The sequence below is a fragment of the Cornus florida genome, unplaced genomic scaffold (genome assembly GCF_030987335.1).
Source record: "Cornus florida cultivar Cherokee Brave unplaced genomic scaffold, ASM3098733v1 CherokeeBrave_3.0.0_Hap2_Chr09, whole genome shotgun sequence".
Classification (NCBI taxonomy): Eukaryota; Viridiplantae; Streptophyta; class Magnoliopsida; order Cornales; family Cornaceae; genus Cornus; species Cornus florida.
In genome coordinates, this window is record NW_026775579.1 from 39,337,875 (window position 1) to 39,409,963 (window position 72,089).

Genomic DNA, 72,089 nt, shown 5'->3' on the forward strand with positions numbered 1-72,089 from the left:
CACTGCCTAGCAAGTTCAGGATGCCATCATTCGAAAGCTTCGATGGGACCAAAGATCCCTTCGATCACCTGGAAACCTTTCAAGCTCTTATGCATTTATACGCCGTACCAGACGAAATTATGTGCCGAGCTTTTTCCAATACACTTAAGGGATCAGCAAGAGTTTGGTTCAACAAGCTGAAGCCAGGAACCAACAACACCTTCGAAAAACTGAGTAAGCAATTTATGAGCCACTTCATTGCAGGTCAGAGGCATAGGAGGTCAGCCACCTACCTGCTTATCGTGAAGCACCAGGAAGGCGAGTCGATCGGGAATACATAACCCGATTCAACACAGAATTATTGCAGGCAGAAGAGGTGGACGACAAGGTGGCCTTGACCGCTTTCATAGGAGGACTCCAAACCTCGAGATTCTTGTTTGCCCTATCCAAAGAACCTTCCACCAGCATGACAGAGTTGTTGATCAGAGCGCAGAAACACATGAACGCTGAAGACGTTATGAATACATGGAAGGAAAAGGAAGGAGAGGACAAGAAGAGGTCAGCCCCTCTCACCAGGGATGAGAAGGATACCAGTTATAAAAGATCATTTTTCAGCCAAAGCGATAGAACATATAGTGAGGAGGACTCAGATAAGTATACCGATTAACAATTCGTCACAGCTAGAATTAGCCTTATCAAGTCATTCAAAATAAAGACTTGGGGCATCTCAATTCATCATTTCACATGTTATTTTATTTTCCAATAAAGTCACCATCACCAATGAGGTGGATGTCCCTCAATTTCTACGCAATAAAATATTATATTTTCAGTTCCCTACTACCTATGTGGTAATATTAAGCCGTTAATAATCTATTTATCTCCTTAAAGGGCCAACTACACATTCTTCCCTTATTAAAGGGATAAGAAGCCGACTACTCCCTATATACAGAAGGGTGAGATAATTAAAGCTTCCTTCATTTACTAGAGGGACGAGATGACTACTTCCCGTACTATAAGGGATAATAAATAAAGTCCCATCCCGTATTAAAAGGATCCGGACTGAATGAATCCCGTAATCCATATCCCTGTACTATAAGGGATAGTAAATAAAGTCCTGTATTAAAAGGATCCGGGCTGAATGAATCCCGTAATGCATATCCCCGTACTATAAGGGATAATAAATGAGTGTCCTGTATTACCAAGATCCGGGCTGAATGAATCCCGCAATCCATATCCCCGTACTATAAGGGATAGTAAATGAGTGTCCTGTATTACCAGGACCTGGGATGAATGAATCCCGTAATCTATATCCCCGTACTATAAGGGATGATAAATAAAAATCCCTTATTAAAGGGACGAGTAAAACTCATAAAGTTTAATTCCCTTATTAAATGAGTGACGACCTAAGTGAAGCTCGTACAATTCAGGAGAAAATTACCTAGGGGTATTAAAAATAGTACCCCGGGGCAGAGTACTCAAGGGTACCAAAAATAGTACCAAGTGGTAGAGTACCCAAGGGTACCAAAAATAGTGTCCAGGGGCAGAATACCCAAGGGATCATTACCCAAGGGAAGGGTACCCACGGTATTGTTTCCGGGAATAGTGCCGGGGGCAAATAAAATAAAATAAAATTCTATACTATTCCAGGGCAAGAAGAAGGAAAAAAAAAAAGTTTCCTGCATTGTTCATGTGAACAGTACCCGCGGGTACTGTTCTAGGGTTGGAAAAAAAAAAATTTATTACATTCCCAAAGCTAGACGAGCAAGCTTGGGAATGGGGGGCAACTGATAAGGAAAAATAAACCTAACCTACTTTGACCAGCCGCCAGACCTCTTCGGTGATCAATGACGATATTTCATTACTAGAGGTAACGATTTCTATAGATAAAAATGATGACAAATCTTATCAAGGATAAGATCTCCATGGGATAAGGACAAATCTTATCAAGGATAAGATCTCCATGGGATAAGGATGATGAAATTCTCTTATCAAGAATAAGAGAAGCGACGATAAATAGGACGACGACTCGGGAATAAGGTACAACGAAAAAACTATTATTAAATCCCTGCCTTCCTTTTTAGACCTCCGGTAACTAACTTAATCGTTGGAGAGCTCTTGGCAGGCACCACACCGGTGCTGTCAAGGTTCATCGATTTTCTCCTCTTTTCCTTACAGGTAAACGGTGTCGTATCAGACCGTGCAGATTTCACCCTGAACAGTTCACTAACAGAAACTAATGGATTTTGTTTTGGTTGTTGGATGGATTTTTGTTTTGGAAACGGTCTATAGGGGGTGAATATCAGCTTTGTCAATCTCTCTCTATACTTTTTCTATATACCCATGGAATACAGAGGTGAATTCAACCAGAATCACACCTATATACAGAGATTGTGTGTGTGTGTATATATATAAATATATATATATATGTTTGTAATCATTTGTGTGTATTTGATATCAGACGCAAGAAGCTTATGTTATCCATCTCTTACACAGATTAGGAAAGTAAAATTAAAATTAAAATTAAAATTATTAAACTTACTTTATATTTTTTGCTTTCAAAATAGTGAAAGTAAAAAAAATTATTAAACATTATTTCACTTTCTATTTTAGTTTAAGAAATCAAAATCATAATTTTACGTAAAAAAAAAAAAAAAAAAAAAAAAGAAGGTAAAACTAAGAAAGTGAAAGCATTTTCTAACTGTCCTTAAACTTTTCATAAATAAATTCCACGGGGTTTAACTTAAACTACTACGTAGGTTCAGGGCTCGCGCGTGGTTAACGATGGTGTGGTGCATGAAGAACGGACTGATTTGGAACACCTCCGCTGCGGATGTGTTGGAGTCGGAGTGGATGTTGGAATTGAAGAAAGCAGAACGCCGTCGCGACATCAAGATCATTGAGGATGAATTTGACGAGCATGGAAGGGCCATGGTCAAAATTGTTTACATGGACGCCGGCGATTGGGACTATAAGTATAGAGCAAAGAACGATTATTATCGCCATTGTGTCATGGATGGCGAAAAGAGAATGGTCGCAAGGCTCAAGAATGAAGATGAGCGATCATCTTCTTCATCATCTTCTTCTTCTCCTCTTTTCGGTCGTGCTAGAGTGATTTTGGTGAGGCAGGACAAGGACTACTGGCCTGGATCGGAGAATGATCCAGAAGCAATGGAGAGGCGGGCCCACAAAGCAGAGAATTTCTTCGGACTAGAAGTTGGACCTACGGGCTGCGGATTTGATTATAAGAGAATCATGGTCGCTACTGATAATGACTACCACCAGGAAATTCCTATTGAAATTGATCACAGGGGTCTTCCTGTTGATAGAGAGGAGCGCTACGTGCGCTATTTCGACCCGTCTCTGCCTGGCGCCAAATTCATTCGCGAGAACATGCATCCGTCGGATCTCAAACGTTTTCCACGTCTTCAGGTACCTGCAGACTCTTAAAGTTACTTGTGTATGTGTTGTTTCTCTGCATCAATGTGTTGTTAATTTGAATGAATGCTGCCAGTAATTATCAATATGATTCCATCCTAAGGAGGACAATAAATTTGAATTTTATAACTTGCTTTCAATTAATCATGTAAGCATCTAATCTAACAATGTTGTAGCATTTTATTTTTATTTATTTATTTATTATTAATTCAATACTTGTGACTGGTCATAGTAGAAGTAGAGATTTTTAATACTTATGAAAAAAAAAGGGTAGAGATTTTTAACTTTTATGCACCTGCTTGCGGAGTTAATCGTAATAAGTTGGCCAACACAAACTTCCTTTGACACTTGAAATAAGCCCATAAAATTACAAGCTGCATTAATGTAGGAAAAGTTTTCTACTATGGGCACCCTATTACCTACTATACCATTAGCATCCCACTTTTTCGGAATAGCCACCTTTTAGGGCAGCAACCTGCAACCCACTTGAATCCTTCGTTATTACAATCCAATGCAGTACATTAGACGCATGTGGAGATCGGTTCTTGTTGGTATGGTCCGGCATATCTTATGCATTTGCGATTGAGACTGGCTCATCTTATACATTTTCTATGATTCACCGATAAAGATAGGAAAAATTACATATAAATGAAGTCAAAGTTTCATATTTACTTAGAGACTGAGTCAAAGTTCCATATTTCTCTAAAATGGATTGCTGAGGTGGCACATGATTTTTTACTGTTTAAAAAATTGTGGTGCCTAAAATGCCCTTCCCTAATAAAAAAGTAGTACCTTCGGTTCAAAAAAGTAGTACCTTCAGTTCAAAAAAGTAGTACCTTCGGAAAAAAAGTAGTACCTTCACGAGTGTTTAAAAAACATGGTACCTAGACGCCAAAAAGTAGTACCTTCAGTTCAAAAAAGTAGTACCTTCGAAGAAAAAGTAGTACCTTCGCGGAAGGGTATTTTAGGCATCACAATTTCTAAATAGTAAAAAACCATGTGCCACCTCAGCAATCCATTTTAGAGAAATATGGAACTTTGACTCAGACTCTAAGTAAATATGGAACTTTAACTCCATTTATATGTAATTTTCCCATAAAGATAATTAAATAAAACTAAATCTCAAATTATTTCAAGAACAAGATGATGATCCAGTGTTCGGTGTAATGGTTTCAAAATATGAAGTTTGTGTTGGGATGTAAATAGTCATTGGCTTCACAATTTCTGTTGCCAAATTGTGTGTTGTAATTAGTTTAGTTGTTCCATTTTATTTGGACTAGTCTGGGTTGTTGATCGGTGATTTTGTTTTACCTGTTGGACTACTAGAGAGATGTCATTGAAGACTTCGGAAAAAAAATACATCATCAAGGACCTTGATCAATTTGGATCACTCACTATATGTTTGACTTAGTGGACCTTAGGAACGAGACAGATGAAATAAATTTGAATGACCTTAGTTGACTTATGAAACTTTTAACTAATGTTTTCAAACCAAAACACGGACTTTAAAATTTAGAATGCTTAGTCAGTACGTACATAGGGTGTTGCATTTAGTAAGCAGGCACTTGGCTGTGCATGCATAAGTTATCCTCTATGATTATTGAGAGACCTGTTTCTACTTGGGAACTTGGCTCTAAACTCTCTCTCTACGTATCTGTATGTACATATAATTGATTAAACTGAAAGCGGTGTGGAAGAATAAAGCACCTCTCAAGGTGGGTTTCTTCTGGTGGGCGGTGACATAACCATGGACACTCTGAGGAAGCAGCGCCAGATTGCAGTGAATTGGTGTTTCATGTGCAAGAGAGATGAGGAGACAGTGAGTTATCTCTTATGGCATTGTCAAGTAGCGAGAGATGTTTGGGCTGTGTGCTTGTCTATTTTTGGGATGTAGTGGGTTCTTCCAGCTAACACTAGGGAAGCTTTTGAGTCTTGGATGGGATGAACAGTGGGAAGACAAGCTAGAGAATCTTGGAGGGCCAGTTCTCTATGTATTTGGTGAGGATTATGTAGGGAGAGGAATAGGAGATATTTTGAGGGTGCTGAAGCATGCCTTTTGAGTTCTTTATTTATTTATCATTTTTGAGTGAGAGATATATATGTGCATCTATACAGGATTTTGTTGATTTTTTGGATAGTGTGAGGGTATAGTGCTTTCATTTTGTGTGCAGTTATTCCTCGGATGCGCTCCTGTTTGACGTCTTAAAAAAAAAAAAAAATGGAAGATCAAACCAAAAGCCTATTGGACCCATTTGAGTACTGAAGACAAACGGTAACACTTGTGCTAGACTGTGAATACTAGCATTTGATTTCAGCCTCCTGTGAGATACCTACCAATTTAACTAATGAGTTCAATTATTCAGGGTGCAGTCCCCAGTGGTGTAAAGCATACAAACCCATTCAATTCATGTAAACTGGCCTTTTTTTTTTTATACACACACATACATAATTCATATCAATTGTAACAAAATGACCTTAATATGGAACTCCAAATGGAATGTGTGATTCTTAATTTTTTCACTCTAGTATGTTCAAAACACCATGAAACGTTTGCTGTCTTTGGATCGTTAACAGTGACTCTGTATAGAACAAGGTCTGGTAGTTGTACTGGATGGATAACTTGGGGAGATCAAAGCACAGTGTGATTTAATGAAGCATGAGAGAATGAGGAGCAAAGCATGCAAACTGTTTGCATATAAGCTGTGTGTGTGTGGGAGAGAGAGAGATTTATTGAGAGAGGGAGAGTTGGATGAAGGAGAATGTCATCTTTAGAGATTTATTGTTGCCATCGCGCTTGGTCGGCAGTATTTTCATCATAGTTTTCCTCGCTGTCGTCACTGGGTGGAGAGTGAAGTGTCATGGCCGATTGTTGGTGAGGAGTAATGGCTAATGCGTTGTAGAATTTTGGTAATCACACGTGCAAAGAGACATTTTTGTCATTAGAGGATATGACTTAAGTGGCATTTTAAACTCTTGAAACTGTGAACAACAAGGTTAATAATTTCATAAATATTTGCATTTTTCTGAAACTTCGTAGATTTGTGTTAGCACACTTTGTTAGTTCATAGTTTGGTTGTATGTGGGCTGAAAATACAAAGTAATTTGCCCATAGATATGTTGATAGTAGGGCAATTCAATGAGAAATGAAGGGCATTTTTAAAAAGTCTTTTCCTAAATCATACTTAAGCTAAAAGTAAAAATAAAATAGAAAGCATAATGAGGAACAATATAAACCATTCTTCTGATTGTTTTATAATTTGTGAAATATAACGTGACAGAAATATATAAGAAAGATGGGTGGGTGAAATATCAACTTTGTTACACTTGCAAATGACAGAATGGAGTAGGAATATTCATTGATATATAGGAATCTAAAAGATGATGTTGTAACTCTTATTTAGAAAAGAGAATAGGTTACTTGTTTTTGGTAAGTGAGATTGATAAAACTATGAACAAGTGTATGGAGATAAGAGTATCCCTATCTACAACCAAAGGGAAGAGAAGTCAAGAAAGAAATCACTAAAACAAGGCCAAAAATAAAAGGAGGAGAAAATCTATACAATATATGTGGTAGTAACAGAAAGACATAAATCCAATTTTAGTAAGAGGTTTTAGGGGGTCAAGTAATTGGGGACCAGCTGGACTCTAGAAGGACATTTCACTTGGCTTCTATTTCATACCTTCGTTGTGAAAAGGTTGATTGTATGTAATCATTGTTGAAACCACATTAGTACCTGCAAATCTTTGAATTGGAAGTGTTGTATTTGAATTCAACTTGGAAAGAAAAATTGCCATTGGTACTGTTCTCTTGAATTTTGAAGTTCTGTAATCCTTCTTTGCAAAATCAACCAAGACAAAAAGAAAAATCGGAATTATAATATAGCAAAATTTAGCGTGAAAATTCTTAATGCAAGGTTGTTTCTTTGGAGAGAGGCAACTTTTCTAGGAGTGGAGACAATTTGTTTATAGGTAGAAACTGATTAGAGTCAACATTATATTGTTTCTTGTTTTGCATAATTACTCTTCTTGATCTGTTCAAAACTACAATAGACAACCTTTTTGGGAGTGATTGCTGAGGATTTTCAAATGACTCTCAACTGTTACAAAAATTGTAGTGTCTGTAAGTCTATTACCCTAGCAATGACCATTATTGATCGATCTTTTAGTTGGTGGGAACTAAATCTTGAGGAAACTCTCAAACTTCTCTATAGTAAAAGATTCGGACCCATCCCTACACATATTACATGTACATATTGAATTCTATTTGAGCTAGAGGTGGGGATCAATGTACATTTCTTATCCCAGATCTAATTGGATTAAAAAATCATAATTAATATTAACTCTTTCCTAATCCAATGAATTAAAAGAATAACCACTATCATTACGTAATTGCACTCTAAGATTAAGAAAATTATATCAAGGCTCTGTCATTCTAAATATCTATGAGCCTATGCACTATCTAACCCATGCATACTTATATTTATGTTCTTTGGGCACCCAATTTAAGCCTTGTGACCACTGAATAAAGATTGTTCTCAGAAATGATTTTATTTTTATTTATTTATTATTATTATTTTTTCTAAAAAAACAAAACATTGCGCAAGTCACCGAAAACAACTCATTGTGAAAGTTGGAATGGCCTGGAGAACGGATTTGAGAATAACCTCTCGCCCAGAGGTAGAGGAGAAACAACTGCAGTCCACTAACCTTACCGCAATTTGTATAATATCTATTTTAGAAAATTTATTACTAAAAAACATATGTGGTCGTTAATTTAGTGATAGTTTAACTAAACTTAATGGATCTCTAACTCTCAAAAAGTGTGTGGTATCTCATGATGAGAATTTGTGTACCTATATGTCCAATAGTTATTACCCAAAAACTGTGGTGCTGATCCCACATAAGTCTCACACGCTTGTAAGAAAGAGCAACTACTGTTGAAATTTAAGTTCACCTAACCTCCCAATATGTGTCATTTGCGTTTAATGGATAAGCAAGCACTTTAATGTAAGTGATAGTAATTTCAATGATGTGTTTTCATTACTGCTTGTTCAGTCTATTCCAAATAAACCAACATACTAATTTGTTTTCACTCGTTACTATTGTTTGGTCAATATGACTTAGTTTGCATATTTCATAGTCAAAATAAGAGTCCGTAATTTTATTTATGGTTTTAGTTAATTTTTTGAAAGTTAGCGCAAGTTAGTTACCTCTTGATCATTGTCAAAATTGGAGCAAATGTAACAACCAAAGGCAGAATAGTAATCCTCAAAGCTCAGAGTAGAAAGGTAATATATGCACTCATCAAAAATAGATTTCATGCATTCATCTATTAAGAATTGTAGTGATTTATGTTTTGATCTAGAAAAATCCTAATTGAATTGCATCAAAGTGTTTTTGGAAACTACTACTTTCTAAATTTTCCAAGTATAGCTTACATGGCACTTTGATCAATTGAGAGACCAAACGAAAGGCCACTAGATAGGTGGATCAATCAAACTTCCTACAAAAGATGATTCCTTTTGAAATTAAAACTCTTGTCAATGAATAACTTATTTTTCCTGAATCCCTAAGATCTGAAACCCTAAGACAATAGAGAGAGATACACGGAGCATCATTGTGAGGCTAGAGTGCATACAATTTTTATTTTTCATTCATCATTCTGCATTAGAATTGGTGAGTGATATATGAGTGTTGGCATCTTACGACTGCTAAGCTGAATTGAAGTTCAACACCGACTTCCGAATCATCTAACATTGACTAAATCACTAGACTGGTAGATCAAAGTACTACTGAAGAAGTGATTACACGAGGAGCACAATTTGTTGATAGAGCAGACTGTATGTCTAGAGACTCAAGGAGTGATTTTGGTGGATCAGGCTGTGCTAAGATTTAGCTGGGGTTTTAGGTATACTGATCTGTTTGATAGTGCATTTGCTGACTGGACCAAGCCCCGTAATTTTTTTTCTTTCTTTGTGGTTTTCCACGTAAAAGATCTTGTTTTCATTGTGCTTGTTCTATGCTGCTTTGCTTTACATTGAGTATGATTGAATTTGTGGTTATTGGCATGATGGATTGATTGATTTTTGGAGTATTGCTTCAATTTAAATTTTAAACTATTGGTAGTTTGGTTACAATCCAAAAAGCAGTTAAAGTTAGTTAGATCATGGACCTTCCACATACTCTTTATCAGAACGTAGGGGTTTCGTCCATGTCTCATCAACTCCGATTGAGATAAAACCACTTCCTCAAGATAAAACACTCTCTTGAGATAGAATACCTTGTCTCATAAAAGTTGTGTAACGGATCTTGTAGGAAATATCCATGTTTTCTAAAAATGGGAAGGTTTTAAGATTTTGTCGTGAAATAGATAGGTGGTTCAGATGAAAACAAGGGCCCTGATTTCGTAGTGATTAGGCTGAAATGTTGGAGAAGTTTTTTTTATTTTTTTCGTTGAGTTATTGCAGCTTCCTCTGAAATGTTGGGCGGTTGCCAATGGTGTTGGAGAAATGACCAAGGTGATTTGAGGTGCATATGTGCGTGTCTTAAATGTGTAGACTTTACTTTTGCACATGTATGTCCACATTCGAACAACAAACTAGTTCCTGTATTGCATGCATTTTAACTGATTCCTTATGTAATCTTGATTTGTTGTTCTTGTTGTGCAAATATAGATACCATTTTACCTATGTACTATTTAATTAATCATGAAATGTGTATGTACAATTATCCCATGTTGAATTTGTTCCATTTTCGTGGAACGGTCTCATTGTATTCATCATTTGTGATTTTACAGGCCGTTGCAAGGAAATATGGTTGGAGCTGGCCGCCTGGCTGTGATGGGTTAAATCCACCAAAGATCTCTTAATTCTCCATCTTTGTTTTGATTCAAACTATTACCAGGCTATAGGCAGGAGCTATATGATTTGTTAGTTTTTCTCCCATCACTATTCCTTAACCACAGGCACTATTGCCTTGCTTTGTAAATAATTCCAGCCTAGGGATTGCCCTTTTCTTAATTATTTATTTATTTATTTATTCTGGTTTTACCATTGACATACTACTGAAAGGTGTGGACATTAATTCTGTTCTCTGATTGCATTTTTTTCCCGGCTTGACCGGGGACATGCTACCGAAATGTGTGGATAGGACTTCTGCACCTTTAATTTGTTGTACAGGGGAACTGTTCCTGTTTAATTGTCGGAAAAGAGATGCCATTGTTGGATAGATTTATACTTGGTAATTTTTATTGAGCGAAAACTGATTATGTGAAAGATCTAGTTAATGGTGGGTAGAAATTTTGCAGTGCTTGTGGAGCTATATTGAGAATTCAGTTTTTCTCTTGGGGAGTGTGTGTATTTACAATGTTGATGTAATGCAGATTAGCCCCACTCTTTGTCCAATTCATGTTGGTATGGTTTCTTCACTAAGCAGCTCATATCTAAGAGCAACAACTGAATCCTGCATTACACTCTTTTTCTTCCTTTTTAAGGGCAATTTGGAATGAAGTAATTCCTTGTAACTCATTGCATGTGTCCAAGTTTTTAAATTAAAAAATAAATTAAAATTTTAATACATATACGAAATTATCACTTGATTTGAAATTTTGAATGATGATGTAAAGTTATTTAGTTGTATTGGTAGTAATTGTTAGTCGTACTTGGGTCTCGAGTCTAATTTTCTACTTATATTAGTCAAAATTTCTATTTGGCCCTACATGTAACACTCATCCAAACAAGGCCTCGGCATAAATAGAACTCATTTATAAAGAAGATGAGATCCTTGCACCAACTACATTTCAATGATTATTTAGTCCTACTTTCTCTTTTGACATTACAATTAATTTTCTTAGCCCTAGTTGACATACTTAAAATTGAAATTGGATAGTGTTTTTATAGTACAGTCGAATTGGATAACAGAAAGAGGCTTTTTCTTTTTTCTTTTTCTTTTTTTTTATAAAAATCAAACTCATACTATGCACTACTCCCATTTAGATGTCATTACAGCACCGCTTACAAGCTTTTAGAGGACTTATATGTAGTGAGACAATATAATTTGGTTAATGATCTTCTAGCAACATTGAGCTAAACTTTCTCGTGTTTTGTACAATGCAAAATATTTTACTACTAATCTTCTAGGATGTAGGATGAATCTATTGTGGTTGTAAGCTTTAATGGAGGCTTCATCTTCTTAGTTCTTCGTCATAATTTGGACCTTACCATTATGGAAAAGCACTGTTAGAAATGGAAATGGAAGAAGAAAAAAATATTCTATATCATTAAGTGAAGTAAATGGTTGGGCTTCGCGTGACAATAAAGTTGTTTTACCGTGACCTGTGTAAGTTGCAGGTTCGAAATCGAGAACAATCAATATCTCATGCAAAGGTGATTTTTCAAACATGTAGGCAGTTACTTGTGAATATTTTAGAAGAGATTCGATATAGAGGGACAGAGTCCGGAAATCGTGTTAGGGGGGCAATAGTGTAACTTTTTAATAATTTTAGTGGGGGCAATAGTGTAATTTCATAGGTATACATATCAAAATAAATAAAATAGTAGGATATATTACTAAAAAAATAAAATCACTTGTACATGCATTGTGATTTACGCCAATAGCGAAAGTCCATCACAACATTGATATGAGTGGCATGTGTTACATTGAAAACCAGTATTCATGGAGGCATCAGTTATTTCAAGGTACATAACAATCCGATATCTAAATAGGACTTTGATAGAGAGTCAAGTCTCTTTCCAATTGTCCACTTGTTGGCCAACGTGCCCAACAAGTGAAGGTTATTTATCACTAACTCTCCTCAAATTTTATAATGACAAAAGTCTCATGCGTCGATCTAATCCCTTATCTAACAAATGGTGGGAATTGGATTGAGGCAAAGGAAAATCTAACAAATGTTTGAGAATTGAACTACACTAAAAAGAAGCTTTCCATAGATGAAAATTAAAAATCTCACAATTATTTGGGATGTAGCAATTCCTCTTATTTTCAAGAGTCTGAATGCAACCTGTAATAGAATTCTGCTTTCACTTAAAACCATGGATGGTGTTAGACATGATGAAGAGAATCAAATTAAATAGAGGAAGTTTGGTCCTCCTAAATGATCTTTGCAAAGCTTATGACATAATTTTTAGGAGTGCTCTTATGAAATGAGAGTTTTATTCTAAGTCTATGAATTGCATCTAAAACTTGTATTATTAGTCCCCATATTTTTCCATGGGGATGTCTATTAACTATTAAGCCCCAGCAATCAAGACCGTCCTTGGAGAATTTGAGTGCTGTATTAAGTGGTTTAAAGGCCAATTGTGACAGGTCAAATATTATAGATATGGCTAATAAAGTCTTTCATGTCCCCCTTTCACCTTCTTTGAGATTTGAAATGTGTGTTCAACCACACCTTTGACCCTACATATATATTTTTTCCTGCGAATGAATCAAATTTTAAAAAATGAAAATTTTATGACACTCTTGTACAAAATATAATATAATACATTATTATAATATATAAGAATTAGTGACTTTTAATTTACCCTATATATTATTTTGACAAATTATTTAAATACTCATTTTGTGTTTAATGAAACGTGGAACATCAACTTTCTATCTACTTTAGAATACAAAGAAAATACGACTAGGTTTAATGAATTCCAACTAAACCCTCCAACTAAACGTAGCTGTGTTTCCTAAATAAGGTAGCTATCTCTTTCTCTTTCAACATTAATTCAAAAAGAAAAAAATAAAAAATAAAACAAAAGAAAAAAGAAAAAAGAAAAACGTGACAACAGAGCTGTTGTCACATATTTTATGATAAAGATCATGAAAAACTTTCATTTGTATCATTTTTTAATATTAAATTATTGAAAAAAAAAAAAAAAACAAAGGGTTTTGTTTCTTTTTTTCATCAACATTTTTTTTTTGTGGTTTGGTTGAAGGTTTTGAACTTTTGGTAGTGGAGTTCTCTCTTCAGTCGCCATCTCATACGGTTGTCAAGAAGAGAAAGCGAGTATACAAATTTCTATATTTTAGAGAGTAGAGTTAGTCCCATCTAACTACCCCATTCCATCTCCTGTCAGAAATCTTAGCTCCTAATTGGCTTTCGCCATATAAGTGTGCAGATAAGCCCATCGTCTCTCTCTTCTCTCTCTCGAAATTCTGCAACCAAGGTAAGATTTTTCATCACCCTTTCTCCTCATTTCTTCAATTGGGTTTCCAGATTTCCTTTTCCTCTAAACTTTCAACTACTTTCTCGGGAAATTTAGATCGATTTCACGGTTTAATCTTTCTTTTACACGATAGTGTATGATTATATCATGTTCTGCTTTTCTTTGCTTATTTATTTATTTATAATGCTAATGAATTAATAATTTGGTTTGTTTAGTAGTTGATTTTGGCTGTGTGTTGGGTAATTGCCTGTTTCTAATTCTGTTGTATTGTTTTCTTTGGGTGCTGAGATTGTACTCTTCTTTGTATAGTTGTTTTTTGTAGTACATTCTAGCTTACCAAAAAAAAAAAAAATTGCTTTTTAAAGTTAATTTTTTGATGATTGCAATTGCCCTGTTTGCTAAGCTTGAATTCTTTGTCAAGACCTTAGTTTTTTTGGGTTGAATTTTTTTTTTTTGTTGAATTTATGGTTTGTGGTTTACTTATGTTGATTATGTGGGGACATTGTAGATTAGATTGTGGAATTGAAGTTTTATGGCTTCGACTTTAGTTAATGCGCCTTGTAATGTCCGAGCAATTAAGGGTCTGGAGTCTCGAGACTATGGTAGTTTGGGACCATCAGTTAGTAAAAGTTTTGTATGCGTTCGGCCCTCGATCAAGGGGCGTCCAAGGCGGCTTGTATCTGTTATAAGAGCAAGTGATGAATCCATCCGAAAAATGGGTTTGAGTGACGAAGAATGTGAAGCCGCCGTTGTGGCTGGGAATGCGCCAGAAGCACCTCCGGTTCCCCCCACACCGGCGGCACCAGCTGGAACTCCTTTAGTCCCTTTACTTGTGAGTACATATTGCAATTACTTTACATTTTCAAACTATTAATCATTAACTCTTTGTTTAGACTTTATACTTTATCATGTTACCTATATGTAGAAAGTACTTATTAGAAGATATGATGAATAGTGTCAATATTAATGATTCATTAGTGAAGTTTAGGAGAATACTTTTGTTGAATTAAGGCCAAACAAATTGTCCATGACAAAACTTTGTTGAATCAATGTCAAACTAGTGGAAGATGAATTTTGTAATGTCAATTCCTTGAGTCTTAATTACATTTGTAATATTTTTCTTTAATGTTACTAATGTTTTACTTGATTCAATATTGGCATGTTGGTTCATTTCAGCCACTTAATGGTCGTCCTCGTCGTAACCGGAAGTCACCAGCATTGAGAGCAGCATTCCAAGAAACAAGCTTGTCACCTGCTAATTTTGTATATCCACTTTTTATTCATGAAGGTTATATCCACTTTTTAATATTGTGGACCTTTCACTATAGTTCACTGTCTACCCTAAACTCCAAAAGATCACTCTCTAATCTGACTAGAAGTACAACTGTCAGTCTGCATGATATGTATGTCTAATCTGACTACAAATGCAGGACAAGAGGACACACCTATAGGTGCTATGCCTGGTTGTTACAGGCTTGGATGGAGACACGGACTTGTGGAAGAGGTCAGTAAGCTCAACCTAGTTCTATGTATGCTCCAAAAAGGTAATGGATTGCATTGAAGTTTCAAAGACCAATTATTTGTTACTGTGTCAGACAGATACATGGAAACGATACAAATGTATATTGGTGTCTAACCTACCAAATTATGGGTTCCACTTAAGGATTGTTTTCACTGAAAAATCTTATGATTTGATGATCTTAGATAATTGGTTCGAGGGCTTCTCTTTCCTATATGTCTTGAAAGGGATTTCTCCTTTCAAACTAATGTGTTATAATCATATGTTTCAAGTATACCTCAACTCAATACACCGTCGTTTCAAACTCAACTGTGTCGTTCCTTCTTTTATCTGACACCTTTAGCCTTTTGATTAGAGTAAGGGGTCACGAGAGAGCAGAGCGTACCACCCTGCCATTGTTGCGGGTCTGTTTATAGTTGAATTTTGTCATAATCGACAAGGTTGAACTTGAAGCTTACACGAAAAAGCTTTGAATTGGAGGTGATCCTCCCAGTGAACCGACCATACCCCAAACTGACATAGGTGAACAAGTAGAGAATACTAGGACGCTTGAGAGAACCATGTTGATGGAACTCAGTAAAATGAACTTGTAACTTAGGGAGAAGGGGTGCTCTCCTATTTTTTGATTAGGAAGTGGCACATACCAGGGATAGTGACTCTTTATGAAAAGTACAGGACTCTGCTATGTGGTAGTACGCTGTATCCTTTTTTGAAATTTGCCATTATATGTGCTCACAGTCTCAACTCGCGTTATTTTTAGCTTTCATTTCGTCTTTAAAGTGTTTTCCAGCAAACTTAATTTGTGTTTTATATTGAGTACAGAGTCGGACCAATGTACTATTAGTTCCTATACCGGCACTTTAGTTCCCTTGTACTATAAATTGTGTGCTTGTAGAGGTCTCAACAGTCAGATTCTGTACTCTCAGTTTTATAATATTTTTTAAATTATAAATTCACTTGACAAATTTGACATCCACAATATCTTTCTATACCAATGGATTTTTACCGTGCCGAAATGCTATCGGCAAGAATAATTTGAGTCATCTTATTTTGTGGGGAGTGGATTTCCTGTTACATGGATCACTATATATTTGGTTTACCAAACCTTGTGCATCTTTTCACCTTTCCTGTATAGGAATCTTTTCAATGGGTTGACACAACATTAAAATTTTCTCGCGTTGTAAGGTTCTGGTTGAGATTTGAGAGTATCTTGATTATGAATAACTTATTGAAGCTCCATTGTGCCATCAGCTATGTTAGCTGCTTTATCTACTGCATCTTATAACATATTTTAAGATATCATCTAGCTAGTCGTTAAAACATGTTCAAGTAAAGTGAATATAATTCTTATGAAAAATATGTATCTTGTTTTTTGTGTATAAAAACAGTATAGCATATAGTTTATAACATATATTCATGTTTTTTCATGCATTAATTGAAAGTAATTTATTTTGATGAATAATGGAACATTTTTTAAGTAAACAATATTTGATGCAGGTGTCTAAGGCCCGGGATGTTGGTGTTAACAGCATCGTGCTCTTCCCAAAAGTTCCTGATGCTTTAAAGGTTCATATTATCTCTATAAATTTCTTTCAATTCCATATATTGATATAATGTAATTGGTTCTTGCTCCTTCAGTCACCCACAGGAGATGAAGCATACAATGAAAATGGATTAGTGCCTCGAGCCATACGGTTGCTCAAAGACAAGTACCCCGATCTTGTAAGTTCATATACTTCATTCTTAATTTGTTCACTTGGGAGCTTATAGCTTTCAGGGGTGGAGTGCTTTCAGTGGGGAAGTTTGGTGATGCATTTGATGCTTTATTTTGTCCTTCATTAGGTAATCTACACTGATGTTGCTTTAGATCCATATTCCTCAGACGGGCATGATGGTATTGTCAGAGAGGATGGTAAGACACATCTTGTACTGATTCTCAAGGATTGGTTATGGGTTAAGCTGTTGTTACATTTTCTCTGATAACAAATTTCTGTGAGTATTTTTTAGGAGTTAGTCAAAACGAAAATACATTCAAACAGACAAAAAAATAACAATTCTTTTTGCTCAGGATTTTTCATTATGTTAGGTCCCTTTTTTAATGTTGCCGATGGTTACACATCCTCAATAAATTTGATCTGTTAGTCTTCTCATATGCTATTTCAGTGTCCAGAGAGATATATTCTCCTGTATACTACTCTATCTGTATACCTTGTAGTAAATATGACTGAAATGATATAATATCATCTCCAAGGATATCTGGATACACACGTTAGAATAGCACTTGAAAGAAACTATTTCAACTATTTGATTTTCTATGATTGATGACTCCCCATTCTATAAGTTCTGCAAGTTCTCTTTTAAAAAGTTATGAGAATGCAGAAGTTAAGAGTTTTCCTCATAATTAGGCTAGAAATTCTCATGCCTTAGAACTGCTCTCTGATCTCCTCACACTTAAATTCTTAGAACTTTAAAGAAATATTAATTGTTTAGTCAACAAGGATGCTTACTTTTAACATTAATACTTTGCATCAATAGAATCTGTTTCATCAGCATAGTTGAGGATTAAAGTGATGCTTAATCTGTAAACTGCTCAATATTATTATTATTATTTTTCAAATCACTTGCAAATTGAAGTAGAGGGATCTGGGCAGATTACTCATTGCCCCTGTTTGGTGAAAAATTGAAATACTATCCTGGTACTTTCTGGGATCTCATGGCTTTGCAATGGTTCATGAGGTTTATGGGTGCAATAAATCAATCAATATAGCATGTCTAAATGGATCTTCATTGCTGTATTTAGAAGTGTTACTAGATCAGTGTTTTTTTTTGGTTAGAAATGGAGGCTTACAAAAGATCAAAAAAGATTATCGAAGTTATTAAAATCTGAGGCTAAAGGAATTAATAAGTTGTTCTAGTATTCTTTAAATGAGAAGAAAGAGGAAGAAAAAAGACTTACAAAAATTTAATTCCAATAGAAAGTTAGGTGTTGTATGATTTTATCCTATGCGGACTTTCGTATTCTGTCCAAAATCACCAGAAATAGTCTAATGTTCTGGACATTAAAGGAGGAATGTTCTGGATATTAAAGGAGGTTTTCCAGCTAGCTCGGTATTGTACTTTATGGATTTCCTTTCAGGAAAACCCTCAAGGTGCAAATATTTAATTTAAATGAAGGGGAAACAATTTTCCAGATATGAGAGCACTAGTACCTTGCCAAATCTATTATAGCACAGTGGTAAAAGTGTTGGCATAATGTCTAAAAAATGAGTTCAGGTCAGAAGTTTGATTCTCATTGCCTGTCTTCAAATAATAGTAATAATAAAAGCAATCAAAAATGAACTTGTACAATGATCAGAAGATTTATATTCCTATCATAGCAGTACTCAAGTGACCAAGTATTTAGTAGTCATATAATCTTTGTGGGTTTGTTTCTATGTTGTAGCTGATATGTAGGTTCAGTCATCCTAACAGCAAACTGCATGAAGATGCAAGTATTTTGACAGCTTTTTTAAGAGATAATTTTGTCAAGTGTCTGGGTCACTCTTGCTGCTTCTTCTTCTTCTTCTTCACATTTTTTGGCCGTGGCTTCTTAGGATTGAAGGTCTTCTAAGTTGATCGGCTACTTCTTGAATAATTTGAGCTTCTCCAGACTAAATGTAGGGGTATAATTACTGATTGCATTTCATGTCTCTGATACATTGTAGGAGTTATAATGAATGACGAGACTGTGCATCAGTTATGTAAGCAGGCTGTGGCCCAGGTCAGATCTTCTACTATACAAATATTACATAATTTTTTCAGCATATGTATAAAATTCCTTTAAGAAGTCGTGGCGCTAAAACTTCTATTTTAATTTTTAACATTGATTAGTATTTGAAAGGGGAATGGTGTTTTCAACAGTAACTCTAACTTCCATAGGAGATGAGTGATACCAATATTTTATCCTTACATTTTTGTTTCTTACATTTACATTTATTAAACACTTTGCCATGATCTGACCAATTTTATGATTGTTAATTGCTTAATTTTCACTTCCATATGTAGGCTCGAGCGGGAGCAGATGTTGTTAGTCCCAGTGACATGATGGATGGTCGTGTTGGAGCAATTCGAGCAGCTCTTGATGCTGAAGGTTTTCAGCATGTGTCTATCATGTCATATACAGCGAAGTAATTTGCTTATTTGAACTAAAATTCTTTCAATCACCTTCTGCTTCATGCTAGCACTTTTTTTTTTTATCTACATTAGGAATATTTCATCTCCCACATCTGACATCCCCATGCATAGCTATTAAAAAAATCTAATTTCCTTATAGAAATTTCTTTTATATATTTATAGCTTATATCTCTAATCTTGTCTAAGAATTTCTATTATCTCACATCTTTAATGCTTCGTATGGTAAGAGGGATGGAAAAAGGAGGGAATATGCACCTGAGTAAGAGAGGGTGCCCTTCCGTCCTTTTGTTTGGTTGAATGGAAGGGACTGAAGAGGTGATATTATTATTTTACCATTATATCCTTAATCATTTAAACTAATACACTTGAATGAGGGTGATATAGTCTTTTTATTATTATTTTATCCCATGAATATTTCTCTCATTTTCCTTGCACTTTTAGAAGGAAGCAAAATGGTATTCCTGAACTCCGAGGGATACTTAATCCTTCCTCCATCCTTCTTTTCTTCCTCTTCTTCTACCAAACAATGGAAGCTTGCTTCAGTTAGCAATCAACGTGTACATCGTATTGTAGTACTTGAAGAATGGAGACACTAGTCTTTTTGGTGGACTTAATAAAAACTCTAGTCATCATTGATTTTTATTTTTCTTTCTTGATATAGAGGTGACTACGTCCTGGCAGGCTAGGTCTTATGTTTAGGCCCATGAGGCAGGCTGGATCAAATTTTCTTAATTTAAGGGTTTGGTCGCCCTAGAAATACATAAATTCTATTTTTTATTTACCTTTATAGGTTCAAGTCCAGGGTCAACGAGTTTATTTTGGGTCTCATTCTTTGCTGATTAATTTAGGCCTGAGGTTAGGCAGGGCCGGCATCTCATCTTTGTTCAAAATTGCCTACTGGAGTCAGACATAATATGTCCATTCTAACCAAACATCCCCGTGTACTCTAATGTTGTGTTTTGTGGTTAGGGCTCAAAAAGTGTGTCATCTGTGGAGAACACCACTGTATGAGATCTGTGCCTTGAAAAATGCATTCCTTCAGTCTGTGTTACATTGGCACTTTAAAATGTGTTTAGACACGACAATACATAGACATGGATACGGGATGTGTCCTACACAATAATCGTAGAAAACATGGAGCCAATTTTCCAATTCAACAGAAGTTCATTATTTTTTTTTTAAATTTTTTTTGTTGTTGTTGTCGGTTGTTCTTTTTAAAAATAAAGAGATTAACTGATGTACCTTGGTGGTGTTGTGTTATCTGTACACATATTTTTACCTTATGGTATAGAAGAAAAAAAGTTGGATACTTTAACTATTAAGAAATGGTGCATTTTCATTTTCATGGGATGCCCAAATATCCTCCGATTTTACATATTGTCACACTTTAACATGGACTCTGTAAGTAGACTTGGTGAGTTTTATTGTTTGACGGGCTATTTGTGCATCTAGCTTCTCTTTGACCAACAATTCTGACCGTGCAGAAGGTTTTGATAATTCAACTCTTTTGGATAGCTCTGATCATTTTTTTTTTTTCCTAAATGAAGGATTTTATATATATATATATGAACAATATAGTACAAAGACAAATAAGGGATATATGTATATGATCAATTTGATTGTAGTTTATAACTACGTCAGTGCAGTTCCATGTTATTTTCTGTTTTTTTTTTTACTTAAATTTGCATTTTTATTTTGCTGACAGGTATGCCAGCTCATTTTATGGTCCATTTCGTGAAGCATTAGATTCAAATCCACGTTTTGGGGACAAGAAAACGTATGTAACCCATCATAGTTAATGGATAAATCCTATAATTGATCAATTTTCCCAGTAGATGTATATTAAATATTGCAGGAGCTAACCTTTGCATGTCAATTTGGCTTGTGAACAAAAGTTATCAGATGAACCCAGCAAATTATAGGGAGGCTCTTATTGAGACCCGTGCAGATGAATCTGAAGGAGCAGATATCCTTCTGGTTGGTGTTCCTTTTCTGTGAACTTCAGTCGCACCCTTAGTGGCAGGACCTTCTGTTTCACTGAAATTACTTTACTTGTGACACAGGTGAAACCAGGTCTTCCCTACTTAGATATTATAAGGCTTCTTCGGGATAACTCTCCTTTGCCAATTGCTGCATATCAGGTACCCTAAATAATTTCTGTTTTGCTTTCCAATGCCATACATATGATCCTTTTTTTTTATATATAAAAAAAATCATCTTCTCATTCTCGAGTAGATATATCTCCCTTTAGTCATTTCTTCTATCAAGCGTCAAAAACATCATTTAGTTTATGTACAATTGAATACTGATCTAATCCTGGAACTCAGTCATAAATTCAGTCAATGCTTTCAACTAACGATAGGTAGAAATAGAATCGTACTCACCATCAGCAAAGAAAGTTTGAAAGGTTAAGATATAAAAAAATTCTAATTGTGGGTCAATCATGGTGAGCCACCAGCTAAATGTTTCCTCAGAAATTCTAGTTTCATAAACAGCAATATGCTGATCTCAGGATATAAATATGCAGCTAGCTTATTGGTTAGGACCCTCAGCTGTTTGCATGATGATGAAAAAATGATCTTCAGGACCTCATGCTTTTTACAACCAAAATTAGAATAAAAAGAAAAATGCAAGGAAGGAAGAAATAAAGAGATTTCAAATTAAGACTTTTGAAAAATAATGAATAGTTGTTTTTGACAATTAACTATTAAATGCTAAATCTGGACTGTAAACTCATATTTTATAGATATAAAATGCTTTTACACAGGTAGCCACATTCCATGCAAAAAAGATCGAGGAAAATGTTTAGAATATATCTGGTACTCGTGGCAGATAACTACTAACACATGATGTAGAACTGTTGCTGTGAGATAAGGGTATATTGTGTAGCCTGTCTAAAATTTTAAGCTCACCCTATCTTAGGGATGAAATGGAGCTTATCTAAAGCTGATTCATGTAAATCCGAGTCCAAATCTATATTTTAGTATCAGGACCCATATTCAGAATTTCAGATCTGAATCAAAGCAAATATACCATGACATGATCCATGTCTGACCCAGATAAGATCCTTGTAAAGTGAAAGATGCTTGATTTGTGTTGGATCCTGGACTAAACCCAGTCAATTTCATTCTTACTCATGATGGGTACTTCAAATATCCATACCCAACCCATATTGAAATTTATATTCAAAATTAAGATCAAAATTGGTTAAAATTGATTTCAGATCAGCACTTGGTTAAATTAATTATTTCTTAAAAAACAAAATCTGTTTCCAACCCCAAATCATGTAAAAGGAGTACCTAGCAATTCCAACTCCCATGTTAAACCCATCCATGCATATAGCACTCAAGGGTTCCCTCTTTTATTCGATGAGGCTTTGATGAGTCAAGCTTGCTTTGATTTGCCATTGGAAGTGTAACTTGTTTGACGTCAGTGTACCGTCGTTTGCTTGGACAGCCACCTTGGATGGCGTACTCACTGTTGACAATCTGATCAATTTACAATCCGAAGAGAATAGGCTATAGATGGCTAACTAGTGTTGCATGTGTAAAAGGGTGGAGACTGATTGTCTATTAATTCATTGTGTTGTGTCGAAGGAGCTATGTAGTCTTCTTTCTGTATTTGGTGTTCACTATCTTATACAGGACAATTAGGGGTCTGCTACTGGATAATTGTCTCTTATGGTGCATGTCGTTCAAAAGGAATGATAGAATTTTTTTTGAGCTTCCTCTGTTTAGATTAAAGAAATTTTGTTGAGGACTTAATTTACTTGTAGATTTTGAGCAATACAAGTTTCTTGTCTTCATTTTTTGTACAGTTTTATACCGCTCATATAGATGGGTTGGGCATCCATGAATGCGCTTCTCATGTTATTTTTATTAATAAAAATTAAATGGGTAAAATATATTATTTGGCTACCTGCCTGGGAAATTAGTGTCACACAGTGTAAAACATAAAGAGACGATTAAAAAAAAAAAAAAAAAGCACCTAAAATTAATAGTCTTTAGACTTATTTACAAATAGAGAAAACAAATTGTAAGCTCAGCTGAATCTAGTCCGTCAGCTCTTACCAAAGGGGCAGAGAATTTAGTCTCCGAGGACATCCTTTTCGAATAACTTTGCTTCTTATGGTAGCTCTTGCTTTTGAATCTCTTTTTCCATTCTCACCGCACTTCAATATGATTTTTGTTCACTGGCGTCCGAGTTAGTTTCATTTTCCTAATTGTTTTCTTGGATCCAGGTTTCTGGTGAATACTCAATGATCAAGGCCGGTGGAGTTCTTAAAATGATTGATGAAGAGAAGGTCATGATGGAGTCACTGATGTGTCTCCGACGGGCAGGTGCTGACATCATCCTCACATACTTTGCTCTGCAAGCTGCTAGATGTTTATGTGGTGAGAAGAGGTAACATTAAACCGATAGAATGGGGATTGTGCTAGATGTGTAGGACCTTATCAATTTCAGATAAATAAGCAAATTGTTGCATAGTTTGTGCTTAAATTAAATATGTTTTGTTCTATGAGAAACTGAAAGACTAGACGTGAGTGAGTTCGGCCTTCGGGTGCTAAACCTGACTGGGCTGCATGTATATCTTTGAATGTATGTAGTTGAGTTCGTTGTTTGTTTCAGTGTTGTCATTATAATCGTGAGAGTTTTATTACTACCATTAGTAGTGTTGTTATCTGGATATTACTCTTTATGATGAATTTGGACATTCAGCTTCATCATTTCTCTTATTGAAATCACAAAAAAGTTTTACGGAGATTTCTGGCCTTGCCTGGTTCACTTATCTATGATAGCTTTATTATCTCAAAAAACAGTTGAATTTGTTCACTTGACAATTTTTTGCAATTTTGAGTTTTTCTTTCAAACTTCAAATGCCATCATCATAGTTGTTTTCTTTTAAAGGTCTCATAATGGTTTTTTTGTCCTCTATGAGAATTGAGCTGAGCAGATCCAAAACAAACACAGTTGAATTAGGGTGAAAATTTTAGAAGTAAAGTGAGAAAAATAAAACTAAAAATAAAAATCTTTGAAGTAGAAAATCATATTCTTTTTCACTTAAAACTAGGGTGACAAAATGGGTTAGAACTTATCTATCCGCCCATATCGATCCACTTTTAAATGGATATGGATGAATCATATTCAAATATGAGTTAAACATGGGTGAATCATATTCAGATTGATAGGATATGGGTGTACCAATCTCACCTCCACCTCTCTCTAAATTTCTCTTTCCCATCCTGGCTCTCAAATTCTTTGACGATCCATTCTCTCTCGAAGATTCTCTCACCGTCTCTCATCCTGTGCTCGAGACTTAAAAATTCTTTATGTGTCATTTTTTGTGGAGCACATTGTCAATTGCCAATATGATAAATTTTGTGCTATCTCATTTTCAATAGTTGCACAGTACATATTACTCACAAATATATATATATATATATATATATATAATCAGACATATATATATATGATTATGTCTTTCCTCCATCCCAACCCAACTCAACAACAAGAGAACTCAAAGCAAAACTTCAAACCCCTACCAAAAATTTTCAAAACAAGAAACACAAAAGTTATTCCATGTGAATTTGTAACTTTGAGGCCAGGTCTCATTAATTTTAAACAATAAAAGATTTGATAGTGATATAAATTAATATCTAACGAGTATATCTATGCATATTTATGAAAGGACGCATATATGCTGCCAAAAAAACAAAAAAAGCGGTCACTGCAACTTTCAGGATGAAATTTGGATCTTTATAAATGGGTCGGATATTTAGTAAACAGGTCGGTTATGTTTCAACCGGGTTGTGCCATAGGCAACGGACCGTACTTCTAATTTTGCAACTTTCAATTTCAATTTCCATTTTCATAAAATTAATAATTTCCCCATGGAGAATTTTAAGATCCAAATCAAATCTTTGTAAACGGGTTAGGTCCTTGTGCCAATTTTGCTACTTTTAGCTTTTTGTTTCAAATTTCATAAAATTTGTTTTTAAAAAGGATTCTAGAATTAGTCCAGATTAATTGAACAATATGTAGGTACTCACTAGTGAAATTTATTCGCTATACAAATAAGTTTGAGAAAATTATTTAAGAATTATATATTTTCCTGATATCTTCTTCTAGTGTTACATAATGTTAGGGCAAAAATTGCGACTTTCTTTTACCCAACTTAATAAACACGGCATATAATGAAGACAAATATCGTGTTTATTAAATTTTGAGTCTTCATTTCATGCCGTGTTTATTAATCTTTGATAGATGGTTACTTATACCCAACTTAATAAAGACGGCACGAAATGAAGACGGACCTTTGATTTTGCATCCATTCCATGTATGTATTGGACCACTTCACTTGCATTGGTTGGATGCAAAAATTTAGGAGTAGGCCTTCTTTATCATTTTTTTTAAAATTTATTTAAGACAATTTCCATCTTTTTCATCTCTCTAAACTTGAGGAAGAACAAAGAGATGGGTTAGATGGGAAACCTTGAAACTTTCCTAAGACCCTAAAGTTATTGGAGAATTTTTAGAATGCAGATAGCCCATTTACGAATGAGTTGTTGTCCTCGTTAAATACTGTCCGTGAAAACGAAGAGTCGATAATGTAGAAATTGGTAGCTAAGAAGAAAAAGCTTGATAAGAAGAGGAAGTCATTGAGGACTTGGAATATACGAGTAGTATCTAATGTAATTTTAAAAGTAAAGTAAAAATGGGTCAAATTTTAGAAGTAAAGTAAAAAACAAAAAAAATAAATAAAAATCTTTGAAGTAGAAAATTATTTTTTTTTTTCACTTAAAACTAGAGGTGGTAAAATGAGTTGGAACCAATCTATTCATCCATAGACCCACTTTTAAATAAATATAAGTGAACCATATTCAAATAGGAGTTTGAATAAATTACATTCAACCCATATTTATAAATGAATAAATGAACTCATACTCATTATATATAGGAGTCATGTTCAACTCACCTTTGTGTACTGATCTCACCTCCATCTCTCTCTCTCCCTCTCTCTCTCTCTCAAATTCTGTCCCTCATCCTCTCTCTCTCTCTCTCTCTCTCTAAAAAGTTTCTCTCTAAAATTCTTTGAGAATCACTTCTCTCTCTAAGATTCTCTCACCATCTCTCTCTAAAGTGTTTTTATGCGTCATTTTTTGTGGAGCACATTGCCAATTGCCAATATGAGAAATTTTGTGCTATGTTATTTTCAATAGTTGCATGGTACATATTAATTGTGACCTAGATCTAGGACGAATAGTTGATTTAAGAAACTATCATTTTAAAAATTTGTCATTAATTACAATTGAAGTAAAATGACTATTATAGACAGTTTATTAAAGGAAAAAAAAAATATATGTTTTCTTAATCTGGATTAACCGTGAATTGCAACGAGAAAAAAGAAAATTCCATAGACTCTAAACTCTGCAAACTATGATATTAAATCAAACACCATACAAAAAATAATAATAGTAATAATAATAACAAATAAAGATATAAATGGATGCTATCAGTTAACATTCCAGAACATCAAATTTTACGCCCACTTTAATCTGCAATTGATAAAGTAGGAATCAATCCTCAAGTTTGCTAGAATTAGGCCAGATTAAAAGTGGATTTTACCATGCTGATGCCTCTCTCTTTTTTTTTTGGCTTCCAAAGGCTTGGCAGGAGGCGGAATCATTTTTAGAGACAATAATGGGTCCATTTTAAAGTTGGTGATTCTTAAGCAGTTTCTCGCGACAACACTGTTTATGGCGGACGATTGAGTGTTGCGGGTAATGGGCTCAACGGTTCAACTTTCATAGAGTATGATTTGAAAGTGACTCTCGTGTTGTGTGTGACGTGGTTAATGGTAAACATACTTGTCCTTCTGATATTTCATCCATTATTTTCGATATTAAGTTTGTCTTCCAATGCTTTTCGGAAGTGAAATTATCTTACGTTAGAAAGGCAGGGAATCATTTGGCTCATAAAGCCGCTACGCTTTCAACGTCTCTTTTACCTGGGGATCAAGTTTTGCAAGAGCTTTCGGTTCATTTGTTTCAGTTGGCAACTTTAGGCATCTCTTTGTTTTCTCTATAGTGTGTCGTGGTGGTCTGTTTTCTTGCCTTGTAAAAAAAAAGAAAAAAAAAAAAAAACAAAAAAAACAAAACATTGTCTTTTACACATCAAATCCTGAATACAACCTTCTTTGAGAGAAATATATATTGAAAAAGAATTTTCGAAAAAGTAGATTTTAAATTAAAAACGGGTTATTAGGTCTCACGGGTTGAACCAACCCATATTTGACTTATTAGAAAAGAGTTAAATAGGGGCCACACAACTCACATTTGACCAAATTCAAATTCGATCCAATCCGCCCGTTTGCCACCCTTACTTGAAACTGTCCGAAAAAAAAAAAAAAAAAGGATTGTAAATTTAATTAAAGTAGTGATACTCACGCTGAATACTCACACCGAAAACTTGCAGTGAATTCTATTTTTCTCATTTCAGAATTTCAGTTAACGACAAATGCAATCGTAGATAGGTGAACTAATTTTTCCTTGTTTGGCAAATCAATTTTATTTTTATTTTTTATTTTATTATCAAATAAGTAAGCTCACACCTTTTTTAATTTTTATTTTATAACTTACAAAAAAACACTTATTTTATAAGTTGACAAAAAACACACTTAGAGCATTCCATTTGTCAACAGTAAATACAGATCTCAAAAAAAAAAAAAAAGAAAAAAAAAAGATGATACATCATAAATAATAAAATATAACATATTATTATATATATGTAAGTGATAATTTTTATTTTTATTTTTATAATTTTATCTTAGAAATAAATGAAAGAAATTACTAATTTGGGTCTTGTTATTTTTGTTTTCTTAAGTTTTATTTTATTTTTCTAATCAACTTGAAAAATATTTGGAATTGCATTTTTTTCCATAAATTTAAAATAAAAATAATTCCAAAATTATAATTGTCCAAAACGTGTCTTTGTTTTGTCTAATTAAATAATAAAATATTTAATTTTCAATATTTTTTTTATTTGTTTTACCATGTTCTTGTCTTCGACACATGTCTGATACTCGGACAAAAGTGTTTTTGCTTCCTAAGTAGGAAATCAAACTTTGTTCGAGTAATCATCTAAGTTAACTTGCATTTTACGGTTTTACCCTGTAGAAGCAAGAATAAAAGAATCAATTCCGTTCATTGATTTATTGATCCCTAGCTGCAATATCACTAATGGTGAGTGAATATATGCGTGTTGAATTTACCTTTTCCCTTTTGTTTAGTTTTAGTTCAGTGGCATTTCATAACTTTTAAAAGTATAAGGTTTAGAGAGGAAAAAAAAAAAAAAAAGAAAATTTTATGAGCAAGAAAATAATTCATGGCTTTTATCGTTTTTACCTTGACTTGCTAGGTAAATTAAGATTTTATGAGCAAAAAACTACTATGACTTTGTTGCATGCACTTGTGTATATGGGCTTATTTGGCATAACTTTTGTTTTTGTTTTTACGCAAAAAAAAAAAAAAAAAAACGAGAAGTAGAAGTAATCACTTCCATTTAACTTATAAGTTAATGTTTGAAAATTGTACTTTCAAAGAGTTTAAAATTAAAAGAGTTTTTTTTTGTTTATTTGGCAAACGATTTGCTGAAACTCTTCGACTATTGAAATAACTATTTTACCAACTTCTTCAAAATACAGTATTCTAAATTCCAAAGCTATTCCAAAAAAACATGTAAAATAATATTTAAAATAGCTTTTAATCCACAAAAACTAAAAACAAAGTTTCACCTTAATATATGTACATATATTATATTTATTTTATTGACGTGGTGAATCATTTTGAAATTGAATTAAATTTTCAACTTTAACTCAATGGTAACCGTTGCAAGTTCTTTAATTTTTGAAAGTCGTGCACACACCCATTTTCATGTTGCTTGTATTTACCGAATCTAGACATAAAAAAAGAAGGGAATTTTACATAAAAGTGGTAGTAACTTAAGTATATTACCAATCCATGAACGTAGTTTGCATATTTACAAATATATGAACCAATTTTTAGTTGAACCCTTTTTATAAACGGAATTTATATTTTGGCTTCTAAAGTTTATTTTATGCACAACCTACCCAAAGAAACACTTGTACAAGTTCTAGAATTTTGTCAAATAGTGCTTAATAATTGTTGCATTGTACAAGAATTAGGAAATATAACGCGTAGCCTACAACGAAGAATATAAGAACTTAGATATAGAATTATCAGAATACAAAATATTTTACAAGTTAAACGACAACGATTTTAGTTTATGAGTAGAATAGACTTATTTATATATAAGATCTTTTGTCTAAAGAAGTCTCTAAGTCCATATAAATTTATTGTAAAATTTTACTTTATTGTGAAAAAACTAAAAATATTTCATATTAAATAGTTGTTCAATGATTTTTTTGCGAGTTTATTTTCAACTCTAAGGATAACATAACTTAAAAGTATTGCTGGGGTCTTCAATTATAATATAATTTGTTGAATGGTATAAAACAAAATATAGTTCATTTTAGAGAAATATTTTGGTGGTCCATCCAATTATTGAAACTTCAAGACCTTGTCCTTATTATATTGTAGTATTTGAACCTTAATCCCATGTATTGATAAAAATTTTTTAAAAAAATTCATATAAAAATGTCCCAAAATAAAATTATACTAACTAGTCAAAAGTGACCGTTCAATTTGGTCAAAAATGATCACACAAAAATAAAATATGCTAAGTAAAAGTTAGAATAAATCACATAATTTACTTAAATAAATTATAATACAAAAATTTAATAATATAATCTTTTTTTTTTTTTTTTTTTTTTTTTTTTAAGTTGTACAAGCAAAGTTAAAAAATTAAACTCACGGGTGTACCTCATTATAATTTTCTTTTTACTTTCTCTCATTAATTCTTCTCAAAAATAAATAATTCATTTCTTATTATTTGACTTAATTATTAAGCTAGTTCTTTTCACAAATAAGAATCCACGAGATAAAATAACCAAATTTCTTTCGTGATCTTTGACATCTTCCCTCATTATTTTAGGAAAAAATATATTATATATATTATTGTGTCATTTCATTTGAGAAAAAAAAAAAAAAAAATTACAGTAGGGTATAACCGTATAAAATAATTGACTATGAAATGCACGGAAATGCACACCACTACATGATTGGACCCACAGTTCAGTTCTATTATGTGGGCCCATTTCAGATGATTCGTTCATTCCACAGTCAAGTCGGTGTTCGGTAAACGGGTTATTACAAGCCCTGCCGATGGAAGGAAGGAAAGAAAGGGTTATGACAGAAGTTGCACATTTTCCCACTCTTTCGTTTTTTCATCGAAAAATTCAGGAAAATCAGAGAAAATAGGATTCGCTTTTCTCAGAGAAAGAGATCCATCCCGACCCCTCATGACTTCAGGTACGCCCCCAAATTCTAAAAACTTCCGTCAATTTCACGGAAACAATCAATTTCTTTAGTTGCAGACCTCTGTTTCAATGCAAATTTCATATAATTATGGTTTCTTTACACACTCCCATCAATTGTTTCCACCAATTTCGGTCTATTAATCTAATTTCACCACCTGGGTATCGATCGATTATGAATATTTTCCATGATTTGTACTGGGTTTTCAAATTTTTTTAGAAGTTTAATGTTTAATTTTTGCAAATTATCCAGCTTACTCTGGAAAATTTCCATTGATTTCCGATACTATTTTACGTGATTTGGGCTGATTTATTCTCATGTTCTCCTTCTTTCTTGTAGATTATGCGTTGAAAATTGTTGCAGAGCTCGAGTCGGCTTCACGGTTGAGGACCGCACAATTCTTAATTACACAGAGGCCATGGCTTGGTAATGCCCCAATGCTATGCCATTTTTCTTTCACTTATTTGGTCGTAACCCAATGTTCCTTTTTGTGGTCCTTCTATTTTTCTGATTACAGTTTTTCGTGTATGTTAGGTTAATAGATGTGAATTCATCTTCCAGAAAGTAGAAGTTTGTGATTATTCATGGTTTTTTTGGGTTTTTATATCAGATCTCTATGGAGTTAATATCAGGCCTGTTGCTCCATTTGGGAGTGCAAGTAGTAAACCATTTGTTGATACAGCTCTACTACACCGGTCCTTGCCCGATGAGCTACTTTTTGAGGTATTTCTATATTTTTAATCACATTTAACTTGGTTGTACTAGTGCAAAGAGATAACAAACTTGGCTGAGTTGCTACTTCTTGATTTCATTTCAATCTGTTCATCTTACATTACTGTATTATACATTATGATTTTTTATTTATACTTAAAATGTAGGACAAGCTCAATATGACTGAGTTCTAAAATCTGACATATTCTCAGTAGTTCTCTCCACTTCAGTTCTCTATGAGGTGAACAGTGAGTTGTATTCCCATTTACCAAGCAAGCTGCATGATTTTTTTAAGAGGAAAGGACCCCTCCTTCCTTCTTATAAATATTAGGCACTGTGATCTGGCAATCGGAGTTGCCAACTGGTAGTAAAAACTAAAATTTTCCCAGGTATCTTTCTTTGAAATGGAATGGAAATGGGAACTGGTATGAGCTTATGTGATGTGTCTACCTTTGAGCTACATAACAAGATACATGAAAATCATTTTTTTTTTAAAAATGTAGAAAAATATACTCAACTATTAAATAATAACTAACTAACTTCTATTAATAAGTTTGGTTTTTGAGAGGAGCGGGGAAGGTAGGGAAGAAGGAATCACTGCAGTGATGTAAAATTTAGAACAAGAAATTTGTTCAGGAGACATACCTTTCTACTTTTTCAGCAAAGAAAACAAGTTCAGTTTGGACACATAATTGACGATAATAGCACCTGGTTACGGTAGATATTGATGATGGGGGTTGATCAAATTGCTGAGCTAGATTTTCAATATAAATTTCTCCCTGGGTTTCAAATTATAGCGCATGTTCTTATGAATGAAAATATAAATTTATTGTTCTAGTAATATTTTGTGCAAATAAACAACCATCTTCCTCTGTCGGTTCCATCGTAATAATTTGTTCTCTATTCACATCATTAAGATTCTTCACAATGCCATGCTTTCATTGGATGATAAAATCGTTTGATCTAAGGGTTCCCTCTGCATATTAAGGAATCATGGACCTCTCACTGAGAAATTGATTGGTTAGTAACAAAACAGATGTTCTGGATGGCTATAGGGCCAAAAAGATTCCAAGTGGTTGCACTTTGAGATTTTGTTGACTAGAGTTTGCAGGTCTTCTACATTAAGGATGTAAACCTCTTTGCTTGATTGAATGTAGAAAATGATAAAAATATCTTGGATCTAACACCAAGTAGTTTGGGTAAAAGCTTTGTTGAATTAATATGAGTTGAGTCCCACTTATAGTTAAGAAGATCTGAAGATTACAGTTCTTTGTTACTTTTCGTTTCCTTTTTCTTCTATATTAGGATATCCCTAGTTTGACTCCTTTAGCCATCAAACTGATTAATAGAAATTTAAGTTGGTGACATTGAAATGTGCAGATCACTCCATTAACTACACAAATTTCCTCTGCTTTAAGCAATAACAAATCTTCAATTTCAAGACCTACATAAAATCCAAACAGAAAACACACAGAAAAAAATTAAACCCTCAGTTGCCATTTGCTTCGAGATTAGATTTTGCCTAGTTGAACTCCAAAACTAGCTAAACTGATAAACAGAAAATTACGTTCAATTTTTAAAAACATCAACAATCATTAATGAAATAAGCTTAAGAAGAAGAACTAATTGTAGATGTAGTTAAAAGAAGAAAAAAAGAAAAAAGAAAAAGAAGAAGAAGAAGAACAATTCAGTGAAGAAAAACATGTAGATCACAGATCTACAACTCAGTGAAGAATAGAAAGTGTGAGAAACGAGAAAGTGAGAGACCACAAACCCAAAGAGTTTGCGCTGGAGGAAAGAGAGAATGGTGTCTTCTCGCTGGTGGAGGAGCTCGTGGTGGACGGTGGAGGAGATCACTCGCTGGTGGAGAGAGATTGAGAAAATGGACAATGGTTATTAGGGTTTATGAAGGAAATTGTGGTGTTGTTTGGCACAAAAGAGCAAAAGGGTAGCTACAGTATATTTTAGTTACCACTACAGTGCAAGAACTCACGCATCCGCTATTCACTAAACATAAAGTTATAAACACCCTTTTGGTATTCAATAAAAAAATGCCTTCGGCTACAATGTTTGTTTGTAAACAAAACAAATATTAACAAACGCGGTCCTCTAGATTTGTTTAAATAAACAATAAACACTAAACATAAACAGTTAACAAACGGGACCTAAGTAATTTTTCGTTACGCACAGATCTTCGTGAGAATGACTCCATATACCATGGGAAGGGCAGCTTGTGTTTGTCGGAAATGGAGATATACAATTCGTAATCCCGTGTTCTGGCGCAATGCATGCCTAAAGGCTTGGCAGGTAGATTTAGCATTTCTATTAACATTTTTTTTCATTATATTTGCATGAAAGTTAGTCATTCCTAAATTTTTTGACACTTTTTATTTTTATTTTTTGGTGAAGCTCTCTGGGGTGGTGGAAAATTATAAAATCTTGCAGTCAAAATTTGATGGTTCATGGAGGAAAATGTGGCTTTCAAGACCGAGGGTCCGCACTGATGGTAAGACATACCTTTTTTCGAACTTTCTAGTTTGTGTCATACATATTTGTGCTTTGTTTACATGCAACTTACTAATGTGATTTTTTCTTCTTCTTCCTCCCATTCGATGTTGCTTTGATTATCTTCCCTTGAAAACTTCTTTTCCTAAGTGTTACATTTACCCCAAAAATGAATATATATATATATATATATTCCCTCTTTTTTTTTCTTCCCTTTCTCTCTCTCTCTGATATACATCTGCGAGCTTGTTTTAATCATGTTCCATCTTTTAGTACATCATTTTTATCATTCTACCTTCTATTAATTTATGAGTATAGTTTTGACCATGTTCCGTGGATGTGTAAGCCATATTTTCTGTGTGTAAGGACCTGGTGTATCCTGGAAGCTTAAAGTCTTATGTTTTAGGAGTGTTCTTTCCATTCCAAAGAAAAAGGGGAGAGGAAAGGAGGTGACCACGTTCCTCTCAAGGGGTACCTTTGCCTTTTTATTATAAAATTGAATTAGTATGATTGCTTATTGCTTCATGACCAAAATCAGAGTGCATCCAACATTAGTTTGATGCCTGAATTGCCAAATGCATGTGTTTTAAAATGCGAAAAATTTCAGTTTCATGGTTATGTAGAGTGTAGCCTCAGCACCAAACTTGGACTTCATGATTCTAGGAATTTATTTTCAGGTGTCTTCGAGTCTATGTTTGTCTTGGATGACTGGTACTGAGTCTTCCTTTCCTTCATCAGGTCTTTATGTCAGTAGGAACACCTACATTCGTGCCGGAGTTGCAGAGTGGAAGATTACCAATCCAGTTCATGTGGTATATTTCTTCTCTCTCTCTCTCTCTCTGTTATAGCTTGGCATGTAAAACTCATATACACTTTTTTCCTGCATCAAAGGAAGGGTACTGGTAAAATTTTGTATAAGGTTTATCTAAGGAGAATTTTGAAATAAAATGATTCAGGTTGTGACAATGCAAGCCAAACCACTGCCTTATTTTTCTTCCAGATTAATAATAGATTAGCAATTTAGACTCATAAGGTTAAACCAGGCACTGGGGTTGACAATTGAGTTTTTAAATTATTAAATATTTATTTATTTATTTTATTTTTATTTTTATTTTCATTAGCAAGAAACTCACACACCCATTTGTCCATACGGGAGTTGAACTCTTACCATCCCCTTTGAAAGGTAGAGGAAATACCACTAGGCCACACAACCTTAGGTAGTAAAACTTCTTTATTGACTAACTTAAAGTGGTCTTGCCTTCAAAAACTGAAAATATAATGTTGTCATATAATTAATCTTAACATTTGAGAAGCTTTGAAAATAAAATGTTTCTTCTTCTTTTTTGTTGTTGTCATGTATTTATTTTTTAGTCTCTTGGTGTGTTTTCTGAAGTTAAGGTATTTCATTAAATTCATGCTTCAGTTGAGCCATTCTACCATTGTTGCGTTGGACTGATTCTTTAATCACAGAACCTCACAGTAATAAGTGGGAAATGAGATTTTTTAAAAGGAATATGGATCATTTAATGGAAGGTGATCTTGAAAAATAGGTCAAGGCATGGTCTCATAAGGATTTCAGCATTGGTTGGTGGTGCTTGTTGCCTGGTTCTCATTGCTGCCATTGTTCTAAATTTGTCATCTGGTATTGCAGGTCTGCTACTTCAGATACATGAGATTTTATCCTGCTGGCAGGTTTCTTTACAAGGTTATATCCCTAAACTGCCTTAAGTGTGTACAAATTACTGAAAAATAAATATATTTTGTCGCTCTATCTGATCAATACATGTTTTCTGTTCATTTCCAATGGTTAGAATTCATCACAAAAAATAAAGGATGTGACGAAATCCATGAACTTTCGGGCAGCTAAAGTAGACTGTGTTAATAGTGGCCATTATACGTTGACTGATGACAAGGTCAGGTTTCATTTCTTTCCTGATTGCCAATTGTTCAAACTCTATGTTCTGCAAGATATGGGCTCCCTCTTGTTTCTGCTTCATTCCATTAATATTACAGAATCAAATGAAGCTGTTACGCTTCGAGTGTCATTTTCTATCCTGCAAAATTCTCACTTGATTTTTCTTCCTTTGATGCTAAGTTCATTTTCCTTCTGAAAGTAGTTATAGTTTCCCTCCCATTTGCAGGTTGAAGCTGCTTTCTTGTATCCTGGCTTGCGTCCTACTGCATGGAGAATCCGCTTAAGGTATTCAGTAGGCTGGTTGGGATGATTCTGTCATGTAATAGGTTGTTCTGATATTGCAATCTCTTTCCACATCCACCACCCACCTCTCTCAGTGATTACCATAATCCGGTAAAAGGATTATCAAGTCATAAAACAACTTAATATCTTCTTAACATTGACAATTTTCTTAATACTTGTGTAGCCCATGGGCCCTTTTTCTGGGTAAAAATTGACTGACTTTTTTTGGGTGTATTGCGTCAAACTTAATGATTGTTTCTTGTCAAAAAAAGAAAAAAAGGTTAATGATTGTTAGGAGTTTCCTACTCCTTTCTGGTTCAATATTTAGGTGAATGGACTATTGCCCTCGAGTATGAGCATTTTTAAATTGGTGAATGTTCCAGAAGTACTTTTTAAATTGTACAATGTATTAATATTTCATATGTATTTTACAAGCATGGCTGCCCCTTGATTGTCACAACTGAGGATCAGAAGTGTCAAGCAGCCTCTACCTGTGTTTTTTTTGTGTGTGTGTGTGTGCATTGGTGGATGTGTCATGGAGCCTCAATCTCTAAACATGGTGTGCTTAATATTATGTAGTGAGCAACTCTAATTGCACCACTAGTGGTATCTCCTATACCTCCCAATGGGGAAGGTGAGGGTTCGAGTCCCCGTAAGGACAAATGGGTGTGAGTTTCTTGCCAATGAAAAAAAAAAAAAAAAGAAAAAAAAAAAGGTAATTGTAAGGCAAGTCTTTTTAATTTTTCAGGTTAAGATGTCATTTTAATTTTTTATTGTATGATTTAGCAATCGTCCCATGGTGGATGCACTTCATTGGTGAACCAGACTATATTAGCATTTTCTTCTTTGTACAGGTTGAGGGGAACAACAGCAGGGGCTAACAATCGGATGGATCTACTTTCACTTGTTACAAGTGGTGTGGATGATAGTGAGGTTAACAGCCCTGATGAGGACATTCTTGGTGTTGTTGAAGGCTGGCAGGAGGACGAGACACACAACCCAGACGTGCCAGCTGTTTCACATAGGAGGGGTCTGACACCTTTTGTTTTTGTACCATTTGAAGAGGTACATTTTTTGTCTTCTCTTGATTTTGCTTCAAATTGGCAAATAGTGAATACATTCTTCATGTTTTATCAAAGAAGTTATGAATTGTGCTCTACATGGTAGTTAATCGTTTATTTTTTGAATAGTTGAATTCAATGTGGATGTGATGAACCTAAATTAGGTCATTATCCATTTTTAATCCCATCTATGCTGGGTGTTGGGAGGGGTGGATTCTCCACACGCAACGTATTCTTTTTGTACACGAAATGGCTGGCTTTCAAACTAAAATTTATTCTCTCATGTTTGGCAACCCTAGCTTTTACAACAAGCAAGTGTGTGAACCTAAAATATTTGATGAACATTGCCCCATTTATTAAGCGTTAATACATGAATCATCAATTCTGTCATTCCACTCTTTCTAGAGATCTAGATTAGGTTGAGTAAGATACTACCATGTCTTTTCTTACAATTTGCACCTAAGTTAATTTTGTTCTTCGTATTTCCAGAGCAGTATTGCCTATTGGAACCATGTGACTCTTCCTGATTCGTGCAATCATTGCACACAGCAAAACTATCTCAATCAAAATTTTCTCATTTTATGTCATACTTCTTTCCACGAATGTTTACATTTTTTATTTTATTTTATCATATCTTCTCTCACTACACATCTATTTATATATCCATATCTCCAACCTGCTCATTTTTACGAACATCTGTTTCTTGATCTCCTAGCTTTCTCTTCCATGTTTGACTAATCTAGTTACTATTTATTTTTTTGTATAGATTTTGTCTTTCAACTTTTTATTTACATGTCAATTGCACATTATGCCCTAAGAAATCATCCACTTAGCCCATCGTGCTTTAATTCTATCGTTAACATAATCTCTAGCTCTCCTTTCCTACGAATAATCAATCCTTAGTGACAAAACCCATCTACTCCTTCTCTAGAGTTTCGATCTTCAATGTCCCAATGTGATTCATATATTTAGTAAAATCCTATTGATTATAAGTACTCTAATTATAGAGCTCTTTGAACCTCTAATATAGTATTTTTGTCAGGTTAATTTGATCAATTAAAAAACATCATTAGCAAATACCAAATAGTATAACCCCAAAGGGTTGGCTCAAGTGGGTAAGTCACTTGGTCCTGGTGCCTCAAGAGGAATTAGGTCTAAGGTTTGAATACTATTGGGTGCAAACAATTCTTTGGAGAGGGAGTGTGTGAGTACCAACTAGAAAAAAATAATACCAAATAGTACGGAACTTCATCCTAAATGTATCTAGTCAATTCATCCATAACTAAGTAGTCAATTTGCTGAATCCTGTATTTATCAAAATACATAGAATGACAACTTATGTTTCTCATTTGCTAGCAACGGTAACTTTCCGCTATCTGATGTCTAACTTTAGTGAGAGAATATTTTATTTTATTTATTATTATTATTATTTTTTTGTGACGATGTTGGTGTCGGGCCTCTTAGAGCAACCATAATCCACCAATAGGTACATGTAGTCCCCCCGCCTCACATGCACTTGGCAAAAACCAGGAAATTTTCTGATTTGAGTTCCCAACCTCCAAGATGTGAGGTGAGATTTTTTGTCATTAGGCTATCCCCTTGGGGAAAATTTAGTGAGAGGTAGCACAAGCCTCAAGCATTCACGGAAGTAGGAAAAGGAATTCCATTTTTTTTTTTTTTTTTTTTCAAGAAATTTGGAATCCTCACTAGGTTTTGATGGTTTTGGTTCATGTTCTTTGTGGGTCCTGGTCACAACTCAGTGTTGGTTATGTGAGTCAATATCTTCTCTAACATACGAAGAGATAATATATATGTATATATATCTGTAATAATAAACTCAAAAGTTTACTTGTCAAAAAAAAAAAAAAAAAAAACAAAACAAAAACAAAAAAACTCAAAAGGTTCCATAAGAATTTTATGAAAAAATACTAACTGAAAAATGAATTATGTTAATGTTCTTTTATGAATGAATGAAACATAGTAAATGTATAGTTTATTACATATAGTGTGGTAAAAAACGTACTAGACACATCGAAGATTTTAATAAAATTTAATTTTTAAATATTTAGCATCAATTTGAAGTGTGAATTACACTTGTTTAACAGTAAACATTTTATTCCTTTTCAACAGAAGCTATGTTACTTGATATTTCAAGATGGGTGACATACATTACTTAAGTACATTTTGGACATCAGGACATGACAAGATCATAGTTGTTAAAGGCGTGCTTGTGCTCAAATATATGCACCAATTCATTAAGGCATATCTGAAGTACTTTCTTATGCTAGTCAATACCCTTCCAGCCAGTTGCATGTGAAACACTCAAATGTGTGCTTTTTGGTTAGTTTTAGGCTCAAGAAAAGGGCATCTATTTTTCACTAATTCTTCACTTAATTTTTTACACATTTAATCATCCTGGCTTATGTGGAGAAAAGGTTGGAGAGGTTGCGTAGGATTTTCTTATGGCAAGGTCTTGGAGAGAAAACAAGTATCACCTAGTTGGTGGAAGAAGGTTTGATCTTTATTTTAAGGGTGGGGCCCTTGATACCAGAAGCTCAGGCTATATAACCAACCTTTGCTTGGAATATGGCTGTGGAGGTTTGAGATAGGAAAGCTTTGTGGTGTAGAGTGGTGGATCAAAAGTATGATAACTCTTGGGGTGGGTGGGTGTCGAGAGAAGTAAATATGTAAGGCCCATGTGGTGGGTTGGGGAGAATTCTTTACCCTTGTTTATTTTGAATTGGTAGGAGCAATTTTGTGGTCGAATGGTAAAAGATTGGACTAACAAGCATGAGGATGCTTGTCAAGTATGAGAGTAGCCACTTTGTGCAAAATAATGCCAAAGTAGCCATGTCTCTGTTTAGTCAATCCATTGGACCATGTAGAGGTTTCTATAACCATCCTGATTTAGGTCACCTACGTATTAATGTATCAATGTTTTTTGTGGAAAGTTTTCTCATTCCATTGGCACTTCAGTGGGGTTAGGGCTTTATTTCCTGGTAGAGCACCTCTAAAACTCCCTTGGTGGAGTTTGTCTTCCATTCGATCTCATGTTCTTATATGTATGTAAAAGTTCTACAGTTGTGTATTTGATTTAATTGCCACTTGAAGCCACAGAGAGTTATAGATCACATTCTTCAAGCACAAATTTGATTTAATCGTCCTTACACACCTCATTTTAGTACGTATTATTTTCTTTGAGAATTCTTCTTTTCGATAAAGGGTCATTATCTGGTTCCACTAATCATGGGTGTTGGAGGGACAATTTGGATACAAACTTGAATCTTTGGCATTGTTTACATAAAGAAAGTAACTGCGCTCAGGATTCGAATATGTGTTCTCACGCTTGGGAGTCGAGTTTTTATTACCACTTCATTGAGCAGTGGCCGTAGATTTTATTTTTTATTTTTCTAATATCAATCATTAATGTACAATAGACATAATTACGAAACTTGTTTGAGACTGGCTAGAACAAGTCAGAACATACTGTTCTAATGCGAAAACAAAATCAAAGGACCAAGTTTCATTCCTTCTAATTGCTTGCATAGCCAATTTCCTCCTATTTAATGGATGCACCAGTGACTAGGACTGATGCATAGTTAATGTGAGCAAAGTTGAAGGAGGTAGACCAAAATTAATATGGATTGAGATAGTAAAAAAAAGATATGATAGCGCTTTGAGTTAACTAAAGTTATGGTCTTAAAAAGAGCAAAATGGTAAAATAAGAGTTGTTTCCCAAATAGTTGGAATAAGGTTTTGTTAAGTTGAATATTGATAAGTATTTTATTTTGTCATATTGATGTCATTGTGTAATACCGTTAGCCTGGGCAGTTAAACTCGAGTCTATTTTACAGGTTCGCCAACTGTCGGAGTTTGAGCATTTTCCCTAAATTTTACCCTGAGTATTGTAGTCAGGCAATATACCATGAAGTTGATGAGCATCAAAACCATGAAACAGTCAAAGTGTACTAATGTTAAATAAATTATTGAATATTTTTAATCTCATCTTAGGCAAAGATCTCTCAGTCTGCTAAGTGCAAGTTACCTGCTCTCCAAAGTACTTCTCTTACAAAGTTTTGGTTTTGGCTTTATATATGTATATATACATATGTATGTGTGTGTGTATAAATATATATATGGAGTAGATATTGGGTGAGCCGGGCATACCATGTCATTGGTATGCCCAACCAATCAACACCCACCATTTTAATTTGGTGAGAGCAATTTTGTATGTAAGTGATGACCACTTTTTGTGAATGGAGAATGTTGATTGGGTGGGCATCCCAATAACTTAGTATATCCGGCTCACCCAATATCTTCTCATATATATTGGGAAGAGGGCATTTCTTTTGACTCGCTTTCTGCTTTACTTTTGTATATTGTGAATAAGACTCTTGGAAGGGAAGGAAGAAAAATGAATGTTTCAACGAGTGTCAGACCAATTGCAGTTGTACTATTCCAGATCATATTATCCCCTCCCCAATTATTTCAGCAACTAAATGGATTTCAAGAGCGGCACAAGTACACTTTTATCCTAGGCTGTCTTTTACAATCTGACATTCAAAATTGAATTTTTTTTTTTTTGCTAAATGAGTTTCCAATTCCTCCATATACGTTGTTCACTTTTATCCTAGGCTATCTTTTACAATCTGACATTCAGGATTGATTTTTTCTTTTTTTCTTTGTGTTGCTGAATGAGTTTTAAATTCCTCCATATACATTGTTCACTGCTGTGTTGTTATTCCATTCCTAACATTTTATGTTCGTTCTTTGTGGTTTAGGCGGAAACATCAGTTCTGAATCTGCCTGTAGAGAGGATGGATTACTTCGTACCTGGGTGATATGGGGGACAAACACAGGATGCTTGATTTGTGAAAATGTAAATAAATCATTTCCAGCACTGTCATATGGTGGTCTGTAATTTTCCCCGGACTGACGTTTTTACCTAGTGGTTTAATATGCACTTGGATGCCAAGTTCTTGCCGAGGAACATAACTTGTGTGTTCTATATTGCTTTTGTTTCTGGCCTTTTCCTTGTGTAATATATCTCATGCTTGTAGTCAAATGACAAAAGTGTTGTCAGGTAATGCAGTTGTAACTATATTAATTGTGTATAAGTTCAGCAACTACTTTTAACAGAGTGGTGGCTATTGCAATACTATTATTTATGAGAAAGTATTGTTCAAAGAAAGATGGAGGCTAAAAAGATGTGCAAGAAGGCGGGAAACTATAAGCCATAAGAGGGGTACTAGAAAGAATTGTTCTCATACAACTATTTCCTCCTTATACTCCACTTGAACTAGACTGAAAAGCATTAACCAACATACTGTGAAATTCATTTCCTTTCCATCTCTGCAAGTGTGGCGAGATTTGTTCCGGAAGGTTAGGTTAGGTTAGGTAATCTCTCTCTCTCTCTCTCTCTCTCTATATATATATATATATCTATCTATCTATCTTATATAGTATATACCTTGTTTGAGTTATCTCTCATAGCCTTTCATAATTTTGATGGTGTTGATAGTATTTTGTGTTATAGAGGCTTAATTAGTTGTTTCATTTTCCTTTTATGGTACTTGCTGGGTTCATTCATGCTTTTGAGATTTTATTGTGTGTTTATAGAATACTACTAGCAGTAGCAGCTAAACCATGATGAAAAGAAGAATAATAAAAAAATTAACCTAGAGATGCAAAAAAGGAGCTGCAATAATGAACCAATTCAGAGTTCGGGGCGTTTGATCATAGTTCTTCAGATGCTCATCGTTGTCGATATTCTAGTAAGACGCACTGAAGAGGATTCTTATCTGAAAGTGCATTTCCAAAGCTTGGTGCAGTCCCTCAATTTGCCAAGGTTCACGATAATTCTTGGTATCAAAGCATTTTTCTTCTTGTCAAAAATTATATTTGTCAAGAAAGAAAGAAGGTAGTTCGGCTCATAATTCAGGTGGTAATACTTGAAGTTAGCAACTGCAGTGTTATGCAAAGTAACGCCAACAGAAGTTGAGTTAGCAACTGCAGTGTTATGCAAAGTAACGCCAACAGAAGTTGGGTCTGCTTTAGATTGAGCGAGTCCCACGAAACATATTGGAACAAATCAACCACGCGGGACAATGTTGCAAGAAATTTCAGAGAAAATGTCATGTAGACTTTATATTAATCAATTGATCATTGTGTAATAATAGAGTGTAAAAAGCATTAATTACATCAAAGAAAACTTGATAAAACAAGCAGGAGATCAACAAAAATGTCTATATTGTGTGCAGCAAAGTGAAAAGATTTCCATATCATTTTCGTGCTTCCCAGATCCCATCAAAATCATGAAGCATGGATGTAGATGAGAGGGTTGGGGAATTACTATTCATCAAATAAAAGCATACCTATTCATCATGACACCGCCAGTTTCATAAATCTGACCATCGAGAGTTTACCCCAGCAGTAAAAAAATTACATCTCAAAGGTAAACTGAAGCCGACATTAAACCTTGACTACTCCGGCATGACCTGCAAAAACATTGTTTCCAAAGAAGAGCATAAGACTCCTGTATTAAATAGTTTTCCCTAATACACCATGCTCTTGCACTAAAGCATTATATTTGCATTAATACACCAAAACCTTAGAAACTGACTAAACATATCAAATTAGAACTTAAGCACTTACATAGCAAACCGCCGTACTCCACAACCAGCATCCATTGAGACACAATTCATAGGCACTTACCATGTGCACATCGTGTGAGATATATTTTTGTAAATTGGTATATTTCGGTAACAAAACGAGTCCTAGTCGAGTTGTAATTTCAGTTACGATATTAGATTTGACATCGATTGCGGAATTTAGAGGTTGAACAGAAAGATGAAAGTACTGTTGATCATATAAAAGGAAAGAACAACACATTAGGACATCGTTTCCCACTTAGGACACAATTACCTACACGATATATGTTCAGAGTTACCAAAATACAGAAAATCCAAGTTTCAGTTGGATTCTGTCTAGTAGGAACCGGTAGGAGAAATGGGAACCAGTACCCAAAGTACGTCGGAAAGGCTTCTGACCTTCTTGAACCGGTAGCAAATTTGGGAACTGGTAGCAAGAGTCCTGACAGCATTAGAACTTTCAGTTTCCTGTTCTACTTGTTTCCTTTTTGATCCCAACTTCCTTCTAAGTCCTAAGCACGAAATTTCCTTTATTTTCAAGAGGAATAGGACTTTACAAACCTCGATATAAACCATGTCATATACATTGGTTTATTCACGGCTTTTGTTATACAGATTCATTATTTTTAAAAGTCTTAGGAAGTAAATCCCTCTCAGAAAATCAAAGTTGATTTTTCTGTTGTCTTCCTAGAACATACACATATTCACCTAGTTAGGTTGGAGTTGTGGAGTTCAAATCCTGATCGTGATCATATAGTAGTATCAACATTGATTAGACGAAGCAGATCTTCTTCTATATTATTCAGACGATTAAAGAGTAGAAGTAAACGCAATCACACTTTGGAAAGGTTGGAGCATTCACGGAGTGCTGTCTGATCTACCTGCTACTCTTCTACAAATATCAAGTGTAAGTCTGAGGTCAAGTTGCTATTGGACGGGGAGTCGCAAAGCCAGAGGATCGTTAGCTGTTGGTGTGGTGTAGAACGATAAGGTGTGAGACAGAGTCAAAGTTCGGTATACTTTGTTCCAAGCATAGTGGATTGGTTTACTTTGGACTGCACAGTCTATAAGGTTTTTCCCATAACAGTTGACGTATTTTATCAACTGGGGTTTCCTCGCTAATCCTGGTATCATCTCTAACTTTATACTTTGTATTATTTTATTTGCATGTGATTAACTGTTTAATTGTTAAACCATAAAATAAGCAAAGTTGTTAATGACACAGATCTGTTTTATAAAATCAACAAAAACTTTCAAAGTAATTTCCGCTGTGTTCGACTCACACATCACTCCAGGAAATCCACATCTTTTCACCGAAACAGATAAAGAGGTGTCTGGAAATCATAATGGAATCAATCAAATATGCATTATATGCGGGATCAGACGGAAAATCAAACCAAAAAGAAAACACAAGAAGATCAGCATAAATACAACAACATCTAACACACCTTAGATAGAAAATTCTGAGAATATAAGACATGTAACTGGATTTTAACCAGAGTTGGAACTCACAGGGTTTTGTTATATAACATTCTCAATATGAAGATGGAGAATATCTCATTCCTCCAAACTAGCAAATTTCCCATGTTACAGTGAACTCATGGGTTCATTTTATTGGTTTCACCTTTATCCCTTGCCTATGCTTATTATACCATCTTCAATTCTCCTACGCAATGCATTATCCAGCAAATCGGCCTCTTCTGTGGAGTTCAGCACATCTAGCACAAATTTATATGTATACACTCTTGGAATTGATCTATCATCAACCAATTAAACAAGAAAATCCCTTGTACAATGTGCTTACTCTATTCTTTCTATAGGATCATCACCACTAATTTAAATTTTATGTGTTTGGCTTCTCTTCAACCTATAAAATATGAAATCATATTAAGCCAGATGTTGTTAGTGGTTTGCACTTGCACTGACTTGAATTGCTATGTTTATGCAATAAAAAGAGAGATGGTAAAAGAATTCGGAATTAGATCCATGGCTTTGATTCTTACCGGCAAAGGCAGAGCTATCGACTCGTAGGCTTTTTTCACATAACATTCTTAAAATGATGATGGAGAATACCACATTCCTCTGAACTATCTAACTTCCCCATGTAACTATGGAATCTTGTGGTTCTTAACAGGTTTCACCTTCATCAATTGCCTATATCTATTCTTAATACCATCTTCAATTCTCCCATGCAGTTCATCATCCAGCAAATTGGCCTCTTCTGCACAGTTCAGCATATCACATAAAAACTTGTATGTATATTGTCTTGGAATTGATCCACCATCAACCAACTCAACAAGAAAATACCTCGCCTCTATGATCCTTCCTCCTTCACATAGGGCATGGATGACTAGGGTATAAGAACTTGTACTGGGTATCCCGTGATTCATCTTTTGCATCCTCCGCAACATTTCAACAGCTTTACCAATCTCGTTAACAGTGCTGTAATATCTAATGAAAGAATTATATGTAGCTCGATTTGGGAGACAACCCTTTTTGGTTATGTCATCAAAAAGTTCCAAAGCCCTTCCAATTCTTAGTTTTGCAACAACAATCAATCAAACAGTTGTAAGTTACAACATCAGGAACAAAACCCTTGAAGAGCATAATTCGAAACAAGTGATTTGCTTCCCACAACTTCCTCCTAATGGCCTTCCTGCACCCAGTTTGCAGGCTATGCTTACAATAAGAACTAATCAATATTATGAAGGTGAATGTATCAGGCGGGCATCTAAAACCCGGCAATTCCATTTGCCCAAGCAAAAACTTGGCTTTTCTAAAGTTTCTAACTCTACAAAGAGCATAAATAACCGTATTATAAGCATAAACATCTGGTTTGCAATGAAATTGCTTCATCCTGTAAAATGTAGCCAATGCTTCATTAACCAACCCCTCTTGTCCTAGAAATTTAATCAAACATGTAACGGTCGAGGTAGTCACAATTCCATCACTCTCTCTCCTTGCCATTTCATTCAGAAATTCCCAAAGGGCTTTCAATCTATTCCCTCTAACCAACACACAAGCCATCTCTCTGCAAGTCCTCTCACTATGTGTGAACCCAAATTAGGTCTCCACCCAATAGTAGAACTCCATTGCTTTGTCCAATCCTAACTCAACTTTCTGGGGGTCTCTGTAAGCAGGACGACCAAGAACAAGCACACCTTTGCCAGCTCTATTGGATTCTTCCCGCAGATTTCTCTGTTTAAGAGGCGCTCGGTGCCGGAAACCTTTTTGACGAGCAATGGATCTTATGGATTGGAAGAAGAATCTGGGTATCGATCTTAGAACCTCAGAAACAGCTTCAACAGTCATTGGTTGATGGGAAGTGAGAGTGGTGGTTGAAGAAGCAAGCTGAGCATCAAAGGGTTTACTTTGGCTCATAACGGCCACTACTTGGTTTACGAGGGAAGTGAGACGTTTTGATGAAATCATCGCTTGAGAGATGATTAATTGATTTGAACTTGTGAAGTGAACCCCAAAGCAAATCAATGTGGCAAATGCTCAAGCGCAGAACCTATGAAAGGCATCAAATTGAACTCAATTTAACTATTTAGGTGAACTCTCCCTACTCTGAATTGGTAGGAGCACTTATGCGGTGAAATGGAGATGGGACTGACAAGAATGAGGATGCTCGTCAAGTATGGAGTAGCCACTTGGTGCAAAATAATGCCAAAGTAGCCATGTCTCTGTTTAGACCAGACTACCACTGTGTGATGGTCCTTTTTACTTCTAATTAATCAATTCATTAGACCATGTAGAGGTTTCTATAGCCATCCTGATTTAGGTCACTTATGTATTAATGTTACAATGTTTTTTGTGGAAAGTTTTGTCATTCCATTGGCACTTCAGTGGGGTTAGGGCTTTATTTCCTGGTAGAGCACCTCTAAAACTCCCTTGGGGGAGTTTGTCTTCCATTCGATCTCGTGTTCTTATATGTATGTAAAAGTTCTACAGCTGTATATTTGATTTAATTGACACTTGAAGCCACAGAGAGTTATACATCACATTCTTCAAGCACAAATTTGATTTAATCGTCATTACACACCTCATTTTAGTACGTATTATTTTCTTTGAGAATTCTTCTTTTCGATAAAGGGTCATTATCTGGTTCCATTAATCAAGGGTGTTGGAGGGACAATTTGGATACAAACTTGAATCTTTGGCATTGTCTTACACAAACAAAGTAACTATGCTCAAGATTCGAATCCGTGTTCTCATGTTTGGGAGTAGAGTTTTTATTACCACTTCACCGATCAGTGGCCCTAATTTTTTTTTTTCCCCCTTTTAATATAAATCTTTAATGTGCAATAAACCTAATTACGAAACTTGTTTGAGACCCACTAGTAAAAGTTAGAACATACTGTTCTGGTGCGAAAACAAAATCAAAGGACCGACCGAGTTTCATTCCTTCTAATTGCTTTCATAGCCAATTTCCTCCTATTTAATGGATGCACTAGAATTAAAGTGAATAATGAGAGCAAAGTTAAAGGAGGTGGACTAGAATTAATAAGGATTGAGATAGTAAAAAAATATATGATAGCGTTTTGAGTTAACTAAAGTTAAGGTCTTAAAAAGAGCAAAACGCAAAAATAAGAGTTGTTTCCCAAATTGTTGGAATAAGGTGTTCTATTTTATTTTATTTTATTTTTTAAAATTGTTGGAATAAGGTGTTCTATTTTATTTTATTTAAAGTTAAATATTGATAAGTATTTATTTTGTCATATTGATGTCATTGTGTAATACCATTAGCCTGGGTAGTTAAACTCGAGTTTATTTTACAGGTCAGCCAACTGTCGGAGTTTTAACATCTTCCCAAATTTTACCCCGAGTACTGTAGTCAGGCAATATACCATGAAGTTGCTAAGCATCAAAACCACGAAACAGTCAAAGTGTACTAATGTTAAATAAATTATTGTACATTTTTAATCTCATCTTAGGCAAAGATATCTGAGTCTGCTAAGTGCAAGTTACCATGTGTATATATATATATATATATTATAACGACCCGAACCCGTGGGTCCGAACCATTAACCGGGTCCTTACCCGAACCCGAGATCAATAAGGGCACAATAGTCACTTCCCGTGCTTATGGTTAATGTTCAATTCATTACATAGCTCAAAACACTTCAAAATCACAGTCCAACAGGTGAGGGTCAAAACATTGGTCAAAGGGGGGAGGGTCAGCCAGCTGATGGCCCTTGGTTGGCCGGCTGAAACTACAAGGTCGGCTGGCTAACTGAGATGGTCAGTCGGCTGAAACGATACACCAAGTTGCAAGCTCTCGGGACTTTGCTACAGTGGCTCATCGGCCTACTGAAATTGGGGTTCGGTCGGCTGATGAAAGAAGGTCGGTCGGCTGATGAAGAGGTTTAGCCGGCCGAAACAAGTTTTTCCAAGTCTCAACTCACTGGAATGCCAAAATGGGCACTGTCAGCCGGCTGATAGTCCTTGTCAACCGGCCGACAGGCCCTGGGAAGCTGCTACCTATAACCAAAACATCAAAACTGACTAGACTAGTTATAAGCCAACCTGAAAAGTAATGCAATCCCGTATTCACGACAACAATCTATACCATCTTTTCACCATAATTATCATCATAATTTCTAGTAAGGAATTTCAAATATATACATTCACAAGATTAACACAATACTATCATTCATACATCCCCCGATGATCGTATACAAAATAGAGGATATAAATACATCACGAGACATAAAATGATACATTTCCAGTTAGTGCTTTGATGAGTGCTCAAATGTGACGCATTTTAGCACCTAAGTTAGGGTATTTTAGTCCATTACTTTTATGTCTTAGATACTTATTTGTGTTTTTGCCCATTTCAGGTTAATAAAGTTCAAACAGGCTAACAAGAGCCATTTAGCACAATTTTGAAGCTAAGGAGCAAAGTTGGAAAAAAGCCAAGAAAAATATATCAGGGGAACTTCGAACCATCGAAGGAAAGTCCTGATCGATCGAAGTGGTCTTCAATCGATCAAAACAAGGCGGTGCCAGCTCAGCCAATTGGATAAAGTTTAGAAGATATTTTTAAGTCACGTCAGCTTCGATCGATCGAACATCTTCGATCGATCGAAATGCCTGCTGGCAGTGAGCTGTCTAATTCCCGAGCGCGCCGATTTCTAACTAACTTGTGTAGTTGCGAATTTCCTCCAATCAGAGGCTGTAATTCTGACTTGGTCCGTACTCAAAGGAGTATGTATTTGATTTATTAAACAAATATTGTATAGAGAAGAGAGAGAGAGAGATATTACAAAAAAATATAGAAATTTTCCTCTCTCTAGAACTAGGGCTTTGGAGAAGCAAGCAAGGATGAAGATGATGATGCCAACCTCCAAGCTAGCCCTTGAGGGTGCCATGTCCACTACAATAAGTGGCTAAATCCTTCTCTTGGGGCTAGAGATAGCTCCTAGGCTTGCTTCTCAAACCTAGCTTTTGTGTATTTTTGGGGATTTTAGTTGTAATAAATGTTTTGACCTTGAATAAATATATATCTTGTGATTTCTACTTGATGTGTATGGATCAATGCTTTCAATTGACCATTTTGTTCTATCCATATGTCTATGTATGCTAGAATTAATGTTCATGTGTTTTCCTCTAGATTTAACGGAATTGATGCATGTCTATGTGTGTTGATGATTTTAATCTACTGATGGTCAAAGCATAGTGCTTAATTGAACAATCTTGTAATTTATTTGATGGTTCACACTTGTTTCTTGATGGATTATATCACATCTCTAGTTTAATTAGTTTAATTTCATGTCTCTAGCCTATTTGTAGTGTAATTGCTTTAATTTCTTAGGTAGGTGAACAATCCATGCTTGTTTTTTGATGTTCCATACTTGTGAATGCAAAGAGTGTATGCCTCTAGATATTTGTGTGTGCATTAATTGTGGTTTAATTGAATGGATATTGGTCTCATTTGATAGGTTGGGCTATTAATTCAAATTAGATAGACAATCTATACTTATTTGCCATCCATGCTTAGTTTCAATTGATGTCATATGCACACAAGTTACAATTTAAATTTCCCCATTAATGTACAATTGCTAGTGTTTGATGAAGTAAAGCTTAGTGGTGACTCTATGCCCTAAGACCTCTCTCTTATATCTTTTCCATACTTTCTAGATTGCTCTTTTTACTTGCATTAATCTTTAATGGCGTTGTAGTTTAATTAATCAATCACCAATCAATCTTTGATCACTTGACCTACTAATCCGACATTAGTTTCCATCATAAATACACCTCATTTCCCTTGGGACGATCCCTACTCACTCTAGCTATATTTTTAGTTGGAAGCGGTAGTGACATTTTCTAAATTTAAACTTGGTCACACTACACACTTTTGCATGCTTTGGTATTGATGCACACCATGCTTTATAAGACAGGGTTTAGTTATAAAAGATGGCAAAAGGGTCAGTCCTCTAGTCCAAGCTAAGTCTGTGGTGGATGCTCTTCTGCCACTTCTTTCTCGAGCCCTGAAAAATGTTAATAATAAAGGGATGAGCACAATGGCTCAGTAGGAGGTGCCTAAGACACATCTCTTGAAACCCCGTGAATCTAACAATGAATAGGAGTAAGGAAAACGAGGTCATGCCAATTCCGAGAAAAATTACAACTACAATAATGATGGCAATAATTTTAATCACAAATGAAACATGCCACACTATGGGATGTAATGTCATGTAAGGTCTCTCCCCAATTCCCAAAACAAATCTATTTCATCGTTCCAAAACCGTTAATGTAACCCGACCCATAGCACCTCTATGGTGTCACGAGGAGAGAGTGGGCTAGTAATCCCCGACCACATGGCACCTCCATGGTGTCATCTGGGCCTAGATAGCTCAACTTCCCTCTTGATCACAATAACACCACGGACCACTAGGTGCTTCCTAAGCGTCCGGGTTTTCGCAAACTTTTTCTCAAACCATTTTCCCAAAAACTATGTACTTTTCATTTAAATAAAAATCTTCCCATTTCATGCCCTATGATATGCATGGATGTCTTATGCTTTCCAATATCATGTCAATAAAGGATTTTTTAACCACAAATCAACATGCTTCCATATTTTAAACTTTCAACAATTTATACATAATACACATAGACTTAATCACATAAGCATGCTTTATCACACAATTCAACTAACACATATAAGCATGTGGTTCATATACAACAATTAAGCCAACTTAGAGAAAATTAACATAATAATCATATAATTAATCACATAAACATGCTTTATCACACAATTCGATTAATACACATAAGCATGAGGTTCATATACAACAATTAAGCTAACTTAGAGAAAATTAACACAAATTTAACATGTGAATCACAAATCAATGAAAGATTGACTCACTAAAGTATAAGAAGTCATGAATTAGGAACCCCTACCTCAATTTGATGAAAAGCCCCAATTCTACACTCTAAACCCTAGAAATTCAAAATTCCCAAAGGTAGCCAAACGGAGATTGGCTCGGATCAAATTGTAGATCTCGATGTGATCTTCAATTTGCCGAAAACGGCATAAAAAATCTCTAAAAAATGAGAGAGAGATCAAGATTTGAAGCTTAATGGAGAAAGAAAAAGAAAAAAAAGAAATTGTGAGGGAGAGAGAGAAACCAGCAGGGAAGAGAGAAAGAAAAAGAAAAGTGAGACCAAAAATTGGCCTCTTGACCTTTTTCTAAAAACAAAATGTGGGCCCCACCTTTAAATAAGAATTTTCTTTTCTTTTATTTTTAACTTTTATTTCTACCACTTACACATATATATGTACACATATTAATTCAAGCTACATGAAACACATTAAATAAAAATGAATGTGATGCAAGTGGACCCAACCAAAACCCCCCGTACGCAACAAATTCGGTAGCGGGTCCCACACGGAACCGTCCGGCCCGAAAAACTGAAAATGTCAAAATGATAACCCTTACATTTCAAATAGTCTTGAACTCAATGAAACACCCCAACCAACCCTTGGACATAACTGGCATACCCCACAGTGTCTGGTACACAAAACAACAAAAGACGAAAATGCCCTTGCAATGTTAAAATTTTTCGGAAAAAGAAAAATGGCAAAAAATGGAAACATTACAATCTCCCCAACTTAAAAGGATTTCGTCCCCGAAATCAAACCATACCTGGGGAGGAAAACAACGCTGGACACTTGGAGCGAACCTCCTGTTCGAGCTCCCAAGTAGCCTCCTCAATTCCATGATGCCTCCGAAGGACTTTCACCAATGGTATCGTCTTGTCCCTTAACAATTTCTGCCGAGTGTCAAGGATTTGAATGGGTCCTTCCTCGTAAGAAACATCCTCATCAATGTCCACATCAACCCAGTTGAGAATGTGAGACGGATCCAGCTCATACTTCCGTTACATCGATACATGGAAAACATTGTGGATTCTATCCAGCTGTAGTGGTAAAGTAAGCCTGTAGGCCACCTCCCTTACGTGATCCAAAATCTTGAAAGGTCTAATAAACCGTGGTGATAACTTGCTACTTTTCCCGAACCTCGTCAATCCCTTTAGCGGAGAAACCTGTATAAAGACGTGATCTCCCACCTTAAAGGATAGCGGTCGTCTCCGCCTATCCATATAGCTCTTCTGTTAGCTCTGAGTTATGAGCAACCTTTATCTGATTAACTTAATCTTTTTAGTAGTCTCAAGCACAATGTCGGGTCCTAAGGCGGCTGTCTCGCCTACCTTAGTCCAACAAACAGGAGACCTACAAGGTTTGCCATATAACGCCTAAAATGGAACCATCTCAATACTTGTCTGATAATTGTTGTTGTAGGCAAATTCAATAAGCGGAAGATGATCCTCCCAACTACCTCCCAAATCAAGAACGCTTGCCCATAGCATATCCTCCAAAATCTAGATGGTACACTCTGACTGGCCAACTGTCTGTGGATGGAATGCTGTAAGGTGCAACGCTAAGCCAAACGCTGCTTGAAGTCCTTCCCAGAACTTCGAAGTGAACTTGGCATCCCTATCAGAAACAATAGCCACTGGAACTCCGTGTAATCTTACAATCTCTTTCACATATAGAACACCAAGTGCTTCTGCGTCATCTGTTGCCTTAATTGGCAAAAAGTGAGCCATCTTGGTCAATCTATCAATAATGACCCATACGACTTCATTTCCCCTTCGTGACTTAAGAAGACCTATCACAAAATCCATGGCAATCTCTTCCCATTTCCACTGCGCTACCGATAATGGCTGCAATAAACCAGCTGGTGTCTGGTGCTTGGCATTCACCTGCTGACAGGTGAGGCATTTAGCCACAAATTATGCAACATTTTTCTTTATCCCACTCCACCAATACTGTCTCATCAAATTGTGATACATCTTGGTACCACCTGGATGAACTGCAAAACGGGAAGTATGAAACTCCTGTAAGACATCCTCATGGCAAACTGTGGGAATAACCAACAAACCCCTGAACCGTAGACCCCATCTGCATGTAAGGTCCAATCCTTCACTGTCTCACCACTAGAGATTAAGTATAAATGGCATCCAAATCCGGATCCTGTCTTTGTGACTCAATCACTCGTTCGACAAGAGTGGGCTGAGCTATAAGACTAAACAAGAATGCTGATTCACTGCCATCGTCATTATCAAAGCAAAACAATCACATCTCTGTCAAATCCTTAAGCATCTTCCACTTCCGAACTGCTAACCCGGCTAAAGTGACAGGTGATTTCCGGCTTAAAGCATCAGCTACCACATTTGCCTTACCCAAATGATACTGCAAATTAAAGTTGTAGTCCTCCAAGAATTCAACCCATCGTCTCTGTCGGTTGTTTAAGTCCTTTTGGGAGAAAAGGTACTTGAGACTCTTGTGATCCAAGAACACCTCGAATCTCTCACCATACAAGTAATGTCTCCAACACTTCAAAGCAAACACAACTGCAGCTAGCTCCAAATCATGAGTAGGGTAGTTATGCTCGTGAGTCTTTAACTGACGAGACCTATAAGCTAATACTCTACCATCCTGCATCAGCACACAACCCAAACCATCGCGTGATGCATCACAATAAATCACATAACCTAAGCCACACTCGGGTATCACCAACACTGGAGCCGTAGTCAGCCTTGTCTTCAATTCTTGAAAGGATGACTCACAGGCTTCATTTCACACAAACTTGATCCCCTTTCAGGTCAACCTAGTCATGGGAGCTGCCAAATGGGAAAAATCCTTCACAAATCTCTGATAATAACCCGTTAGCCCAAGGAAACTCCGGATCTCAAAAACATTTTTGGGCTGCTCCCAATTCAAAACTATTTCAATCTTGAATGGATCAACTGACACTCCACCTTCCGAGATGACATGTCCCAAAAATTTAATCTCTTGTAGCCAAAATTCACACTTCTCATATTTGGCGTACAAACGGTGCTCCCACAGTATCTGCAACACTATGCTCAAATGGACCTCATGCTCCTCTCGAGTCCATGAATACACAAGTATGTCATCCATGAAAACTACCACAAACTGGTCCAAGTAATTGTGGAAGACATGGTTCATTTGGTCCATGAATGCCACTGGCGCATTAGTGAAGCCAAATGGCATAACAAAGAACTCATAATGTCCATATCGCGTACGGAATGTTGTTTTTAAGATATCCTCATCCTTAACCCGCAATTGGTAATAGCCAGACCTCAAGTTAATCTTCGAAAAACAACTGGCTCCCCTTAACTGGTCAAACAGATCATCTATCCTTGGCAAAGGATACTTATTCTTGATGGTGACATGATTCAATTTCCTGTAATCAATGCATAACCTCATAGAACCGTCTTTCTTCTTAGCAAACAAGACCGGTGTACCCCATGGTGACACACTCGATCGGATGAAGCCTTTCACTCTTAAATCATCAAGTTGTTTATTCAATTCTTCTAATTCAATTGGTGCCATATGATACGGTGCCATAGAGATTGGCACGGTACCAGACATCAAATCAATAGCAAACTTCACCTTTCGGCGAGGAGGTAACTCACTTAAATCCTCCGAAAACACATCCAGAAAATCTCACACAACCACTGGATAATTAACCCTACAAAACTCAACATCATCATCGGCAAAAAGGCTTGCCAAGAAGAATGTCTGCCGATCCCAACCTCTATTGCCGTAAAATGAAAGAGTGAGTGAATCATACCGATCCCCCATAAAATAGAAGCAATCCCCATCTGGGATATACACTGACACTCTACCCCTGAAACAATCGATAATAACCCTGAAAGATGATAACCAGTCCATCCCAAGAATGACGTCAAACCCTGGCATCTCGAGAAAGATGAGATTGAACTCCAATACTTGTTCGGCAATGGTGATGGAACAACCCCTACAAACTTTATTAAGAGCAACAGAACCCCCAATAGGCGTGTTGACACAAAGCAGTCTGTCTAACTGACTAACCTCCAAACCCAATGCCCATGCAAATGATGAAGCAATGAATGAGTAAGAAGCACCAGAATCAAATAATGCTCGAGCCCAAGAATGGGACACGAGGAACATACCCCTGACAACTGAAGGACTGGATGATGGCTCAGCTGGAGTGAGTGCAAACACACGACCCTGAGTCCTCTGCCCCTGAGAACCACCTGCCTGATAACCAATCTGCTGAGTAGGAACACTCAAAGAAGCCCTTCTACCTGGTTAAGAACTCTGAGCTATCATAGCTAGCTGAGATAGTTGAGGTAGTGGTGGCGGTCGAAACCCTGACTGAACTGTGGAGGGCTGTGTCTACCTCTACTGTGAACCTTCAACCCTGCCCGAGCCTCTGCTCTGCTGTGGACAATCCCTTACCCTATGGCCCTACTGGCCATACCCAAAACATCCACCTGATGCTGCTTGAATATGCGTGCACTGAGACTTAAGATGCCCCGTCTGTCCACACTTGAAACAAATCACCTGAGTTACCTGAGCCTGAGTGCACTGGGACTTGTAGTGTCTCGGTTATCCGCATCTGAAACAAGTAACATTAGGTCTAGAATACCCCTTGGACACTAAAGCTGAGGGTGCGGATCTGATTGACTGCTGTCCCCTGAACCTTGACTGTTCATTCTTCTGCATCTTACTTGATTGACCCTCGGAGAAAGCACTCATGCTCCTGCTGTGCTTATAGGACTCTCTAATATCCTTGCTGTTTTTGCTTTCGGCCTTAACTACTAAAGCTTTTCACACTGCCCTTGCATACTCTGTCGGTTCTGAGGCGGCTACAATTGGCCTAATAGAAAGATTAAGGCCATCAAAAAATTTCTCTATTTTCCCTTCCTCATCATTGGCAATCCCAGTGCAAACCTCAAAAGTGATGTAAACTTATTCTTATACTTAGTGATAGTCATATTCCCCTGCTTCAACCCATCAAACTCCTTCTTTAGCTCTCTCCGCTTAGGTGCCAGAAAGTACTTCTCATAGTACAACATCTTGAATGTGTCATATGTCATTGTGTCCAAATTGTGGATGTGAGAAATGGTCTTCCACCAAATCTCTGTATCCCCAACAAAGTTATAAGTTGCTAAGGTGATATTTATCTTGTCCATCGCCAAATTCATGGCGTTGAGATACTTCTCCACCTTATCCATAAAACTGTCCGTAACAAGCGGATCCTGACCGCTCTAAAAAAAAAAGTCGGCATCAATTTCACAAACTTAGTAAAATGGTAAAGAGTCTCATCTGACTCACTTTTCTTTAAAGATGGTGTCAGTGGTGGTATAACTTATGATGATGATGCTCCTGCCGGTCGAAATGCATCGAAAAGAGCTGCCTGAATGGCCAACTTGTGATGGCCTGGTTTTTAGGTCAGTGTGTCCTGTGATGAATCGAGCGTAGACCTGTTGACGAAAATAGAATGCGGAAGCAAAAGATAAAAAAATGGTCTCTAGAGATTTAACACGTCTCTAGGACACCAATGTGATCCTTAATGAGGTCACGAAACCCAAGGAATACAAATGCGGAAATGACATTTCAAAAACGGATAAGAATGAATCTAGGGGAAAAATGGTAATTTCATAAATAAATGGATGCTACCAATCATACCATTTGAAAGACAACAAAAAAATTGATGAAGTTAGACTCAAGAATCACCTAATTCGGAGCCTGGACGAAAAAGATATCAAGTCTTGAAGTTAAGGAAAGAAAATCCCTTTTCGGTTCAAACCAAATCCTAACACTACCTCACTAAAACTTGAATAAATTGAGTTACAAATGGAATCTGAAGCTCTAATTGATACCATTGGAAAGCTTATTTCGACACGGTCAGTTTAGACTTAAGAATGGACAAATTAAGAGTTAAAACAAGTGAGATATGGCCATCTGAAGGAAGATGTTTGGTGCAGGACCTGCCATGGCGGGCGCCCGCCCAAACCATGCACAAATCCTACGGGCGCCCGCCAAATCTCACAGTAGACTGGAGATTTTTTGTGGGGCCCCACCAAAACCCCTCTGGTGCCCGCTAGTTGCTACGCTGGCGCAGATTTTTGAACCCCAAAACACGGAAATAGAGTTTGGAGAATAAGTCTCAAGAACCTAGGTAGCTTAACTAATCTTTTGCAAGTGTTTGGAATACGCTTAAGGGTGCAATCTAATCAATCAAGGAAAATAAGCAAAAGATGGCCTTAAGGCCTTATGGCATGTCATTTACAATTTATGTTCAATCCTTGAAATCCCATATCTTCTATAAACAAACTATGAAGTTAAGCCAACATACATGTCATATAGATGTTGTTGGCCCCTGGCCTCATTACATACACATCCAAAGAGTGTCAAAAGGTGCACTTAAGTGCACATTACATAGTTTAGACAACAAATACAAGTTTTGACGTACAAGGCTACAAAATGACATTTCATGCTAACAATTGCATGGAATGGAAACTTAAAAGCTACAAGTCGTCCAAGGAATGATGAGCATCACGAACCAAGTCTTCATACCTGAACAAAACCCCCAGTAACTTCGAGGTGAGTAAATAAGTTTACTCGTAGAGAATGAGCATGCAAAGACTCGATTTCTTTAGAGATTTTTACATTAACTTGAAACAATTCAAAAGGGGTCATGACACCTAATGTCTGTGTCAAAGTGACACTCAGGGAACATCCTAAGCTACCTTAGATCATTTCTAGCATAAATCACATCATTCATGCAATTAAAATAACATAGAAACATGTTATACAAAGCAATAAGATGTAGGCTCTCAAAAGTATCAACTTGAAATCTAAAACACGAAAGCAACTAGAGTGGGTCATGCCACCTAACGTCTATGTTCCAAATGAATCTATAGGATCATTCCTAAGCTACATTTGAACATCAAAATACAAATCACAATACTGATGCAACTTAACCAACATTGGAACTTCCAATACAATGCATAAGCAAGATTTCTCAAAGTTAACATCTTGAAGTTAAAATGGGAAATCAACAAAAAACACAACAAGTTACGATATCATCTAGTTATCAACTTGAAATGAAATGCGAAATCAAATAAAGTGGATACTTGGACATTACATCGGATCAGACTGACACCATAGTTACTTTAGGGTTACTAGCCCACGGGTAATCTCCCTATGTGCGCACTAGACTTGTAGAGGGACAATCTGCTGTACTAGAACCATGTCCTAGCCTTAGTCAAACAACGATATCCCCAAGTTTCCAAAATCAATAAGTTGTGCAACAACGTATATATCAACATGTATATACAATATAATCAACTATCTACCACGCACAACCAAATTTGGAAACACATACAATACATGCTCTAAGTCCACAACTACTATGGCATGAAAAAATGTCAAATACAAAATGTGCAACTCATTACACAAGACAACAATATAATCCATAAAGAAAACATGCTCTCATGAATATATATATATAACAACAATGTTATCCTATGCTCCAAACATAACCAAGTGAATATACAGCAAGTCTAAGTCCATGATTTGAATATAGAAACAACTTCTAAAACACAACTAGGTTAATGGTGCCATTAGATATAATTTAATTAAACAAGAATAATTAAATTCTCTAGATTTCAAATCAATATCAAATAATCTCAAATTTTTATATGTTAACAACATAACATGCTCATTACATATATCAAATCAAAAGAGCAAAATGAGCAAGACATCATCATGTAGACTTTAATTAATTTAAATTAATTAAATCTCTAATTTTCAAAAGTTGTTCAAATGATCCCAAATTAATATATAACAAAGATTAAATCATGATAATTACTAATATCAAGTCAAAACTTAATTACATCAATGGAGTAATTAAATAGAATTTAATTACATAAACTTTAAATAAATCTGTAGATTTCATTTCTCATCCAAACATGCTCAATTTAATATATGTTGAAGAACTTATCATGATTATTACATATATTCCTTCAAAACCTAATTTAAATCATGGAAACACATGAATAAAAATTAGTCAAATAAATTTATAAATTCCTCTAGATATTAAAACAATCCAAAATGATTTCAAGTTAATATATTTTATGAATCAAGTCATGGCCTTTCCAAAAATCATGTTCTAGCTTGATTTCATACATGACACTATTGACTACTCACTTAAAATTTAGATTAGAGACATGTATTTCATTGTTATCAAGATATAAAGCATATAAAATATCAAAAACATAACTTAGAACATCCCCTACCTCACTAGAGAAGTGTCTCTCTAGAATCCAAGGCAAATCAACACAAAATGGTAAACCCTTCAAGGTTTATGAAGAGGAAGATGAAGGGAACAAAAAGTATTCCCAAGGTTGAGATTAGAAATCAATGGAAGGCCCTTAAAATCAAGGTTAAAGCTTAAGTATCAAGCTACTCTAATGGTGGCTAGGGTTTTCCTTACAAAAGAGGGAAGAGATAGAAATTAAGTGTGATAGAATGTGAGTGGAGGAAATAGAAATCCTCCACTCACTATGTGGTCTTACACCAAGGTCAACACACATAAGTCTTGGCCAATTGCACAAAAACCCCTTTTTAAAACCATAATCCCAAAGTAGCCCAAAAATAATTGCAAGACTAAATTGTGAGCTACACTTGTCACAAATCCAAGACTTTTTCCTAAGCTTAATCTCAAGCGTACACTTATCAACCATCCAAGCCAATAAGTGCACCTATCTTAGGCCAACAAGTGTGTGAATCGCCACCCTCCATGCTTCAAGAGATTAAGCTTCCAAGTGGTTCCATCAAAATGTCAACAAGTGGTCTCATAGGAGTGTGACATTTGTCACACTTTTCAAAAATTACAAAAATGTCCTTTTCCAAAATTTCTTCTAAATTAAATTGCAAAATGGTCTGTAAGACGAAAAATAATTACTTTATTTAATTACACTAAAACCTATAAGTTAAGAATATTCCAAAAAGGTTATGCATCCATACCCTTTACAAGAAAAGTAAACACTTAGCATGTTTTTCTACAAAAGTGAGAATATAGGTAACATGGAAACTAAATACTATGGATGCATGCAAAGCCGGAATCAAATCTGAACACAAAAAGTGAGGTTATGCAAAGAAAAACAACAAAGGGAAAAAGACGAAAGGTGAATAGTGTTGAAAAACAAAAAATATAGAAATGACTCGGTCTTTAAAGGAAGTTTTCAATCCGAACAAAAGAGTCTCGAAAACCATTTCCTAGCACTCGAGATGACACCCAGTGACGAGAAACACAACTCGAAAAGGAAAAGACAACAGAAAAAATTTATCCATAAAATTTGAGGAAAATGGAAAGGAATAAAAATGACCGGGTCATTACAACTTTCCCACCTTAAAGGGATTTCATCTCTGAAATCCAGCCCCAACGAAACAAAAGGCAAAACCAGGACAACCACGGAGTACATCTCCGAGTATACCATACAACATGCTACGAAAGCAATCCCAAAATTGAAGGAGAACCCACAAACCAATGTCATTTGCACCCACATGCTCACGATAGGATAACCTCTCAAAAGAAAAGTGACCACACGGCCACATGACAAGTCAAAGGTCTTATACAGAACCCAAGGTCAGATAAAGGAACGGAAGGCAACAACCGTAAGCATCCCTCCTGACAAACCATCATAAGGAACCAAAAATACCTACCAAAAGAACTCTAAAATTACCACGCATCAAATCAGGGTACCGAACAAAGACGACATGGCAGTATAAATAGCGACCAGAACCCGCCCATGACATACTCAAATGTATGGTAGCAATGACAGTGCCTAGTGCCCGCCCACACTTACTCGTCAGTAAGGTAGCATCGACGGCAACTAACACTCGCCTATAACACATAACTTCGTACAGTAGCATAACAGTATAAGGCACTAGTTCAAAACTTGCCCCCCACTAGGTCTACCCATGAAACCTCTCAAAACAAATGACATCAATGTCGTAAATCATCATTACCAAAAGCAATCCGGTACCCCGGCATTCTGCAAAAGTTGGGACATGGTCCAAAGACATCGACATCCCGACCATTCTCAAAATCCTGATGGCAATGTTATAGGTACCTTCCAGCTTAAGGTCTCAATCCTCAATACAACAAAACCAACAACTTCAATGTCTCAAAATACTACTACCAACAAATCCAAAGTCTGAAAAGCAAATCGAAACCTCCAGAAATCAAAACGAACCTCATTACAAGACATTTTATCGAAAGTCCTACCTATCTCCTTGAAACAAATCAATTACTAGACTACTCATCGTAATCAAACATCAGATCCATATCCCTATCATTGATAACTAATTCCTCAAAAAATAAGTCCACCACGTGGCACACACATCAAAATCCTGACGACTAAGGTTACAAAACAAATCTCTCAAACCGTGCTTGGCATCACCAAGCTAAACCAAAATTCCTCAAAACTATGCCTAGTCATAACTAGGACAAGAAAACTCCACAAACAAGCCATATCCAACAGCAATCCTCCAAAACTTCTTCTATGAGTCAACCACATCCAGGTCTCCTAAATTAAAACAAGTCTCCAAAAAGGCATTCTCAAAAGAGCATCGAGCTCACCTCATGAATCAAACAAATCCTCAATGATATGGACACAAGTCCCCGAAAATGATCTCACACCAATCAACTCACTCTGAGCACTACAACTCCGTCAATAACCACGGCAAAAACTCCCCAAGGGAAGACACGAAAGAAAGGGAACCACCAGTCCTAAGAAGAATAACACCACGACTCTGCCTCTAAAACGAAAGACGACAAGGTCAAAGACTTCACCCCCTACATAGAAGTAAGTTGACCAAAATTAACCAAATCCTCATCAAGGACTCAAGACAACAATGGTGATTCTCATGGACCAACCAACCCCAAAACTGTGCACAATGCAATGAAGAGAAAAGACTCACTCTTTGTGAAATCCCTTACTTGAACCAAGAAAGGAGGAGAAACCCTATTCTCCCACAAGTGTCAACACGACAAGTACGAAAATGGATCATTCTTCCCACCTTAGGGAAATGGACAGCTCAAGTTAAAACAAATGTGACAACTCCTCTATAAGGAATTTGACAATGAAACCATTGCAGAAACTGGCATACACACTACGTGTGATCGAGGGAAATAAAAAAGGAAAACCAAACATGGAAGTTATGCATCTGACAAGGAATGTAACTACCAAATAAGTAAATCTACTCACATAGATAAGATCAAGGGTACATGCGGCACGTCTCCACGTAATCACAAAAGCATGTCACTAAAGCACAGTAACATCATGACATCTCTAAGCATATATGTAAGGCATGCTAAAGTCACACAACAAGAAGATAAATGTGGACACTTCCACTTACTCATGCATCACCATAACATAAATCATACAACTAACATGGTAGTAAACGAAACTGCAAAAGATAGAATGATGCAACAATGAACCCTATGGACATCGTGTCCTAGAGTGTCCAGGAAAAGGAAGGCAACTCCTAGCTATAAACTGACTCCAAAAACCAATGTGATAACAACCTGTCTCAAAATAAACATGAGCCCTCATTATAATGGTAAGACTCTAACAATCCATTTCCAAATCTAAAGGTGAGACACTATGAGTGACACTAATAATGCAATGCTCTCACCAACCCAAAACATCAATCAATCGACTCGATCACAAAAACGTCATCATGTAAGGAGGACTCAAAGAAAATGGCAACTATAGCCATACCATCAACAACCAAATCAATCTCAAGAATCGTCCCTAAAACGACCATTAATCACTGACCAAAAGGACTACGCTTATCGGAACAAAAACCAATGCCGATTCCATCCGAACTATACTCGTAGCTAGCCAGTACGGTAGCATGATAATGCCATGCACCCGCCCACAAACGTACTTGCCCATGAAGATTGCAATCTCAGAGGAACTTTCTAAAACAACCAAAGATCTTAAGAGGTCCATAACCTCATCATAGCCCAAAACTAACAAATCCAGCCCTATGGCTACGTTCAATGACTCAACTCATGAGAGCCTAAACAAAAGGTGTCCTTCTACCCAACCACAAGGAAGAGTGCCTAAACAAAACCAAACACACCAATCATCGCACTAAGTGCTACTCACCAAATAACTCAACCTCAAGTCAAACATGACAAATCCCAAGTCCCGTCAAATATGCAAAACAATCATGCATATATAAATCAAATCCAGCATACATCATATGTCATGCTCTTTACAATAGAATCGGAATAGGCTAAATAGATAGCATACCAAATATAGCACATAAGCATATAAACATGTTATTAAACCAAAACATGTTATCACGAAGCATATAAACATGTAGAGTATGGCAACACAAGCATGATATGCACCCAACCCGTAGTCCAAGGTATTCAAACTTAGGAGCTCTGATACCACCTCTGATGGCCCTGGTTTTTAGGCCAATGCGTCCTGTGATGAACCGAACATAGACTCATTGATGAAAACAAAATGCCAAAGCAAAAGATAAAACAATGTCACTAGAGATTTAACATGTCTCTAGGACACCAATGTGATCTTTAATGAGGTTACGAAACCCAATGCAACGGATAAGAATGAACCTGGGGAAAAATGGTCATTTTATAGAGAAACGGATGCTACCAAGTATACCATTGAAAGGACAACAAAAAATTGATGAAGTTAGACTCAAGAATCACCAGATTCGAAGTCCGGACAGAAAAGATATCAAGTCTTGAAGTTAAGGAAAGAAAACCCCTTTTCGGTTTAAACCAAATCCTAACACTAGCTCACTAAAACTTGAATAACTTGAGTTAGAAATGGAATCTGAAGCTCTAATTGGTACCATTGGAAATCTTATTTCGACGTGGTTAGTTTAGACTCAAGAACGAAACAATTCGGAGTTAAAACGAGTGAGATATGTCCCTCTGAAGGAAGATGTTTGGTGTAGGACTTGCCATGGCGGGCGCACGCCCAAACCATGCACAAATCCTGCGGGCGCCCACCAAATCTCACAGTGGGCTGGAGATAAAACAAGTCTCAAGAACCTAGGTAGCTTAACTAATCATTTGCAAGTGTTTGGAATACGCTTAAGGGTGCAATCTAATCAATCAAGGAAAATAAGCAAAAAATGGCCCTAAGGCCTCATGGCATGTCATTTACAATTTATGTTCAATCCTTGAAATCCCATGTCTTCTATAAACAAACTATGAAGTTAAGCCAACATACATGTCATATAGATGTCTTTGACACATGGCCTCATTACATACATATCCAAGGAGTGTCAAAAGGTGCACTTAAGTGCACATTATATAGTTTAGACAACAAATACAAGTTTTGACGTATAAGGCTACAAAATGACATTTCATGCTAACAATTGCATGGAATGGAAACATAAAAGCTACAAGTCATCCAAGGAATGATGAGCATCACGAACCAAGTCTTCGTACCTGAACAAAACCCTAGTAACTTCAGGGTGAGTAAACAAGTTTACTAGTAGAGAATGAGCATGCAAAGACTCGATTTCTTTAGATATTTTTACATTAACTTGAAATAATTTAAAAGGGGTCATGCCACCTAATGTCTATGTCAAAGTGAGACTCAGGGAACATTCTAAGCTACCTTAGATCATTTCTAGCATAAACCACATCATTCATACAATTTAAACAACATAGAAATATGTTATACAAAGCAATAAGATGTAGGTTCTCAAAAGTATCAACTTGAAATCTAAACCACAAAAACAACTAGAGTGGGTTATGCCACCTAACGTCTATGTTCCAAAAAAATCTATACGATCATTCCTAAGCTATATTTGAACATCAAAATATAAATCACAATATCAATGCAATTTAACCAACATTGGAACTTTTAATACAACGTATAAGCATGATTTCTCAAAGTTAACATCTTGAACTTAAAATGGGAAATCAACAAAAAAACAACAAGTTACAATATCATCTAGTTATCGACTTGAAATGAAATGCGAAATCAAACAAGGTGGATACTTGGACATCACATCGGATCAGACCGACACCATAGTTACTTTAGGGTTACTAGCCCACGGGTAACCTCCCTATGTGCGCACTAGACTTGTAGAGGGACAATCCCCCGTACTAGAACCATGTCCAGTCTTAGTCAAACAATGACATCTCCAAGTTTCCAAAATCAATAAGTTGTGCAACAACGTATATATCAACATGTATATACAATATAATCAACTATCTTCCATGCACAACCAAATTTGGAAACACATATAATACATGCTCTAAGTCCACAACTACTATGGCATGAAAAGATGTCAAATACAAAATGTGCAACTCATTACACATGACAACAATATAATCCATAAAGAAAACATGCTCTCATGAATATATATATAACAACAATGTTATCCTATGTTCCAAACATAACCAAGTGAATATACAACAAGTCTAAGTCCATGATTTGAATATATAAATAACTTCTAAAACACAACTAGGTCAATAGAGCCATTAGATAGATTTAATTAAACAAGAATAATTAAATTCTCTAGATTTCAAATCAATATCAAATAACCTCAAATTTTTATATGTTAAACAACATAACATGCTCATTACATATATCAAATCGAAAGAGCAAAATGAGTAAGACATCATCATGTAGACTTTAATTAATTTAAATTAATTAAATCTCTAATTTTCAAAAATTGTTTATATGATCCCAAATTAATATATAACAAAGATTAAATCATGCTAATCACTAATAGCAAGTCAAAACTTAATTACATCAATGGAGTAATTAAATAGAATTTAATTACATAAAATTTAAATAAATCTGTAGATTTCATTTCTCATCGAAACATGCTTAATTTAATATATGTTGAAAAACTTATCATGATCATTACATATATTCCTTCAAAACCTAATTTAAATCACGGAAACACATGAATAAAAATTAATCAAATTAATTTATAAATTCCTCTAGATTTTAAAGTAACCCAAAATGATTTCAAGTAAATATATCTTATGAATCAAATCATGGCCTTTCCAAAAATCGTGTCCTAGCTTGATTTCATACAAGACACTATTGACTACTCACTTAAAATTTAGATTAGAGACATGCATTTCATTGTTATCAAGATATAAAGCATATAAAATATCAAAAACATAACTTAGAACATCCCCTACCTCACTAGAGAAGTGTCTCTCTAGAATCCAAGGCAAATCAACACAAAATGGTAAACCCTTCAAGGTTTATGAAGAGGAGGATGAGGGGAACAAAAAGTATTCCCAAGGTTGAGCTTGGAAATCAATGAAAGGCTCTCAAAATCAAGGTCAAAGCTTAAGCATCAAGCTTTTCTAATGGTGGCTAGGGTTTTCTTTATAAGAGAGGGAAGAGTTAGAAATTAAGTGTGATAGAATGTGAGTGGAGGAAATAGAAATCCTCCACTCACTATGTGGTCTTACACCAAGGTCAACACACACAAGTCTTGGATAATTGCACAAAAACCCCTCTTTAAAACAATAATCCCAAAGTAGCCCAAAAATAATTGCAACACTAAATTGTGAGCCTACACTTGTCAGAAATCCAAGGCTTTTTCCTTGGCTTAATCTCAAGCCTACACTTATCAATCATCCAAGCCAACAAGTGCACCTATCCTAGGCCAATAAGTCGGTGAATCTCCATCCTCCATGTGTCAAGAGATTAAACTTCTAAGTGGTTCCACCAAAATGTCAACAGGTGGTCCCATAGAAGTGACATTTGTCATACTTTCCAAAATTTGCAAAAAGGTCCTTTTCCAAAATATCTTCTAAATTAAATTGCAAAATGGTTTCTAAGACTAAAAATAATTACTTTATTTAATTACACTAAAACCCTATAAGTTAAGAATATTACAAAAAGGTTATGCATCCATACCCTTTATAAGAAAAGTAAACATTTAACATGCTTTTATACAAAAGTGAGAATGTAGGTAACATGGAAACTAAATACTATTGATGTATGCAAAGCCGGAATCAAATCCGAACACAAAAAGTGAGGTTATGTAAAGAAAAACAAAAAAGGGAAAAAGATGAAAGGTGAATAGTGTCGAAAAACGAAAAATGTAGAAATGACTCGGTCCTTAAAGGAAGTTGTCAATCTGAACAAAAGAGTCTCACAAACCATTTCCAAGCACTCGAGACGACACCCAGTGACGAGAAACAAAACTCGAAAAGGAAAAAACAACGGAAAAATTTTTTCCGTAAAATTTGAGGAAAAAAGAAATGAATGAAAATGACCGGGTCATTACACAACTTCAATTATTCCTCATTTATCTGAAGAGGTGGATCAACGGTCCCCCTCAATTGTCTCCCTCTCGGCGGAATAAGTCACGCAACAAAACATCCTCTTTAACTTGCTCTTGGTCCCTTTCTACGGGATTAGAGCTAGAACTTTCCCCGGGATCCCTCCGTGGTGGCATGACGCTATAAAGCGAGAAAATGGATTAAAAACAGTGACACTGGAATACACAAGAGAACGGAGTCCTCACACGAATGACTAGACATGCAATGACGACACTTAAACATGTTCTATACTCTCAGAAAAACTCAATAAATGATGAACATGATCATGCTAACAATAGACATCAACTTTAAATACTTAGCACATAATCAAAAATCAAGTAAACAAGTAGGCATGCTTTTAAAACATTTTAAACACTTAACACGTAAGCAATTAAGCAAATGCAAATAATTAAATTCCCATGTAATCCCAGGTAGGCCTCTACCTATCGTCCTAATGGTATTTGAACCATTGCTCTGATACCATTTTTATAATGACCCAAACCCATGGGTCCGAACCGTTAACTGGGTCCTTACCAGAACCCGAGATCAATAAGGGTACAATAGTCACTTCTCGTGCTCATGTTTAATGTTCAATTCATTACATAGCTCAAAACATTTCAAAATCACAGTCCAACAGGTAAGGGTCAAAACACTAATCAAAGGGGTAAGGGTCAGCCGGCTGATGACCCTTGGTCGGCCGGTTGAAACTACAAGGTCAGTCGACTGATTGAGATGGTTAGTCGGCTGAAACGATTCACCAAGTTGCAAGCTCTCGAGACTTTGCTACATTGGCTCATCGACTAACTGAAATTGGGGTTCGGCCAGCTGATGAAAGAGGGTTGGTCAGCTGATGAAGAGGTTTAGCTAGCCGAAACAAGTTTTTCCAAGTTTTAACTCACTGGAATGCCAAAATGGGCACTGTCAGCCGGCTGATAGTCCTTGTCAGCCAGCCGACAGGCCCTGGAAAGTTGCTGCCTGTGGCCAAAACAACAAAACCGACTAGACTAGTTATGAGCCAACCTAATAAGTTATGCAATCCCATATTCACGGCAACAATCTATACCATTTTTCCACCATAATTATCATCATAATTTCTAGTAAGGAATTTCAAATATATACATTCACAAGATTAACACAATACTATCATTCATACATCCCCCAATGATCGTATACAAAATAGAGGATATAAATACATCACGAGACACAAAATGATACATTTCCAGTTAGTGCTTTACAAGATGGGGTTTAGTTACAAAAGATGGCAAAAAGGTCAGCTCTCTAGTCCAAGCAAAGTCTATGGTGGATGCTCTTCCGCCACTTCTTTCCCGAGCCCTGAAAAATGTTAATAATAAATGAATGAGCACAATGGCTCAGTAGGAGGTTCCTAAAACACACCTTTTGAAACCCCATGAATCTAACAATGAATAGGAGTAAGGAAAACAGGGACATGCCAATTACGGGAAAAATTACAACTATAATAACGATGGCAATAATTTTAATCACAAATGAAACATGCCACACTATGGGATGCAATGTCATGTAAGGTATCTCCCCCATTCCCAAAACAAATCCATTTCATCGTTCCAAAACCGTTAATGTAACCCAACCCATAACACCTCTTTGGCGTCACGAGGAGAGAGTGGGCTAACAATCCCTGACCACATGGCACCTCCATGGCGTTGTCAGGGCCTAGATAGCTCAACTTCCCTCTAGATCACATTAACACTATGGACCACTAGGCGTCTCCTAGGCGTCCAAGTTTTTGCAAACTTTTCCTCTAATCTTTTTCCCCAAATTTATGTACTTTTCATTTAAATAAAAATCTTCCCATTTCATGCCCTATGATATGCATGGATGTCTCATGCTTTCCAATATCATGTCAATAAAGGATTTCATAACCACAAATCAACGTGCTTCCATATTTCAAACTTTCAACAATTTATACATAATACACATAGACTTAATCACATAAGCATGTTTTATCACACAATTCAACTAACACACATAAGTATGTGGTTTATATACAACAATTAAGACAACTTAGAGAAAATTAACATAATAATCATAAAATTAATCACATAAACATGCTTTATCACACAATTCGATTAATACACATATGCATGAGGTTCATATACAACAATTAAGCCAACTTAGAGAAAATTAACACAAATTATAACATGTGAATCACAAATTAATGAAAGATTGACTTGCTAAAGTCTAAGAAATCATGGATTAGGAACCCTTACCTCAATTTGATAAAAGCCCCAATTCTATACTCCAAACCCTAGAAATTCAAAATCCCCAAAGGTGGCCAAATGGAGATTGGCTCGGATCAAATTGTAGATCTCGCTGTGATCTTTAATTTGCCGCAAAGGGCATAAAAAATCTTTCAAAAATGAGAGAGAGATCAAGATTTAAAGCTTAATGGAGAAAGAAAAAGAAAAAAAAGAAATTGTGAGGGAGAGAGAGAAACCAGTGGGGAAGAGAGAAAGAAAAAAAAAAGTGAGCCAAAAAATTGGCCTCTTGGCCTTTTTCTAAAAACAAAATGTGGGCCCCACCTTTAAATAAGAATTTTCTTTTCTTTTATTTTTAACTTGTATTTATACCACATTCACATATATATGTACAAATATTAATTCACAACTACATGAAACACATTAAATAAAAATAAATGTGATGCAAGTGGACCAAACCAAAACCCCCAGTACGCAACAATTCCGGTAGCGGGTCCCACACGGAACCGTTCGACCCAAAAAATGAAAAATGTCAGAATGACAACCCTTACATTTAAAAGAGTCCTGAACTCAATGAAATGACCTAACCAACCCTTGGACACAACCGGCATACCCCATAGTGTCTGGTATACAAATAGCAAAAGAAGAAATTGCCCTTGCAACGTCAAAATTTTTTGAAAAAAGGAAAATGGCGAAAAATGGAAACATTACATATATATATATATATATATATATGTATGTGTGTGTATATAAATATATATATGGAGTAGATATTGGGTGAGCCGGGCATACCATGTCATTGGTATGCCCAACCAATCAACATCCACCATTTTAATTTGGTGAGAGCAATTTTGTTTGCAAGTGAGGACCACTTTTGTTGAATGGAGTATGTTGATTGGGTGAGCATCCTAATAACTTAGTATATCCGGCTCACCCAATATCTTCTCATATATATATTGGGAAGAGGACATTTCTTTTGACTCACTTTCTACTTAACTTTTGCGTATTTTGAATAAGACTCTTGGAAGGGAAGGAAGAAAAATGAATATTTCAACAAGTGTCGACTAATTGCAGTTGTACTATTCTAGATCATATTATCCCCTCCCCAATTGTTTCAGCAACTAAATGGATTTCAAGACAGGCACAAATACACTTTTGTCTTTGGCTGTTTTTTACAATCTGACATTCAGGATTGATATATATATATTTTTTCTTTCTCTTGTTGCTAAATGAGTTTTAAATTCCTCCATAAATGTTGTTCTATGT

General features: G+C 35.7%; 2 protein-coding genes and 1 pseudogene across 5 annotated transcripts; 2 read left to right on the forward strand and 1 right to left on the reverse strand.

The window, feature by feature from the left end:
• The first annotated feature begins 13,399 nt into the window (after positions 1 to 13,399).
• Positions 13,400 to 23,909, forward strand: LOC132273709 (delta-aminolevulinic acid dehydratase, chloroplastic). Of its 4 annotated transcripts, none has more exons than XM_059774751.1 (13): positions 13,400 to 13,589; positions 14,103 to 14,421; positions 14,766 to 14,877; positions 15,020 to 15,093; positions 16,606 to 16,674; positions 16,747 to 16,830; positions 16,951 to 17,020; positions 18,813 to 18,868; positions 19,153 to 19,274; positions 20,987 to 21,058; positions 21,177 to 21,258; positions 21,345 to 21,422; positions 23,522 to 23,909. In XM_059774751.1, exons 2-13 carry the CDS (start codon positions 14,122 to 14,124, stop codon positions 23,687 to 23,689), a joined length of 1,287 nt encoding a protein of 428 aa, XP_059630734.1. In that variant the 5' UTR covers positions 13,400 to 13,589; positions 14,103 to 14,121; the 3' UTR covers positions 23,690 to 23,909. The 4 variants fall into 4 exon arrangements, with proteins under 4 accessions (XP_059630734.1, XP_059630732.1, XP_059630733.1 ...); XM_059774749.1 differs by having other exon boundaries at positions 13,401 to 13,589; positions 14,098 to 14,421; XM_059774750.1 differs by lacking the exon at positions 13,400 to 13,589 and adding an exon at positions 13,606 to 13,723 and having other exon boundaries at positions 14,098 to 14,421.
• A 6,649-nt stretch (positions 23,910 to 30,558) lies between these two features.
• On the forward strand, positions 30,559 to 42,328 carry LOC132273710 (F-box protein 7-like). The gene is made up of 11 exons (XM_059774753.1): positions 30,559 to 30,731; positions 31,077 to 31,163; positions 31,348 to 31,460; positions 33,639 to 33,755; positions 33,858 to 33,954; positions 34,692 to 34,765; positions 35,605 to 35,658; positions 35,765 to 35,866; positions 36,095 to 36,153; positions 37,005 to 37,215; positions 41,993 to 42,328. Exons 1-11 carry the CDS (start codon positions 30,722 to 30,724, stop codon positions 42,050 to 42,052), a joined length of 984 nt encoding a protein of 327 aa, XP_059630736.1. The 5' UTR covers positions 30,559 to 30,721; the 3' UTR covers positions 42,053 to 42,328.
• A 3,001-nt stretch (positions 42,329 to 45,329) lies between these two features.
• On the reverse strand, positions 45,330 to 47,466 carry LOC132273254 (pentatricopeptide repeat-containing protein At1g77405-like; annotated as a pseudogene).
• Between the last annotated feature and the right edge of the window lie 24,623 nt (positions 47,467 to 72,089).

Bases quoted from the DNA above. Each gene is read 5' to 3' on its own strand.
- LOC132273709 (XM_059774751.1), top strand. From the start codon at position 14,122: ATGGCTTCGACTTTAGTTAATGCGCCTTGTAATGTCCGAGCAATTAAG. The intron at 21,059-21,176 runs GTATGTAACCCA...TGTGAACAAAAG, and splicing joins CGTTTTGGGGACAAGAAAAC to TTATCAGATGAACCCAGCAA. The intron at 21,259-21,344 runs GTTGGTGTTCCT...CTTGTGACACAG, and splicing joins AAGGAGCAGATATCCTTCTG to GTGAAACCAGGTCTTCCCTA.
- LOC132273710 (XM_059774753.1), top strand. The intron at 35,659-35,764 runs GTTATATCCCTA...TCCAATGGTTAG, and splicing joins CTGGCAGGTTTCTTTACAAG to AATTCATCACAAAAAATAAA. The intron at 36,154-37,004 runs GTATTCAGTAGG...TTCTTTGTACAG, and splicing joins GCATGGAGAATCCGCTTAAG to GTTGAGGGGAACAACAGCAG.